The sequence below is a fragment of the Amblyomma mixtum genome, chromosome 10, assembly GCF_055824585.1.
Source record: "Amblyomma mixtum isolate Tamu chromosome 10, ASM5582458v1, whole genome shotgun sequence".
Taxonomy (NCBI): Eukaryota; Metazoa; Arthropoda; class Arachnida; order Ixodida; family Ixodidae; genus Amblyomma; species Amblyomma mixtum.
The window spans coordinates 122210209-122282297 of NC_143021.1; the positions used below are offsets into that span (position 1 = coordinate 122210209).

The following is a 72089-nucleotide window of genomic DNA, read 5'->3' on the forward strand; positions in this document are numbered from 1 at the left end:
ACCCTTCTAGAACCCTTATACCACCTCGTCTGATCATTCTAGCCAGGTTACTTGCAAAACTTCTTAGTTTACGTCACGCAGTTATGAAAACAATTGAACCTGAACTGAAACGCTATTCTGTCTTTTAATTGCAGTTATTGCGAACGTAGGTTAGGAAGGAATGTTGATTGAAAATGTTTTTTTGTCACAAAATTCTCTGATTGTGGTGCCTTATAACAACTAGCAGAGTGTCTAATTGGCGCGCAAACAAAATAAAAGATCACGTGAGGGCTGGTTGTAAGGACGCTAACAATTTTTCTTAGTCAAATCATGTATCCCGCTCCGCCTCCTTTTAGCATGTTGTTGTGCCTCTAGGATTCGTACAATACCAGTTTAGTTTCATGTTCGTGCATATTGAGGTGAATTTTGTTTTTACTTGTGAGTCTCTAATAATCAGTATTTTCGCCCAGGAACATCTCGTGGCGTTCGAATTCAAACCATAGAGTTATACTTAACACGGCTGAAGTAGAAGATTCGTGGGATGTACAAACTGCACAGGCTACATAAGAACTAGTATTATAGCATTTATTTGCTATTTGTGTGAACATTTTCAAGCATGAAGAACTAATTTCGAGTATTCAATTTTAGCACGATGTGTAGCAGATGATGAACATCGCGAAAAATTTCTCGCGAATAAACTGTACACAGAAAGAAACAGCATAAGTTCGCAGGGATTCAAATAAGACTCATTTTTCTTTGGAATGCAGCGGGAGCTTTTGCCAGCCCTTGGGAGACTGTAAAACTTTTTTGATCCAGCTCAGGTATCCAGTCACGCGTGTGAACCCGCTGGGGCGGCCCGAACTTCCGCAGCCAAATGTGAAGGACACAATGCCGACTTGCACAGACGATCCATCTGGTCTCCAAACAGTCAATGGTCCTCCAGAGTCACCCTGCAAAGCAGTGGGGTGAACAAAGCACCGCACAGGAAAAATTTACTCTTGTGTAGAAAAACGCACAAAATATAAATTAGTTCATGGCTAACGAGCGCAAAAAAAAGATGAAGACCTGCTGAGGAGAAGATACCACGACACAAGCGCTCATTGCCAACTGAACGTTTATTCGAAAAAAAGCTATATGCACAAAAAGGCGAAGATTAAAAGAAAAGAACAAATTAAAATTCAAAGGAGGTGCACGAGGGATCCTAATCGCGAATGGCTTGCCCGTGCAAGAAAAAAAAACCTGGAGGAAAGCCGTCAACATCGGCACAAAAAAAGGAATGATGCAAAATCAAGTGTCATGAAGGAAAACAATTTTATTGCGTGCTAGGGCAACTGAAGGGCTGCTCATGCACGTGTCAATTCATATTACGATGTAATCCGCTTCCTTTTACGCGCACGTCAGTTCTTTATGGTGTCTAAAAAGAACAGCGATGTTCCGAAATACTGGCGCGCATCGCTTACCTATTTCTAGTCGATCATGTTGCAGGCAGTGGACTGCCAGGTTAGAGTGGTCTTGGCTAAAAGAATTTTTAATCTCCATTAGCGGTATTTTTAGACCGCGGCCGGTATGGCCGATGTAAGTACGGCAGCAGGTCGTCGGAATTTTGTAGATATTTTATATCATTCAACATATTTGTTAACATACCTCGCGCCACATAGTTTACTGACGGAACGGGATGTATCGCCAGCCAGTTTTTCAACGGCCGCACACGTACGGAGTAGCTTGGTTGGGGCGAAGAAAACGACGTCAACGTTCACCTACTTTTTTCAGCAAATTTGAAGTTCTGTGAATGTACGGGATTACAGCAACCTTTCTTCTTTCACGCTACTGCCTAATGCTAGGTGCGTAGGACCTGATAAAACTTACAAGCCTCTCGCATAGACTTGAGAAGGCCGCTTAAATGCTCTCAGCATAGCTACCTGTGCATGTGAAGGTTTTTGAGCATTTTTCAGGTATTATTTTACGAGGGCATATCTCGGGCACCCTGTCAGCAGATTCAGCAGCGAATTAATCCTGAGATGCAACATTTTATATTCCTACTTTGTTTTATACTTTGTTTTATACAAAGATTTATTATTTTCTTGCAAATATAAGATAGTCTGCCTTTTCCCCGTTTTCAGTACAAAAAATTGGCGGCATGACGAAGCTTACTCGAGAGCGGTCTACACTGGAATGCAACTAACGCCATCACTCGTTTAATACATGCCTTCTTCTCTGTGGTGCAAGAACAGAGGTCACGTACGAACAAGCAGTGGTCTGTATGATGTGCACACGAAATCGTCGAGTGATTTTTGAACACGGTGCGTCGGCAGTGGTGCGTCGGACAGCGAAGCGCCGCGGGTGTCAGCCCAGCGTTGTGTGTGTGCACGTGCGAATGGTGTGTGCGAGGCAGGCACGAGGAGCGGAGAGCTGAAATGTCAGTAAACGGAGGTGTGAATGAAGACAGCGCAACGCCGCTCGGGTGATTCAAGCGTGGGGGTGGAAGCCATCGGACGTTGGGTCCGTGGTGCCGGGGCCTCTCTTGGATCACCGTCGCAAGCCTCCTGCGTCCCATTCAAGCTTGGAGGTGGCAGCCGATGGATTGAGGGTCCGTGCTGCCGAGAGGCTTCCTTGAATAGCCGGCATTAGCCTACGGCGTCTCAGAACGCCGTCGACGGGACTTTGCTACGCTTTTCCTGCTGCTGCTCCCATGTTTTTGGGGCGGCTGACTGGAGTCCAGCGGCATCTTCCTGTGTTCCTCTCCGCTCCTTACCACCTGGCTCTCTTGCGCCGCTTCGTTCGACGCAACGCCAGCGACGCGGCGCAGTTCATGAACCCGGTTCATCAACCCTTCGGCAGGTGGGGACGCGTTACCGATTCGCGAGTCTGCTGGTTTGTGCTTGCTTGCAGTTGTATTCAGAGCAGGTGATGTAACGACCTTCACTATGAATCAGCTTCCGCATCACATACTTTCACTCTTTTGGGAATGAAAAACAGTTTCTAACACTAGTACACCTTATATAAAGCTTGATTTAGCTGACCTTGGTAAGTCACAGAGTCGTCGTTTCTACAGTCTAAACAGCAATGCACCCATATGGGAGTAAAAACGAATGAAGCTGTCCTGTGGCGCACTCCTTTTTTAAAGGGTGTGTGCTAGAGGATAACTGCACCCACTTTTTACTCCCTTCTGTTTAGAGTGTAGGAGCTGACTTTTTCTCGGTTTTTAAAAATTTGCGGAATGGGTACAAAATGTTCAGATCTTCCTCTGCAAAAGAGCTCTCCGCAGAAGCTTGAATTGTATTCATCGCATTAGTTTCCTGACATCAACACGGATTTTTTGAGCCGCGTATTTTTCAACAGTAACATTTTGACTACTCTTTCCTACTTCGTGAGCTCACTGTAATGGCCAATTTTCTACTTTTTTGAGCACGGTTACGAATGCTGGATGAAATGTGAGAACCAGAAATTCTTGCCGGTCGACTGATAGCGTCGGAAGTTGTCCCGTATACGTGGTTTCTTTGTGTTACCACTTGCCTATCGCAGGACCTAAGAAAAGTACCCTGTGAACTATCCCTTTGTAATAGAGCATTTACATTTGAACAACATTACGTCTCCGGAACCAAATTCGGTCTTTCCAGATATCAGTTTTGTGAATGCAGCAGCAGTGTCTCTAAAATATAAAATCAATCTTTGTAGCCGCAGGAAAAATTAATAGTGGAAATTATGTGAAAATAAAGACAACGGCTGCGGGCAGAAAAAGTGCGAACCGATGAGCGGCAGCTGACACTGACGCAAACGTGTTGAATAAGAGTAGCAATAAATAGTAATTTGCCAGATTAGAAGAACTGAATGTTTTCTAATTTGGTGAATTCCCAATAAAAATTTATTTATTTGTTTATTTAACAATACGGTCAACCCTCGTGTGAGGGCCTTTACAGAGTGGGTATGAAAACTTCCTAGAAAAACAGCATTATTCACAAGCAATGGGTACATCACCCCGAAACGATAGATTCAGTAAAGCCTCAAATGGCACTTTCAAGCAGATGGTTATTCAGCGATCGTTCAAGTTCATGCAGATCACTGTTTCACAACACTCATTGGCGAGTCATTCCACCTTTCAATTGCATGGGGGAATAAGGAATGTTTGAAAGTTTCACTACGGGCGTTGTACGGCTGAATAATTCCGACTATGATTTGTTCTACAACTCCGTTTGCCTGGTGCTTGTATGTATGTTTCCTTCTGAATATTTGTCTGTCCCTGGAGCATCTGGAACAATAGCTTCAGCCGATATATTCGTCTACGTGTTTCTAATAAATACAGAATACTGGAAGAGAGCATATCTGCAGCTGAGTCTGTCCTTCGACATCGGCAGCAAATAAAGCGTACTGCATACCTCTGAACTCTTTCTAATTGTTTCTTTAAATAATTTTGTTCAGGACTCCATACTAATGACACATACTCAAGGACTGGCCTCACGAAAGCTTTATATGCAATTAGTCTTACATCCCATGTAGCATGCTGCAACCTTTTTCTCAGAAATCATAACCTCTGCTATACTTTAGAGCATACCTCTTCTATATGTGTGCCCAAATTTAAGTTTTCTGTTACTGTCATTCCTAGATACTTAAACTGAGTTACATTCAACAAACATTTGTCACCAAGGACATATGGGAACGAGAGAACAGACTTTTTCGTTGTAATGTGAGTGTACGTTGATTTCGAATAATTTATTTTCATGTTCCATTTTTTGCGCCATTCGCTTAACGCCTGTAAAGAGTCGTTAATTCTAAGCCGGTCGTCCGTGTTTTTAACGATAGAATAAGTTAACCAGACATCTGCGAATAGCTTTAGTGGTACATTTGATTCCATGAGAGCAGAGATATCCTTAATATTGTTACGAAGAAGACGACGCTGGCAGAGGCGCGGGACGGAGCGCTCGCGCTAGGCCAGCGGCCATTAAATCTTCTCTTATCAATCGTTCACTACGCTTCATTCTTCGGCTGGCCGCCACGTTACATTTGGTGTGAGGTGCTGGGGTCCCTTCATCGCCAACACCAAAAATAACAACGGCCCAAGAACAGAACCCTGCGCAACTCCTGAAAGCACTGCTAGTGAGCTGGACATATGACGATCCATTTTGACCCTGTGGTTACGATCTGTTAAGTACACTTTAATCCATTTTACAATATTCATATTAATTCCAGCTCTTTAGAGTTTGAAAAGTAATTTATTGTGCGGCACTTTATCAAATGTTTTGGCAAAATCTACAGCGATTACGTCAGTCTGCTGCTTCCCATCAGTCGTCATTGCCAAATCATAGATTGTCTCTACAAGTTGTGTACTGGTGGAAATTTATGTTTCCAGTAGCAGATAAAAATTTTCAAACACTCAACTACAGCGTGTTGAATTCGTCGCAGTGCATCTTCGTTGCTCCGGCTCAAAAGAGATGTTGGAAACAGCGCGGAAAATTTCATTCCGTCCTACTATAATTTTTTAGATTGAGGAATAAGAAGGCCCATTTTGAGCTCAATTTGCAATTGTACATCTTTTTTACACAAAAGCATGCACATCATTTTGCTCGGTGTCGTGTCAATCTTGCTAAATTGAAGTAACGATATTCAAAGTTACTAGTCAGGGTTTATGGGGTTTGAGGTCTTTAAGCGACTCAGGCTACCACGGACGACGTTATGAAGGGCTCCAGAAATTTTGACCACTTGGGATTCTTTAAAGCTCACTGACATCGCACAGTACACGGGCGTCTAGAATTTCGCCTCCATTGAAATTCGACAACCGCGTCTTTCGGGTCAGTTGCCGAGCGCCATAACCACTGAGTCGCCAAGGCGGGTCCAAAGTTAATGTATCCTAATGTTTAAAAAAAGATATCAGCTACCGAGCAAAGGAGATCTGTAAGCAATTCAGTTTGTTGTTTAAAGCGCACCTCTTAGGCGCCCGTTGCTGCATTCCGCTTAGTCGTCGGCGTAACCGGTTGTCCAAGTAACGCAGCGAAATGCCACTTGGAAGGAGGCTGCCGCGGCTAGATCCCGGAGAGTGGCTGGCAGCCTAACACACCACCTGCCAGTGGTAGCATGTGGCGTGTGAGAGCTGTGCTGAAAATCTCGCGTACCGAACTACCGTAAAAGTGTGTCAAGTTTTTATATTTGGCAGAAGAATGGTAGTCTGGGCGAGTTGGCACTGATTCATAATTTTTGCAACAGGGCTACACAACGAGGACAATGAGCAAAGAGTGACACAAAGACGGCGCTCAACTTACAACTCTGTTTTATTGGAAAAAAAACACGCATCTTTTTATACAATCCAGGAATCTACGAACATACGCACCGTCATTAAAAGCGTCAAACCGAAACGTGCCTATCACAAATAAAATCACCATAAATCAAGGTGCGTTCCCCGAGGCATTATCCACTATGCAGCAGGCTCATTTCCTTACCTGTTATAGTTACAGATGAAGCACTGACACACCCATTTTTCTTTCTAAGATACAGAGGTGTTTTATGGGCACACGGACATGCGTACTAACGAACTGGCTGAGGCATTCCACATCATTAGAAAGAAAAATGCGTGGGTCAGTGCTTCATCTGTAGCTATAACAGGTATGGAAATGAGCCTTCTGCATAGTGGATAATGCCTCGGGGAATGCACCTTGATTTGTGGTGATTTTATATGTCTTAGGCACGTTCGGGTGTGAGGATTTTACTGACGCGGTGTATGTTCGTATATTCCTGGATTGTACAAAAAGATGCGTGTTTTTTTCCAATAAAACAGAGTTGTAAGTTGAGCGCCGTCTTTGTGTCACTCTTTGCTCGTTGTCCTCGTTGTGTAGCGCTGTTGCAAAAATTAAGAATTTATATTTGGCTTTGATTTGCTGTCCTTTAAGAGCTCTAGATTAAAGAACTTTTTATCAGCGCCAAGATAGCCATGGATTGAATAAAAGACGACATTAGTGAAAACATTTGTTACATTGCGAACACCAAGTTTATCATTTAAGTGAAACAAATGCATTTTGTTTAGTGGCGAAGGAAAAGAGGAAATGGAAACTTTACATTTATTCCGGAATTTTCTTTATGAAACACGCTTAATGTTTCCAAATTTTAATATAGTGTTCTTACCAGGCAGATGTCTTTGCTCGGAGTGTGGGTGCATATCAGCTTGGAGCTACTGATATTAGATGCAGCGGTGTGGTAGAGCTCGCACTTGCACTTCCAGTCTGGGAGCACCTTCAGAACCACATAAAGCAAGTCTGTCGAAGCATTTCCCTCTGTAAGTAGGAATTCCAGCGAATATTGGCGTCAAATACTTGCGCAGCGTCTCTATAGAAGGTGTTTCCGCTACTTGTGGGCATATAACGTGCTGTTTCATTATAAAATATGCTACACCTAGATATTAAGCCTCCAGGAAGACGTCAGCTATCGGCTCAAGAAGCTTTCGAAGCGGAAGATTTTTTTTCTATTACAAGAACGGTTAGCTGTTTTTTAATTTCTACACTGCCTAACAAACCAGCCTAAACCCCTGTGTTCATGCCGTGTTCGAGATTTTCGTTGAAGGCCTAGCTACTGATATGAACTGAGATAACGACTTATTTTGAAACGTTGCTTCTTTGTAGGTATGGCGTATCGAGGGACATTCCACAAGGTAGCCGCTGTTACCATTCCATTGTGTTCATTGCGTATCATAAGAAAAAAACTGTTCACCGGGTGCCGTTAATAATATGCCATTTGTAATATATGATCCGGGTAGCGTGATCACCAACCATCTGCAGTAGAGGCAGTGACGGCAGCGCCTCCATCGGGAGCGAGCAGACACTGCGCCACCGATCATGTTAAGATAATCGTGAGGGCCTTCGCTGTCGGGTGTTTTGGACCAGTGGAAAAGTGCCCGCATCTAGACGCTTAATTATTTGCTTCGGTTTACAATCTTTTTTTTTCGTTCGATTATCTTTTTAGTTCATTCGTATTTCTTCATTGGCGTCACAGCAAACTCCTGTTTTCCTCGTAAAGTACTTTTTACAGTGTGCGGTATTCTTTCGTAAATTTGTGTGCTGCTTTGAGTGCAGAGTCACGGGAAAAGTTCGTCTGGCGAAAATTGTGGGTGTACGTGATATAGTTAGTAACTACGGTGTGAAGGAACGTGCTTTTATATTTTCGCACAGATTCTCTGCGCACAAAAGCCGTTCCTGGAACGCCATGTGAATCCTTGGTACAGTGGGCCCTGTCTCCAGATAACTTTTTAATTCCAGAAACCTTTATTAAACTTCACTTCTCTCTAAGTCACCATTTATTGAAGTATGCCTGTGTTTAGTCAGTCAGTTTAACCGAGATTGTATACTACGAGTTCAGTACATAAGTTACGGCCCTGCTCGGTTCTCGGCCCTGCTAAACGCCGTTATTTCTGAGGAACAAACATAAAAACCATCTGCCTCTTACGTTCCCGGCTAAAGTTTAGTGAATCCTCGGACTCTAGACGCCAAAAATTGGACCTAACGTGTCTTTCGAATCTTCTCTACGGGATACTGATGCGCACACCGTGTAGGCAACGTCAAATTGTATTTCCCGCAATAGCTAATAACGACATCCATGCCTTTCCATTTGACTCAAAACAACATCAAAGACACAATGGCCCTCATTCTGAAAGCTTACAATGCATATTCACAACATCTCGAATATTTTCTGCTCACTATAGGCCTTTTGTTGAAACTTCGGCCTATTCTGTAACTATCTGTAAGCTACTTGAAACTAAAAACAGCGCTAAATTCTACAAAAACCACACAGAAAGATGGACAGGACGTTCGATTTTCTGTGTGGTTTTTGTAGAATTTAGCGCTGTTTTGACTTTCCTGACCACAATGTCACACCAACTAGAACAGCAAAATGTACTGTAAGCTGCGTTTGCGCATTTCTTCAGACACCAAGCAAGAAACCGGTACTCAGCTTCCTCGAACCCGACGGCCAGAAAAATTCCATCATGGCAGTTATTTCCATAAAATTAGCTTTAAGCCTTGATCGATACCCTTCCTTGCTATCTTGTATTATATGCCATCTTATTCCATTAGATTCTTTGATTAAATATGCTTAAAAATGCTTTAAATCTGTTTATGTATACTTTTGGCGACCTTTTGAAATTGTTCTCCTATTCATTTCTTGTATTTCTTTTGTTGCATGCTACCTTCACTCTTATATTCCGAAGTTCCGTGTTGCGCTTGGTTTAAATCTGCTATGTATCCAATTCGCCCCTGCTCTGCTGCAGTACTGATCACTTTTGTTAGAACTTCCGGAAATAGTATCTTGATATACATGCTAACTTAGTATGACTACATTATTGTGCTGAATTTCGAATTAATAAATATTGTGTTGCTGTCTGTATTTCATGTATGCTGTATATATTCGCCCATCCCCCCCCCCTCCAACATGTTTTGTATTTGTTTCATTTGGTTTATTTATTATTATTCTTCTTGAAACTTGGGGAAAAAAAAAACACCTAGGCGCAAATGATTTCACGACACCAACAGAGACGAGGAGACAACGGACAGGCGCCTGTCCGTTGTCTCCTCGTCTCTTTTTGTCCTTGTGAAATTATTTGCGCCCTGCTGGGTTTTTTTTCCCAAGTGTCAAGATGAATAACCAACTAGCCCGTCAACATGCCTGACTGATTATTATTCTATTATCAGCAAAGCCGACAGGTTGTTTTCGAGCCTTTTCATCGATTGATTGAACGATTATTACTAACTACCATTGCTGTAAACCACGCTGCGGATAACAAAGGTGATGTTGAGCACCTTTAAGCCACTGTTATGCGGCATTTTCTTCTTTCATCCCAACATGTACGCCCGTACGTTGTTTGAAACAAATGCGGTCATTGAGCTAGGTTACACGGAAGACGCATACCGATTTGTGTATGTATGACTACCTCGATTTTCGGCGTCGCATAAATGAGTGCTACTCTCCGAAGAAAACTGTGACGGGTTCATTGGGTTAAAGGAGCTAAACTGGGAATGTCAAATGCACGTAGCGATCTCGGTCCCCACAGCTTTTCGAAGATTACACTGCCGCTCGTGGAGAGGGAGAGAGTCTCGTGAGTCTTATGTCCTACTGAGAATAAAAAATATACGGTTGCCCAAAAGTGACTTCTGCGATGCAGCATTATCTAAACGTAGTTTGTTTTTCTCTGCCCTCCAGTGACCTTTGCAACGGCCACCGGCTCGAGTGTTTAAATCGCATCACAGTCACTTGTTTCTTACTCGGGTCGGTGTATCCCCATCCGGCTGCAAGCACCGGCCGCCCAGCAAGGGATCTCGTCTTCGTTGGCAAGCAGATGGGTCTCACTAGTTGGTCAAAATGTAGCGGCTCTGCAAGCTTCAGAGATGTTGGCAATTAGAATAAGCATAGCCTTCACAATTAAAACTATAGTACCGACACAGGAACGAAATGAACATACGATTGCGTTCGAGCTGTCCATACGGAGAGCAGATTGAGTATTTTTCGTGTGTCCACTGTAAGGCACAACTCAGCAGAAACCTCCTCGTGTATTTGCTTTCTTTGTGAACCCTCGCTCTTCGCTACAGTAGTGCGCGTAATTCTTTGAAGTCCACTTTGTACAGCGAGCTTTCTGACACTAGTTGCGTGTACTACGAAGTTGTTCCCGCCGCCCCCATGATGTAACTGCGGGGAGCAGAATGAAAACTACGTGGCACCTCGCAAAAAAACTGCAGTTAGGAAAGTTTCAGTAACTTTCTGACATCCAGAGGTCACTGTAATCTCCAAAAAATACTGTCTTTTAAGATACACAGTCGGCCAACTTTTTAAAAGTATCCCGCGACAGTCGACCGGCCGGCTATTCAGGGCCTTATGTCGCCACGAAGCGGCGATATCGACGAGAATAAGCGCGTGCGCCCCAAGACTCGCCGCCGCACGAGTATCGCTTGCTGGGCTCTTCCAACATGTGCGACACAACCCCTGCGAAGAAAAATTTGGTTGCGCGTTTCATGGCTCAGCAGAGATAACGAGTATGCAGCTTGGTTCAATTCAGCAAACCTTTAGTTCTCTCGTCATGAATAGTTCAGCTTCAGTAGACACATTATGGTCAGCGTTTGAAAGAATTATTCAGCACTGCTTATCAGCATACATTCCCACAAAGGTCAAGCCGGTACATAAGAAAAACCCTTGGATAACAAGAAAAATTATACAATTAAAGCGCAAGACTGCAAGACATAGGAAACTGAGGAATAACCTGCCGCTACCTGTCTACACTGATAAATTACGCGAAAAGTTTCATGAACTAAAGGCAGCTATAAAAAAGGCTAAAGATGAGTACATGAACGTCACCCTAAGTAATTTTATCAAAGTATCTCCTTCCAAGTTTTGGCGGTATCTGAATTCCAATTCACGTAGGACAGTAATCCACCACCCGCCGAGACTATCGCGAAGGCTACAGACTTCAATGATTACTTTATATCAGTATTTACGCATGACCTCGAATATCTTCCGAGTAACACAGTAAAAATAGATGATTTGATCATAAATGAATCGGACATTCTTTCCCTCTTACTGGAAATAGATCCAAAAAAATCCGGTGGTCCCGACAACATACCAAATGCATTTCTTAAGCGTTACGCGGAATGGATGTCAAAGTTCTTCCTGATTATTTTAGAAATTCACTGAAAACAGGCGAAATCCCGGAGAAATGGAAAATTGCCAAGGTCATTCCAATACATAAATCGGGCGACATTACCAACGCATTCAATTATCGACCAATCTCGCTTACTTGTACAGCATGCAAAATCCTCGAACATTTAATTCTTAAACATATCCTATCTTTTCTAGAAAAAAAATAACATAATTGTGCCTAACCAGCATGGCTTTAGAAAAGGTTTGTCTACGACTACTCAATTAATAGAGACAATTCACGACCTAGCGTTTACAATAGACAAATGTGGCCAAACAGACATGATATTCTTAGACTTCTCTAAAGCGTTCGATCGGGTCTCCCACCCTAAGCTCCGCCAAAAACTTTTCCATTATCTCGGTGACAATAACATTACCAAATGGCTGAAAGGCTACCTAACAGGCCGGCGCCAATATGTACATTTTAAAGGGCACTCTTCAGATTGCGGCGATGTGATGTTTGGCGTGCCACAACGCTCCGTTCTGGCCCCTGTCCTCTTTCTTCTTTTTATCAACGACCTGCATAATAGCACTAACGTAACAGTAAGAATGTTTGCAGACGACTGCATCATTTACAAAGAAATAACCTGCCATGCAGACCAAGCAATTCTAAATAGTGCCCTTGAAAGCATAGCACAATGGTGTGAAACGTGGCAGATGACGATTAATGTAGAAAAAACGGTTTGCATGACAGTAACAAATAAGAGAGCGGCAATAAATTTCCCTTATTTTCTACAAGGACAGATGTTAAGTAAAGTGGAAGAATATAAATATTTAGGAGTAATTATTTCCTCGGATTTTAAATGGAACAAGCAGGTAGCCTATATTACTAATAAAGCACTGGCAGTTCTCTACTCGATTAAACGCTCGCTTAAATCCGCATCAGTCGACACTAAGCTCTTAGCATACACTTCACTTGTTCCCTCTTTAATGGACTACGGAATAATATGTTGGCTCCCCTTCCGCAAACAATACATAGAAAGATTAGAGCGCGTACAACGAAAAGCGGTCAGATTTATTTTTAACAAATATCGCCGTCATGACTCCCCTACACAGCTCTTAAGACAAGCCGACCTTCCCACTGTACATAACCGAGCCAGACTACTGCGCCTCAAGTTTCTTTTCCTTCTGCTTAATGGCGGTATGAAAATCGATACGAGTAAGTACTTAATAAAGTCAAACACGCGCATCACCAGAACAAAACACCAAAAGCACTTAACCGAGTACAGATTTCACAACGATATATTCAGGTACTCTTTCTTCCCACAAGCAATCCGTGAGTGGAATAGTCTGCCTTGCGATGCTGTCAACTGCGCATCACTCAAAGATTTCATCGCCAACATATCACGCTTTGTTTTGCAATAACGACTACGATGCTGGTGCGCTGTACTCTTGCACTTTTTTTTCCTTGCTGACGATGACATCCCGACTTTCTTTTCTGACTCTCGCTTATTATTTTTTTTAACCTTATTGCTCGTTTCTCATGACAGTATCATTCTTCAGCAGCTATTGTTTCATTTATTGCTCCCTAAAAACTTGTCTGCATTTTTGTTACTGTGTTTTTTTTCTTTTCTTGTTTAGTTTTTTTTTCTTTACCGTGCCGAAGTCCTCAAATATGCTACTTGCTCTTGTTTTGCTATTTTCTTTTACCTTTTGTATATTGCATATTGCCTTGTTGGACTACGATCGCTTTTGTGTTTACACTTACTTGACCTGTGTTATTTTAGTGTATGTGATGTCCCACTCCTGCGACGGCCTCAAATGTGAGGCTAGCAGTATGTTCAAATAAAAAAATAAAACAAAATAAGCCAGTGAAAAGCGATATATACACAATAAAAAAGGAGTTACCATGTTAGGCGCGTATGCAACACATTTTACGGGAAGATGAAAGCTTGCTACATTCATGGCTTCTCCTCGCACAGCTGCTAATTACTTCTAGTTGATGTTCACATGATAAAGTTGTCATCGCCCACGAGCGATGGACCACGCAGAGGCAAGGGTGGTGTCGCACATGTTGGAGGAGCCCAGCGGGCGACACTCGTTGGGCGGGGAATTTAGGGTGCACGCACTTATTCCCGTCAATATTGCCGCTCCGCACCGCGATAAGGCGCTGATTAGACTGCCGGTCAACGCTCGCGCGATAATATTAAGGTGAAAGCCTTAAATGGTTCATACTCCCGTCAGTCCGTACGGCGTTACATCTAGACCCTGGGGTGACTCATCGACGATGACGGTTGTCCACCGAGATATGCGAGACAGTTACTGCGAAATTTCATTTCCTAAAATACAATATACATTTTCTTCATTACGGCCCCCCCTTTTTTCTTTCACTCTCACTTCCTCCCTTCCTCTACGGTGCGATTCGCATGTCCACCGAGATGACAGAGAATTACTGCGCCATTTCCTATCGTGCCGAGCGGGTGCTGGCGTTCCGTGGACTCCCTGGCAGCGCTACAACACGCTGTCGGGTTCCACTCCTAAAGGCGAAGCTTATGCGTCATTAATTAGCAGTTAATTAGAATTAAATCATTAATCAGTACTTACCCATTAATTACTGATTCGTCATTACTTCGTAATTATACATTAATTATATGCGACGTCCTCCAGTAGTGAAGTCACCAGTGCCACAGAGGCAGTCAAAGTGGTGCGGAAAAAGCTTTCGCACTTTGGACAGTCAAAGTGCCCCCTGGATTTTTGAAAAAAGTGGTCGACTGTACATCACGGAGCGGGTGGGGTGAATATTCATTATTATTTGGCCGCACACAACTAAGAACTGTGCTCTCCGCTGCCCGTGGACAACCTCTAGTGACAACCTCAAGGCATTTAGTGACTAAGCGCGACGAATTAGGCATCTCATACGCACAATGAGGCCTCCGAATATTGTGCGCACCAGGCTCTAGCGTTAGTATACGTGCCCGGCCATATGCCCAAACAATCCGGAGCGACCCAGGAAGCTTCAAGCAACGACCGTGAACTAAGCCTCTCATACTGCTTTCTGCACGAGTTTTCGACCGGCTGGTCTGCTGAGCCATATTCCCTGTCTAAAACTGCGCAGGCGACTAGCCCGCTCGACAAACTGTGCACTCCGCTCCACGTGGATTCAAGGCCTTGACTGACTTGGCGCGACAGAGCCATCTCGTGAGCACATCGACGAGGCCTCAGAATATTCTGCGCACATGGTTTTAGCTCAATAATACGTGCCCGGCAATCATCTGCAACAGTTTTGAGCGGTCCAGGCAGCTGCAAGCAACCACCGTGAATTACGCCACTGACAATGCTCTCTGCTGGTACGTTTCACGACGGGCTTGCTTCCTTAAATACGATAACTGGCACTCCCTCGTTAATACTTGAGAATTCCTGTAACATGACCAGCAGCAGCAGCCTAACTGCGCTCATTGCGGGACAAATGCCTCCTACATATTGTCAGGTAGTGGTGACTGCAGTGCGGGGAGCAAGAAGATAGCGAAAATGTCTCGTAAACAAAACTGTTGTATTGTTATTTAGGCTGACTTGCGTTCATAAAGAACTGTATCACCCGGCGGTAAAGAAGCAGCAAGCGTGCTCGATGGTCGTCAAGAAGAATGCCAGCCGCTTTCGGCCGTGCTGAATTTCAAGCTGATAGCGAAATTTAGAGATGCGGCATGCAAGGTTACTACGGCATTCTGGAACAACCTTGAATCGGCTCCACCTGGATGCGATCAATCGAGGTAAATATTGATGACGATAAATACTAAACATGAACCAACTCGCCCTAACTGGAGTTTTACTTGAGGTAAATATGGTCGCGCCTTGACACAATCAAAGCGAAATCCGGCGTGCCGAGAGCTTTTTAAGCATGAACAAAAAAACACTACGAAGGTTCGCGGCAAGATGCATTGGCCCGATGCATTAAAACAATAGGGCGGCTGGAGACAAACAAAATGGATTTTAAAAAAATTATCATTGATTGTTTGGTTTGGTTTATGGGGTTTAACGTCCCAAAGCGACTGAGGCTATGAGAGACGCCGTAGTGAAGGGCTCCGGAAATTTCGACCACCTGGGGTTCTTTAACGTGCACTGACATCGCACAGTACACGGGCCTCTAAGAATTTCTCCTCCAAAGAAATTCCAGCCGCCGCGGCCGGGATCGAACCCGCGTCTTTCGGGTCAGCAGCCGAGCACCATAACCGCTGAGCCACCACGGCGGCATCATTGATCGTGGCAACACAGTGTTCTTTAGCGCATAATAGGGCTTTAGACTGACGACATGGACGACTTCTGGTCGTACTTGGCGTCGCTGGGGTGCAGCCTTTACGAGCCATTCTGGCGGCAGTTACAACTTGCATCACCCACACTGACAAAACTTTTCCTGTGTGTTTGCAGATCAGTCTCGAACCTCAATTTTATTTGGGCCGAGTTCCGCCGCTGCTGCAAAGGTGCTGCATTCCTTCTGAGTGTTTTTTTTTAACAGTGCTGTTACTCAGCCGCAACATATTGCGTTGCTGTCGGTTCCTAGGCACCTATCTAGATGATCTGCCATGTTCGACTTCAAATGAATGCTGCCTTCTGGTTCTCGTTGGAGCACTTTCCGGGCTCTCTGAAGATACTTTTAAAAAGGAGGCGTTGAAGAAAGGCTGTAGTGTAGCACTTGCAAGGGAGACAAATCGAGGCATACAAGTAGGACGGCGTTTCAGTATGAGACACATATAAATACTAAGCGCAACTGTCTTCTCTGGTACCAGAAATGGTAGATGGGATTGAGTCATCTATTCAGTTTAATCCTACGGAGAAGCTTCCAGCACGTCTTGATGGCCAGGAAGCGGATAAAAAGCAGCTGGAAGAGGGAGTGTTCACTCTACAAAGGAACAATGATCCCAAGGAAACGGATGAGATGAAATCTGATAATAGTGATCTGAAACTGCGAAGTAGACGCCTCAATTTTTACTTCCATGATTTAGTTCAACGTGAAAAGAAAAATTGCTTGCAACGGTCAATGACGTAGCCTCTTATTAAGCCGCAACACTTGGGCCAGTTGGAAAGCGTTTGAAATCATTTTTTCTAGCGCTTAGTGAACACACAAGGCAAAGAACACAAATACACAGGACAGACGCTAGTCCTAGCGTCTGTCCTGTGTATTTGTGTTCTTGTCTCGTGTGTTCACTAAGCGCTAGAAAATATTTCAGATGTAGGCTCAGAACTGCACCTTGATACGCATGCTTCTCAAGAATTTGCGGCTATTCACAGGTTGCCTGCAAAAAAAAGGCAATAGGGCCGGGGTTATAGAGCGTTTAGCTTAGCGGCGGAGTACTGAACAATACTGCGCTTATGAAAGGCCTTTCGCGTAGCGGCGGCCGGTAGCCAGGTTTGACCTTTAGAATGAGCTCTGACGTCATACCAGGGTAAGAGATGGGCTACCAAGTCGAGTCGTCGCGCAGCGGCGGCCGGTAGCCAGGTGTGACATTTAGAATGACCCCTTACGTCATACCATGCATAGTGACGTCACAGCGTGACGTCATACCAGGAGCGAGAGACGGGCTACCAACTCGGCTCGTCACGCAGCGGCAGCCGGTAGCCACGGCGCGCCGCGCTCCTCCCGCTAAGGCGCTAGTGACGTTATAGCGTGACGTCATACCAGGAGCGAGAGACGGTCTACCAACTCGGCTCGTCGGGTAACGGCGGCCGGTAGCCACGCGTGACCTGTAGACGCGGCGCGCCGCGTTCTTTCCGTTAGAGGCGCTGCGCTCGCTTTCGAAACCTACCAGGCTTAACCAAAGCTAAGTCCCCGCCGATTTTTTTATGCCTTTATGATGTTTATGATGTGACGATGTGTGCCTTTATGATGTGTAGGAGATTTCTAAATGCCGTATGTGCTTTTATTGGCTATTGGAAGTCTGCCCATCCTAGTATTTTGTGCTTACTATTATGTCAAAATTCGGCCCATCCACTCCTGTAATAGTCACTTTGGGATGACAGTATCAATAAATGAAATGAGGTTCGACTCAGTGCTCTCCTTAGTTCTGGCTCCAAGGTCACCCGCGGCATGCCGACAGAGGGAGATAAGAACATTTCATGATAGAGGTGCACGAAAGCCGCGAAGGGGAGACATAAGGCATGCGCTGCTTCAGTGTCAACAAATTGTCCCCAAATCTCGACCGTAGCAGTGGCATAGTGCTTTCAACGTCCGCCTTGCATGCGGGAGGTGAGGGGATAGATCCCCTGAGCAGTCGGGTACCCAACGCTGATACAAAGGGTAGAAGCTTTCCCTTGACCTGTTGCTCCGCTCATCTGGGTGAAATTATTGAGGATTAGAACTTTCACTACACCTTGTGTAAAAGAAAAACACCTTGTACTATGGTGCTCTTTGCCCAAAACTGCCCTTGAGAAAAAAAGTAACTATCATCATCAACAAATATTTACGATACCAAAAGTGGGTCGCGCCGACCGTACCAAACACCTGGCCTAATATTAGATGTCACATCTGCACGCTAAGCGCTCTCATGAAGCCGTCGCTCTGTCAGAGCCATACATAGCGTGCGTCTGCGCGGTAGAGCCGTGTAGGGGCAACACCACGAGGAACGTAAAGACAAAGGCACCCCTTTTTTGTGTAAATATTTAATACTGCTTTGTAGCGACCCAATTCACCGCCGGCGATAGTTTCAGCTGCAGCGCCAAGCATTAGCGCTACCGCCATGTAGAATATCTTTCCCTGACTCTATTTCAAGAGAAGCGGAATCCACACTTGTATTATTTGAGTAATAGCGCGATCACATCGCCCTTTGTAGCTGCTTTAGAGTGCGCTGTATTCTTTGACTTCTGATTACACCGTGTTTCGGCCCATTTCCTCTATTGTTCGGATTTTGTTCAGGTCACTACCAATGGAAAAGGAGGTACGGGTTTCAAATACGCCTTCGTGCGCATTTGTTCAATGTCAACTTCAAGCCACCGAAGAAACTGGGCAACATTTTTGTTTTACTTTTCCAGTTTACTCCAGTCCTGCTGACAGATGGCCGAAAAAGGGCTTCTTCTCTTCTAGTACGTAACCAAGACGAAGATATTTTTCTTTTTGCATTACGCTACCATGGAACAACTTCTCAAGTGTTTCTCCTTTCAGACATCTTGGGGTCGACCGCGGGTACGACGCTCACTTTGTGTTGCAGAAACTCCACTTTGCTTATTTAGTTACGGCCGCTTCCCTAGAATTCCAGTAGAGACAGAGTAAAGATGAGGTCAACAGCTGTAGACAGAAGAATTGGACGTGGTCGAAATCAACCCTGAACCCGCGCTTACCATGTGCCTCGCAGACTACAGGCATGCTACTCCAGGTCAAAGAATACGTCTATCCTCCTCAATGTTTGGGCGTCTTGTGAGGGAAATATTCTGTAATGTTTATTTGAAATTCCGCCAGAGTGAAACCTCGAAAGGATATTCTGAAAAAGTATGTTCATGAAAAAGCAGCCATAATCATCACAGTAGTAAAATGGCAGTTTGGGCGAGTTGGTTATACATCGTGAAAGCAGAACAGCGCAAAGACACAGGACAAGAACGGAGAGAAGACACACACGGCGCCGAAATCGCTGATTTCATAATCATCACAGCACAGCACAAAACGCAGACATAGACAGAGTTAAGACTTACAGCCAACAGGGCGATGTCGTTGCCATTATTAATGCCCGTGAACTTAGGATGAACGATGACTCGCCGCACCGACGCCTTAGGTCCTTGCCGCGCTGCGCTTGAGTTATAGTAGACAGCGGCTTCATCAGTTACGAAGTTCCTTGAAAAAGAACCAGCGAAGCGTATTAGACAAAAGCGAGTGACTACAGTATCGTTTCATTTTCCCTGAAATTTTAAGCGGGCAACATATCCGTCATATTTTCAAGGCGCTATTTTCGAACATTAAAACACGAGGAGCGGCCCTCGGAGCGACATTTTGTGACCCTCAGGCATCGAGTACAGTTATTTTGAGCAGGTACACTCAAGCTGAGATACCTTTTTGGTGTTCGTGCCAAACGGTTGGCCCACCGTGAGTGCTTGACGCCTTTTGAGTAGGGCATTCATTATTTCTGCAATTTTATTTACTGCATGTTTAAATTAGTTATTCAAAGACGTTGATTGAGAAATGTTGGGATAAGAGTTAGGATTTCTTTAGTATACTTCGATTCGCGGATGGCATTCATATCAACTTATTCATCATTAAAGAGGTCAGAAGCGCAGACAAAAGGCTGAAAAAGACACAGCTTGACGAAAGTCTTTGTTCCTACGACAAATTACAAGTGTACATACATATATAAAGGTGTACTTGGCGTTGGCAGAAGCAACTTGAGATTTAACAGATTCCGTACAGAAGATAGTGTTTTATGATGGACAAACAAATTTAACGATTCTTTTGCCGCTAACAGTGGATAAGTAATTAATAATGCAAGAAGCATCAACGCAGCTGGTAAAAAATATAAAGAAAATAAAGACATGATAATGAACAAAATAAAAAGGGGCGAATTTATACAAGCGCCAAAGCATGAGAGCGTTTAACCCCACAAAGAGAATGGAACTGGCAGAGCTATCAAATTTAATAAATAACCTCAAGGTAGCGGACATAAGAGAGTTTGTTATGGAGAGAATCGATCATGCTCTAAAGCAAGGGGCGGGGGAGGAGTAGTCTGAAATTGCTGGAGAGGAATCTAGGCAAAGCAGGAAACCAGAGTATGCGTTAAGAGAAAAAGAGGGCAATCTCGCTAGCAATGTGTATAAGATAGTTATAGTAAGTTATACACAAGGTTATACAGTAGACAAATAATTATAACGTTGATAAGAGAACCAGCTGAGCACAACTATGGGGCATCTCGCCGGTAATGAAGGATGAAGTAAAGAAAGCCTAAGGAGCAATGCAAAGGGCAAAGCAGCTCGTGAGGATAAGAAAACAACAGATCTGTTGAAGGACGGAGGGGACGTTGTGCAAGAAAAACAAGCCGCCCTGTATACGCAGTGCCTTATGACCTAGAGCGTACTAGAAGTTTGGAAGAACGCTAACATTATCTCTTTTCTTAGGAAAAAGAGGTATCAATGACTTGAAAAATTACAGACCAATCAGTTTACTCTCCGTTGCATACAATGTATTTACTATGCTGCGCTTTATAGAATCAGGAAACCTTAGATTTCAGTCAACCAAATGATTAGGCAGGCTTTCGTAAAGGCTGCACGACAATAGACCATATTCACGCATGCCCGCCGCGGTGGCTCAGTTGTTACTGCGCTCGGCTGCTGACCCGAAAGACACGGGTTCGATCCCGGCCGCGGCGGCCGAATTTCGATGAAGGCGAAATTCTAGATGCCCGTGTGCTGTGTGATGTCAGTGCACGTTAAAGAACTACAGGTGGTCGAAATTTCCGGAGCCCTTCACTACGGCGTCCCTCATAGTCCGAGTTGCTTCTGGACGTGAAGCCCCAATAAAGCAAACAGACCATGTTCACAATCTCAGGCTACACAGAAATGCGCAGTATATAACTCATATATACCAGGCGTTTCAGGGAAGGTGATCCGTAACATTTAAAATTAGGGTTTTTGTGGTAAAGAGAAGCTTTTTGCGACTTTGTAAATTCAGTGTTGGCGGACGTCAAAAAATAGGCGAATCATGTTAACTAGTAAAGTTTGCAATTAAATTCTCATAGTTAAGTTTTTAACTCTTGCTGATAGGTGCCCGCTTGAAATTAGGGATTTGTAGCCGGCCGTCAGTAATAACCATATCGCGTTCCTGAATTTCGAAAAAGCGATTACCGTCGCCGCTGCAGCTCAACTGTTTTGGGCCATTTCTGGCACTATTGGCTCTGGAGCATGTACCATCAGCGTCAATTGAAACGCGAACAGCACAACTCGCAGATATTATACTAGGGAGGCAAAATACATGAGCAGTTCATTTTCCCATCCGCTTTGGGACGTTAAACCCCATAAACCAAACCATTTTCCCATCGAAGCCGAAAAGACCGCTCTTCTGAATTGTTAATAGCCCACGCCTGTATTTCACCTCCAGCCTCTAATATGCTTGATTTTTTGTGGTCGCGTTCCAGTTGTTTTGTTCGCGTTTCATTTGACGCTGATAGTACAGCCTTCTTGATGTTGTACTTTTTATTTTGTTTAGCTTGAAACTATTGGTTATATATGCGTCAGGCTATTTTTTCTTTTTTCTTATTAGGCTTTGGTATTTTCATGTTTTTATTGTTCATTAACCTGATTTCTTGTCCCTTGGGAGAGGTTACAAACATTCTACCCATTTGTTCTACTCGGAACGTGTACTGCTCAGTTCATGTTCATAGTGGCGGGATTATCGTTGATGATTTTCGCAGAGAAGTTCATTTTGAGCTTGAACACGTCAGCGCGTTCCTTTCGACACTACAACGATATAAAGTCACGGCACTCAAAAGGCCTTGGTTGGTGTTAAACAAACACACGTAGCAGATAAAACTTTCTCACCAAGCCATGTTGGGGAGGAGGGATAACCGCAAACTTGACAGGACTGAAGATCGAGAAGAGGACAGGACGAGCGGTAACTAGCAACAGAAGTTTATTGAAAAAAGACATGTTGCAGCAAAGGTTGCATCTGCGCATAGCGTACGGGAACTAAGATAGCGACACGTGGAACACACAAGATAATTAATGATATACATCGAAACGAACAAGAAACGAACAAAAAACAAAGAAATGCCCGTCACAGGTTTAACAGAAACCGGGTCTCTTTATCTAAAAGCGCCACGGAAGGCTCACTCACACACATATCAAGCCCAAGTTTGCGCATGTGTGCCGCTTCTAAAATCTTCCTTTCGAGCCTCGACCGGCCCCTTCCGATGATGGTGGCTTTGTTGAACTGTGGGTAGCAGCCATCGCATTCCATGCAGTGTCTCGGCAGATTTGCGCCATTATCAGGTTTCAAGGAGCGGAAGTGCTGTCGCAGCCTATCGTTTAGACATTGACCCGTCTGGCCAACGTATACTCTGCCGCATCGCAACGGGAACTGGTATACCACATCAGTGGCACAGTTGACATATCTGTGCTCATGCTTCGTCGTGCACGCGACCCTGCGCTTACCTTCCGCCACGCGCCCGCAGAGCTGCGATAGCTTGCAAGGGGCTGAAAAAACAATCTGAATGCCTTGCCTACCTGCCACCCTCTTGAGGTTATGGGCCATCTTGTGCACATAGGGCACAACTTCAAGCGGCCTTTTGTCCCGAGGGATCGCCTCCTCTTGGCCACGCACCTTGTTCCGCAGTTTCCACAACAGAGATTCCGCCACTGCTTGGAGAACGGGTGGTGGAAAGCCTGACTGCAGCAACTTATCCACTTGGCCCTGAAAACTACCTGCAGCTTTGTGCTGGCATGACTTCAAGAGAGCTGACCTCATACAGGTCATGGCTATGCCTCTCTTAATTAGTTTGGAGTGGCAGGAAGAGAAGGGTAACACGGCCTTTTTTGAACGCGGCCTGTAGGCCCAGCACACGTGGTCATTGGCGCTAAAAGAAAGCTGCAAGTCTAAAAACTGGATGCACTGATCTTGCTAAGGTGGAAAGTTGGGCGAGTTGAATCTTATTCATGATGAAGTTTAGCGCCAAAAACGAGTCTTCTTGCTAACTGGATGCATTGATCTTCAGTTGCTAGTTACCGCTCGTCCTGTCCTCTTCTCGATCTTCAGTCCTGTCAAGTTTGCGGTTATCCCTCCTCCCCAACATGTCTGACCAACTGGCCCAAAGCTTCCCCTTGTTGAACCTTATTTCTCACCAAATTGGTGCGCAAGAAAGGCAAGTGCACTCGTGCCCACGTTCACAGACATCACCACTGCACACTAATGCAGTCGTTCACTGTTAAAGCGCTCACTCTGCTCTGCTGATGGAAGCTGCGTTTCTCAAGCGTACTTCTTGAGGGTAACTCATTGCATTGATTCTTTCCCTCTAATCGCCATCCTTCACTAATGAAATCTATAATAAACCGATATGTCACCTTCTTTTCACCGCCGCCTCTCGCTGCACACCACATTCACGAACTGCAAGAAGCCAGAATGGCCGCAGGAAACAATATATTTCATTTTCAGTCTGCCAGCTCGTGCTCTTTCATGGCCACCTCTTGTTTTGCCGTTCGAAGACGAGGAAATGCATGGTGCATAAGCTGTTTTGTTCTCGCAACATTTACTAATTCCTGCTCATATTGCTACTATAGACCAGATTCTTTTACCCTCGCACGCAGGCTGCAGGCGCGCTCCTACTCTAGACACCTGTCGCCATCTATCGATCTCCGATCAGTACACTACAAATCGTTTTTGCTTAAATCATCACCTACTGTACGTCTTCGCAGAATTTTTCGATCATCACGTGACTGTTACCTACCACTCATAACGTATAAAATATGAAGCACCACTCTTGAAGTACATCATGACGATGAACCCCTTCACGTCATCCTGAGGCCAAAGAAAGCATGCTCAGGTTCCTACTTTTGCTATTAGTTAAGCTTAAACACAATAACTGCCACACCATTGTTGATTATAGAGGATCAGTGAAACATTGGAGCTCAGTTATGTGCTCGTAATAAGACGACAAAATTTTTTCTTGTTACTGATACTACGATGAAATTTGCTGATTGCTCTTGTCATGGAATATGGATGAGCGATGCCACGTATTAAGTACTTCAGTGCTATGAACACGGCCTATTGGCTCGAGAAAAGTAAGGATAGAATTAAGTCTCAACCTCTTGAACACTTCTTCAAGCGCAGAGCCTCTGTAAGGAGCCTTGAGACGCATTTTGCGTGTTACTCCTTCACTAATGTTGCTGAAGCAGACTCAATAATGTCATAATTTTTAAAATCTTAGTATTACGACCCTTTTCCGTCAAGGCAGACCTTAGTAGGACGCAGCGTATAAGTGAAGACATGGGCCTGGAATGTATCCTGCCATTTGCATTTCCAATTTTTATTGTTATCAGCAGATATCTTTTTTTTTCAAGAACGTGAGCCGCTCACTCCCAAAATTTTATTTGAAAGGTCTCTGCAATAAATTGCATTTTCCAGCATTGCAGTTAAAGGTCCATCGGTGACAAGGAGCATAAAGTTGCTTTGGCTGCTCATTAGAGTTAAAGATTACTCACGAAAACATCACACAGTGCGCTGCAGTCAGTATTATGCGACGAGACAAGATGCTGCCACCACAACGCAATGTTTGTGTTCTTCCTTCTTCGTTTTTTACCTTTGTGTACACGTACACCTGAAAAAGAAGCAAAAAAAAAAGACGAAACTCAGGACAACTTCAGAAGAGGGTAGCTTCGGGAGGCACGGGAACAATATTCGTTGCAGTAAGCACTGCAGTTTGTCCTGGTAGGTACAAATCTTGTTATTCAGTGTTGAGTGCACATCTCTTAGCTACGGCGGCAGCTTTTCATCGGTACTGTAAAGAAGAAGACGGTTATACGCGTGAGCCGCATGGCCATCGCCTAGGCCAGGGCGATGGCCATGCGGCTCACGCATATAACCGTCTTCTGCTTTACAGTACCAATGAAAAGCTGCCGCCATGGCTATCCCCTAGGCTAGGGCGATGGCCATAAATTTTCTCCTTCCTTCCTTCTCTTCGGCCGACAACCCTCCGTTCCCATTGATACTATTCCCATCTATCACCATCGCACATCTGAGTGCACCACTCTTTATGAAGCCGCCTCGCACACCAAAGATTGCCGTCAGATAGCCCCGTCGTTATCCACTTCCGCTACCCCAACAGTTACCAGTTCCGTCAAAAAAACGCCACGACGAACATCAATCTGGTCAGCATTTCCCGCATGGCTGTGTTGTCTGCCTGTGGAACACTCCTATACTCCAGGCCTCTCCCGAAAAAACCTCGTTAAATATCAATGCCCCTGACACATAATGAAGCTAAAACATCCTGTGAACTACATTGTTCAGCCACTCATCTCGTCTCCCGATCTCCGACACCGCGGCCATGGGACATTACACGTCCACTGCCCCAAGCCCTACCATGACCCCGTTGTCTGCCTCGCCCTTAAGTAATTCGCCAAGATGGCTCCTCTTCTGCCCGGGGGCCATTGTAAACATTAAGACGGGCGTACGCACCAACCACATGGCCATCGTCTAGTGCACACACTTGGCTGGATTGGGTGATTTCAACACTGATGTTGGCCCTGCTACAGTTGTGGAGTCTCTCCATTAAACCCCACCTTACAGTAGAACGTTCGGCATGCGACCATAGCGAAGGGTGAATGGGAGCTCTTAAATTCTGTTAGGGACAAGACGTTTACAGGTAGAGAGGACAGGAGAGCGGCCGGCACTCTTTGGCAACTCTTTCATGAAGTAGAAAAAAAACAGCGCAAAGGACGTAGACAAGAGAACAGGAACATATATCACATTAATTGTTTTATCACATTTATTGTCCATCAGTGTTGTAACCGCACATTCGAACATAAGACAAGTCCCTAGAAAAGGTAGGCTGCAGGATCACAGACACCCATCGGGGAGCGCATACACTGTGCAACGCGCTTGCTCTAAGGAGTTTAAAATTCAGGGGGCACTTGGACTGTCTAAAGTGGGTAGAGGCGGAAGCGTTTTCCGCACCACCTTCGCTGTTTCTGTGGCGCTGGTGGCGTCACATGTAATTGAATACATATTACTAAGTGATGACAAATCACTAATCAATGGTTAATTACTGATTAATGCCTCACTACTAATTAACTGCTAATTAATGACGCTTAAGCATCGCCTTTAGGAGTGGAACGCGACAGCGCGTTGTAGCGCTGCCAGGGAGTCCACGGAACGCCACCACCCGTTCGGCGCGATGCCTTGCCCTTTGAACGCAACGCTTTTTGAGGAAAGGAAATGGCGCAGTAATTCTCTGTCATCTCAGTGGACACCTGAACCGCACCGTAGAGGAAGGGAGGAAGTGGGAGTGAAAGAAGGTAGATAAAGAGGAGCCGTAATGAAGAAAATGAAAATTGTATTTGAGGAAAGGAAATTACGCAGTAACTGTGTCACAAAATTCAGGGGGGGGGGCACTTTTTAGACCTCAAGTGTGGTCACTGATGTGTGGTTAAGATGTTAAGCTTCGCCCCTAAGAGTGGAACGCGACAGCGTCTTGCAACGCTGCCAAGGAGTCCATAGAACGCCATCGCCCATTCGGTTCTACGCCTCGCTCGTCGGTAAATTGGTTTTTTGAGGAAAGGAAATGTATCTGTCTTTCATTTGTCGGTGGAAACCTAAACCTCGCCGGAAGGCAATGGAGGAGGATGAGAGTGAGTGAAGACACCGTATTCACTAGACGCGCCTTTGTTCATTCCAAACCTTCGAGCTGGCATGGCGGAGTGGATAGCATGCTCGTCTCTCACGCCGAAGACCGCGGTTCGATTCCTGAGCTCGACCAATTTCTTAATCCGTTTTATTTATTTATATGGCCTGACGAGTAAAGCTAACTAGGCTAATTGGGTAATTAAGCAATTAACTAAGCTCAGTCCCACTTACTTGGAGCATCACTACACGATCCCTTCAATTGGTTGCATGGTTACTAGCCAAAGTACAATTGGCCCCGTTTGAAATTCGCGCACTGTGACGTCACGACTATTTCCACCAATTGAAAAGCGTGACATTTTCTGTCGACAACTGCTGCTTACAACGATGAGACATTAAAGGCTTCCGCCTTAAAAATCTATTTTCCTCATCGAATAGGCTCACCGTCGTGTCACTTACACATGAGTATGTTTTGACAACGATATGGTACGCCTCGAGAATTTCGCGTTGGTTCTGAGTTTTACCGCCTCCAAGAATTGTGGTTTTCTTAACAGAGCAGAGTGCACTCGTGCTTTCTGCAGTGTTTAGGTAAATCTGCCCCTTCATCTGCGGAAAGCGACATTTCATGCTCGCTGAGCCGACGGATCAGACAGCGGGCAGTCTTGCCCATGTACCTATTTCACCATGATAAATGCATCCAGTACACAATATTGGTGGTACAGGTGACGTATTTTTACTGATGATTGACCGCGCACTGTGAAATTTTATTCTTCCTAACCTGGATGTTTCTGCACAAAGCAGCCAATTTTGCTAGGCTGGGAAAACTACATCAACTCCGTGCCTACTCCCGGCCTTCTTTATGTTGTGTGAAAGTGTGTGAAAATAAGACATAACTTCACACTTTTGTTTCTCCTTATTTTCTTCCATTACCTGATGGCTGACTTTAACTTTATTGAGAAGCTTTCCAGAAGCTATTTTGATAGCATGCGTAGCACAGCCTGCTGCTCTTATTATTTGCTCTTGCTGCAGAAAGCTTCCTTGCACATCATGGAAACAGCTTTTCATTAGTGCGTTACTGAGGTATAACGTTGCAATAGACCTTTTGGTGAGGTTGGAGTCGCAGGAGGTGTATGGAAGTATGGCTCTTTTCGTTCGCGGGGCGTAGGCCCCATAAAAGTGTCCATTGTAATTAAAAGGTAAAATAAGTTTTAAAACTTATTTTAACAACTTTAGAGTTGTCGCCCGGGAATTTATGGGTAAAATTCAATCAGTTAGAGCATTAACTAAAACAATATAAAGTGTTAGCCACCACATACTGCAGATTGTCTATAGGTAAAATAGGTAAAACATTTAAAAGTACCAAAAAATCATCAACATGCCGGAACACTTATGTCACTTGGTTAATGTCCAATTTTTCTTTCATTAAAGTGTCAAGCATAGGCAGGTAGATGTGGGCTAAGATAGGTGCCACACAACACCCAATACATATTCCGTTTTTCTGAACATGCACGCCACCATTAAAGTCGGTCATCGTCGAGGAAAATTAGGAAGTTCTAAAAAACTTTCCACAGAGCAACCACGCTGAACCGTGCCACATTATTCTGTTAAGTCGCGCACTGCCTGCCGTAGCTAGTCATGGGGAACTCAGTAGTACAGTTCGTGGACGCCACACCTGAATTGGCTCCGAGATCTTCTAGCTCGAGCCCCCCTGTCATATCCTGAGTACTCCCAAGTGAGAAAGGGTCAAGGGGCTCCAGCGAAGAAAGCTTAAATTTTAGAAACTACGCGATCAATTTTTGCCACAATCCCCGTTCCGTGATTGCAGTCCTAACCCTTATCACCATCAGCCTGACTATGCCCACTGCACTGCAGAGGCCTCTCCCATGTCTCTCGAATTAACCCTGTCCTTTGCCAGTTGCGGCCACTGTATCCCCGCAAACTTCTTAATCTCCTCCGCCCACCCAACTTTCTGCCACCCCATGCTATCTTTGCCTTCTCTTGGAATCCACTCTAATACCCTTAATCCTCCTCCTTACCCTTAGTCCTCTGCGGGTAATCAGTTTTGTTATTTTCCGCAGTGAAACATTCAATTGAAACCTATTGCGTGTGCTTATGGAGGAATTCTCATCAAAGGATTGAAGTACAGCCTAGAACTGCGCGTTGCGGGCCATGAGCTCAGAGAGACCGTGCGCCACATTGTTAACAAAGCACCTTCCCAGGAGAGGACAAAAAACATCTTTGAAGGAGCTGGTTGCCTACTCAGGGCCAAGCAAAATAACAAGAAAGAAGGCCAAGAAGGACCATGTTGCCGCCTATTGTTGACCTCTTTCGGGCCGATGGTTTCAGTTTACTTCAGTCCCACAAGGAAGGAAGCTTCGTATTGCTGTCAACAGATTCCTTGAATGACAAAGCATTTTTCTGCTGTTAAGAAGTTCTCCAAGTCTTAGAAACGACCAACGGAAGCAAAAATGGAAGTCCTGAAACTTCACCACGAGATAAACCTTGAGAGGCCTCAAAAAGCCATCAATCCTGTAAAGATGATTGGCTTCAGGTCTTTTTCATTGCTAAAACACGCAAAATTGATTGCTCGCTGAGGACGGTGATCAGAGAACGGGGATCAAGGCAAAAAGTGGTCAGGCAGTTCTAAAAATCCAAGCATTCTTCACTGGACCGTCTTGACCCATACTTTGTTCGGAGTACTCTACTAAGGACTTGACACCGTGATTAAAAATAGGAGATCTCGGAGCCAATACAGGTGTGATATCCAGGAACTGCACTACTCACTTCCTTATGACCAGCTACTGCAAGCAGTGCATGACTTAATAGAAGAATCCGGCACGGCTCAGCGTGGTTGCTCTGTGGTAGGTTTCTTAGAACTTCTTACTTCTCCTCGACTAGGATCGACTTTAATGGTCGCGTGCAAGTTCAGAAACACGGAATATGTATTGGGTGTTGTATGGCTCCTATCTGAGCGCATATCTACCTCCCTAGGCTTGACTCTCTAATGAAATAAAAATTGGACATGAACCATGTGGCATAGGTGTCCCGGTATGTTGATGATTGTTTGGTACTTTTAAATGTTTTACCTAATAATAATCTGCAGTATGTGGTGGCTAACGCTTCAGATTGTTTTAGTTAACGCTATAGCTGATTGGCTTTTACCCATGTAATTCCCGGGCGACCACTATGTTGGATTTTTAAAAGTTATTTTAACTTTTAATTTCAATGGGCACCTTTGTGGGACCTTCGCCCCGCGAAACAAAAAAAGCCATTCTTTTCATACATCTCCTGCCACTCCAGCCTCACCAAAAGGTCTCTTGCAACGTTATACCTCTGGAACGCACTTCAGGAAAGCTGCTTCTATGCTGTGCAAGGAAGCTTTCTGCAGCAAGAGCAAATATCAAGAGCAGCATGCTTTGGTACGCATGCTATCAAAAGAGTTTCTAGTAAGCTTCTGAGTAAAGTGAAAGTCAACCATAAGGTAACGAAAGAAAGGACAAAGAAAGTGTCAAGTTATGCCTTACTTTTGTTTGATCCCAGAAACGGCGGTCGAATTTTGGTGCAGGTGAAATTCTGAAGGCACGTGTACTGTGTGGTGTCAGGGCACAGTAAGAACCCCAGATGTATCGAAATTTCCGGAGCCCTTCACTACGGCGTATTTCACAGTCTGAGTTGTTTTGGGACGTTAAATCTCAATAACCAAACCAAACCAAGCCTTATTTGCACACACTTTCAAACAACATAAAGAAGGCCGGGAGTAGGCATGGAGTTGATGTAGTTTTCCCAGCCCTGCAAAAATTGGCTTGTTTGTGCAGAAGCACCCAGGTTAGGAAGAATAACATTTCACAGTGGGTGGCCAATCATCATTAAATATACGTCACCTGTGCCACCAATATTGTGTACTGGATACCTTTATCCTGCTGAAATATGTACATGGGGCAGACTGGCCGCTGCCTGAACAGTCGGCTCAGCGACCATGAAAGGTCGCTTTCCGCTGATGAAGGGGCAGATTTACCTAAACACTGCAGAAAGCACAAGTGCACTCTGCTCTTTTAAGAAAACCATAATTCTTGGAGGCGGTAAAACACAGAGCCAACGCGAAATTCTCGAGGCATACCATATCGTTGTCAAAACATATTCATTAAGGTACACGACGGTGAGCCTATTCGGTGAGGAAAATAGATTTTTATAGATAGAAAATAGATACGCGCTGCGCACTCCATGCGCTCCCGATGGCTGTCTGTGATCCTGCAGCCTACCTTTTCTTGGAACTTGTCATATGTGCACATGTGCGGTTTCGACAGTAATGAAGTATAAATGTGATGATACTGAAATAAAAGCAGTCGATAGTCCCGCGTCGTCCTGTTCTTTTAAGGCGGAAGCCTTTAATGCCTCATCGTTGCAAGCAGGAGCTTTCGACAGAAATTTCACGCTTTTCAATTGGTCGAAACGGTTGTGACGTCACTGTGCGCGAATTTCAAACGGGGCCAATTGTACTTTGGCTACTAACCATGCAACCAATTAAAGGAATCGTATAGTGATGCTCCAAGTAAGTTTCACTGAGTTTAGTTAACTACTTACTTAACCAATTAGTCCAATTGACCTTTCTAGTCAGACCAGATAAATAAATAAAACCGAGTAAGAAATTGGCCGACCTTGGGAATCGAACCCCGGTCTCCCGAGTGCGAGTCGAACACGCTACCACTCAGCCATGCCACCTCGATGGTTTGAATTGAACAAAGGTGCGTCTAATGAATACGGTGTCTTCGTTCACTCCTATCTTCCTCCCTTCCCGTTACGGCGTGGTTTAGGTGTCCATCGAGATATGAGAGACAGATACATTTCCTTTCCTTAAAAACCAATTTACCGACGAGCAAGGCGTATTTGTCCGCATTTCATATTGGTCCAAATTGTCGTGACGTCACCACGCGCGAATTTTGACGGGTGTCCACCGAAATATGAGAGACAGTTACTGCGCAACTTCCTTTCCTCGAATACAATTTTCGACTAGTGTCTACTGAGATATGTGAGACAGTTAATACGTAATTTCCTTTCCTCAAATACAATTTTCATTTTCTTCATTACGGCCCCTCTTTCTTCTTTCACTCACATTTCCTCCCTTCCTGTACGGTGCGCCTAAAGTGTCCATCGAGATGACAGAGAATTACAGCCCCATTTCTTTTCCTCAAAAAGCGTTGCGTTCAAAGGGCTACGCATCGCGCCGAACGGGTGGTGGCGTTCCTCGAACTCTGTGGCAGCGCTATAACAAACTGTCGCCTTCCACTCGTAAAGGCGAAGCTTAAGCGTCATTAATTGGCAGTTAATTAATGCACCTACAAAATGTGAAGTGAGCAATCGCGTAGCAGAATGCAGCACTCAGGCTTTCGCCTTTCACTACTTTCGCCGCTAAAGTTCCTCGTAATTTTTTGTCTCCACCCTTTGCACTGGTTTTCTTTATATAGCCATGTACCGACTCGCCCCCCTCTCCACTGTACTGAATCATCTTTCATAGAGCGTTCACACTCCCAGCTATCATGAGCACATTGCCAATGGATGGATGGATGGATGGATAGGAGCGCCCCCTTTGAAACGGGGTGGTGGCAATTGCCACCATGCTCAGCTTTTCTTTATTTATTATTTTTTTTGTTTACTGTGTTGGCAATTCTCATTAAGATTCTCCATCACCTCCGCCTACGATTTCCCACCATTCTAACCTTATGCCACATCTCCGCTTTTCAGCCACCAATCCTCCAATCGCTTTTTGCTGACTTCCACTGCAGATTTATTTACATGACCATTGTTATCTTTAAACCCTAGGGCCTCAGAAAGAGTGACTGTGCCTGCATCGACATCCGGATGGATACCATCACATTTGATTATGAGGTGTTCAATTGTTTCCACAGATCTACCACACACTGCACATGTGTCATCTTCTTCGTTAATTGCAGTTGCTGCCAGCGCCTCCTGCTGACTTTGTTGAAATTTAGGCTTAATACAAGGAGTTGTGCAGTGATAAATAATAATAATGTGTCCTTTGCTTCTTTTTACTTTGTGTCATACTGTAACATGCCAAAGTTCCACCCTCTCTATTGCTTTCAGCGGCAGGATGTTTTCAGTAGCTTTTCAAACATTGATTAAAGTGGCAGAAATTAAGGGAAACTGAATGCAAAAACCTAGAGTGCCGCGAAAAAAAAAACTAGCCATCCCGTAATAAAAGAGAGTATCAATCGTTTTATTCTATGTATTAGCGGATGGGCTGTCTTCGACAGATATCTTGTTGATAAGAATCAAGGCGGGATCGACAACTATCCATTTCCGCCCGAAGAAATAACGCGAAATGTACAGTCTTTGTCAAAAGTAACCAGGCTGCTGGTTTGCAAAAGCACCGAAGTTTGGGCCAGCTGGCATTGATCCATCTTGAAAACATAGCAGCACGAAAAAACGGGGACAAAATAGGCACACGTCCTGTCGTACGTGTTTCTATTCTTTCCACGTTTTTACGTGCTGCTACGTTTTCGAGATGGTTTGCTTCTAGCTCGTACAGTGGAGCCCGTACAACATCCCTGAAGCTGAAATGGTCGTTAAAGGGAAGGACTGGGGGTCTGCTTACCTTCAAACACATTTTGGTCTTTAGGAAAGCCCCAAGGGCTCCACTATACAAGCTGGAAGCAAACTATGCAGCCTGGTTACTTTTGCGAAGACGGTACGTGCTTTTAAAACCAATTGTTTGCTTTCCGTCAAAAATTATGAGGAACAAGAGTGAAGCCAAGGACCGAATACTTCCCTTACAATCCAGGGTATTTGAGCCTTGCCCATTTTTTCGCCGTTAATTATCCGACTTGTGGGTTCGGAGCGTCCACAACCTGACAAAGAGAAAAGACGTTGTCATGTGCCGCCATTCTTTCTCCTGGAGGCTCAACAGATCATGTGGTTTAAGTGCTCAGGTGTCTAAACACACTTGCCATAGTAAAGTTTTTCTCTCTCTCTTCCTCTTCGTCGCATCATTACAAATATCGACCTACATTCTCCGTAGTGAAAAAAGGGTTGAAATAGCCAAATAGCGGTTTAGCAACCACTAGCAAAAGATCGTTGAAACTACGATGTGTGTGCGTTATATTAACGCACTAGCGATAAAAACCCCGTGTCCCTGAAAGAGCGGTGTCGATGTTGACCAGCGGAGCGGCCGAAAAAAGCCTAATCGACAGATTCTCGACGTAACAAGCACACGACCTAGCGCGGGTGATTCATACGCCCCGTTGGGATGACACTTTTGACTCCCGTATATAAAGAGTGTTTCACATTAGAATTTACACAATTTTTAAAAATAGGCTGTTTAAGTTGAAGAGCGGTTTTTTAACCATATCATTGTCACAGGTGTGGTACATCAAAATACAGCAAATACGATATAAATAATGTTGGCAAAAGTGCAAGATCAGAGAGGTGAACCCACCCATGCACACGAGTACAAATAAAAAAGATAACAAGTGGCTCCCGAAAAATTGTGTCTCTGCATATACTTAAAAAGGCACTTTTTTATTTAAATTGTAAGCAAGGGTGCGCTAACTCAATCGCTTCCGCCTTGCTTAATGTGGAACGCCTCTGTAAGTCATAGGCTTTGGTATCTTTGCCATTGCTTAGGATTTTTTTTCACTTCAGCTTTGCCTGCCATTTTTCTCGTCTTTTTCTTCCTAAGGTTTTATAATGGTGTGGTAGGAGAGTACCCGTGCCGTTCCTTCACGCCCGATTCTGGTTGTCTTCCACTTATCTGTCTTCCATAAGTGGAAGGCAAGACAAGTGCGCTTGTTTCATATGTCTTCCTTCTGAGTTGTCTGTTTTGCGCATCTTCTTTTCTCAAAACTGTGCAGCAACTAGCCCCCCCCCCCCTCCCCCGCCCGAGTGTATTACGTGGTATCCAGAACGTTTATTAACTACTGTTTAATATTTAACTTTTTAACTATAATGTTAGGCTCTAATTATTGAGAGGCGTGTAGCTCTTTGTAGGTACTATCCATATCAGCTTTTAGAATTTCGAAAATGCTGTTAACCGCGGCACTGTGGCTTAAGAAAATGTGGCTACATGAAGCCAAAATACATGCACTTTCGAGAAGACAAAACAACCTCTGCAGTGCACGTAACTCGTCGAGATAGCCAAAATTTGTTCGGCCACAGCACCGAGAATAAAGGATTTTCTAAATTCTAAAATCTGATATAAATATTACTTACGTGGGCTACTCGTCTACGAACAATTGAAAACCTAACAGTGAAAGCTAAGAAGTTATCTATTCAATATTAGTTTCCCATGCTGCAAGTTCACGCGCCTTACCAGTATTCTGATGTACTACACCACTTATAATGCTATGGCGAAAAAGCGCTCTTCTGACTTCTATCCGCGCTTCTGGCCATGTGATCCTCCGTTCTAGTCCGTCGTCCTTTTGTGCTAGTTCTACTGAGTTAAAGGCTTATGAACTATCCCAACAGCAAATGTTGCTATCTCAAAAAGCTATTTTTAGAAAAATGTGTATGGTCTTAGTGGAAACACCTTGTATATGTTGCTCTGTTGATGCGCGGGACCAGCACTAGTAATTGCAGTAAAGTAATTGCAGTAGAAAGTAAATTGGGGTGAACTAGGTCGGATTCTAACCCATGATACATGCCATCGAGATGGCGCTACCAATAGTCCACATACGCTCGTCGGTTTAAGCGGGATAGAGGCGGAGCTGGCAAATCCGTTATGGTCTCTGACTTGGTGCGTTTTCTTAAGGACATGAACTGATGCGTGCACAGTTACTTGTTTGTTTGTTTATTGGGGTTTAACGTCCCGAAGCGACTCAGGCTATGAGAGACGCCGTAGTGAAGGGCTCCGGAAATTTCGACCGCCTGGGGTTTTTTAACGGGAACTGACATCGCACAGCACACGGGCCTCTAGAATTTCGCCTTCATCGAAATTCGACCGCCGCGGCAGGGCTGCCTTAACCCGCGTCCTTCGGGTCAGCAGCCGAGCGCCGTTACCACTGAGCTACCGCGGCGGGTCATGCACAGTTATATGACTGTGCTAATTAGTGATTAGGTAATTGAACTATATTAATTCCCTGTCTATGATGGCTTACGGTTGATTGTACTTGAAGAGTTTGATGTGTCTATATTTGTGAGGTATCGATGTGTAAGGTGTGATTCCGGCATCACTAATAGAGAAAAGAGAGGGGTAAAAAACGCGCCACCGGGCTTACGAGTGTGCCGCCACGTGGTGATGCGTTACAACTTTGACTTTAGGTCTCGTTGTCAGGCGGAAAATTTTCATCCGTCGCGGAGTCTGCCAAGGGCCGCTGCGATCTGGTTCGTCTGCGGAGGAAGTGAAGTCTCCCCCCAATCCCCCCCTTCCTCGCGGCTGCAGATAGCAGCTGCCGATTAGCGTTGGTGTTCCGATAACACTATCGCCTATTTCATCATCGAGAATTTGTGTTCTTGTAGTTTTTTAATTTTGTTTTGCCTTAACCTTCACTCATTTGCCCCCTACGGACGAGAAGGCTCGGACATTAGATACCAATGCTGCAAAACACGGCAGATGGAGCTCATTTTATTTGATATTTAGAAAGTGCATTGTCACATGTCAACTACATTTACGTACTAGTCGCAGTTTACGTAGCAACGATCAGTGCCTAATATAACATGATAATAAGTACTAGTAACGCAAATGGAAAGCTGCAGCCATTCATGCATACGCGACGCACGACTATTGAGAAGAGGCTTATCAACAGCCGGCCACGTTTTCTCACAACAATCGCAGAAGACAGCTGAATTCTACGTTTATCTACAATTCAGAAGTACAGGTCTACAACGTACAGCTGAAAACAGGGTAATCCCAGCAAGAAGGAATCCATCCCTCTGACCCCGCTGTACTGGTAACGATTCGCATCAATCGCATCAAAAATAGCAAGCAGAATTCATTGAAAATGTGTCACTGAGAAATTGTAAATACCGCAAATACGTAATCAATGCCACAACATCTGCTGCATTTTTAAATGTGCATAGGAGCCACGCCGCAACTAAGCAGATGCAGCACGAGGAAGGTCTCCCAGCTCGGGGGGGGGGGGGGGGGGGGGGGGGGTGAGTAAAGACAGCAATCTCTGGAGGTGAGGTTGCTCATGAGCGAAATGCCGAAGATCCTGCAACGACCACGCCTTATCAAGATGTCACCCTCGACGCCGAATAAATTAACAACCTCGACCATGACGCGCACTGAATTCAAAAAGACACCGCCATAAAGAAAAGCTTCGAACACACGCCCCACCCACGATTCACATGCCCGACGAAGCCATGACCCGACGTCGAGGACGACCTGCAAGGACAGAGCCAGGACATCCGACTGGTTATCGACAGCCGGAAAGTTACCGTTCCAGTCGATTGGTTTGGTTTGGTTTGGTTTATGGGGTTTAACGTCCCAAAGCGACTGAGGCTATGAGAGACGCCGTAGATAAGGGCTCCGAAAATTTCGACCACCTGGGGTTCTTTAACGTGCAATGACATCGCACAGTACACGGGCCTCTAGAATTTCTCCTCCAAAGAAATTCCAGCCGCCGCGGCCGGGATCGAACCCGCGTCTTTTGGGACAGCAGCCGGGCACCATAGCCACTGAGCCACCGCGGCGGCTAATTTCCAGTCGATTATTCGGTGATGAATTGAACATTCGTCGCGCAGCTTAGGAAAGTAACGAATGCCTGGGACGGGCCACAAATTCGCACCGCAGGGGGCCCCCTCATTACGCTATCAGGACGAAGCACAGCGCGAGTGACTGTCAAGAGAAATGCCTATCCCGCGGCCTTCGTAGTTATGCGGCAATACTACCGCGAAGTGATCTTGGGCATTGATTTTCTTAAAAAGCATCAGGCGATCATCGACCTGCGATCCAAGTTCATCACGCTTTCCACGGACGAGGCCATCCCTTCCATGAGTCCTAAGGAACATCACGTTGTCCTGAGTGTCCTAGGGGAACAAGTGAGCGTCCCACCTCGCACAAGTGTCATCGTCACCGTAGGCGGCACGGAAGCCAATAACGTTGAAGTCATCATCGAGGGGAACATGCAGTTGTGTTTGACCGAGGAATCGGCATCACAAGAGGCATTGCACGTTTCCGCAATGGCCTAGTTGAAGTACTGCTGACTAATTTCAGCGAAGAATACCGGCACGTTAACAAAGCAACGACGAGTGCTTTCTTCGCCGAAATATCCGACGTACGAGACTTCTTCACGCTCTCCGACCCATCCGTAGAAGATTCGCCTCACCAAGAGAACTCGCCCACTTTTGACGCAAACCCAGCCCTGCCCCGGAACAGACAAGACCTGATCCGGCATTTGCTTCAAAGCTACTGTGAGTGCTTCTCGTCGTTGCCGAAAGTCCGACGAACGTCGGTTGCTTGGCATCGCATTATAACCGACCAGCACGACCGAACTTTCCGCCAAAGCGCCGACCGAGCGTCGCCGAGAGAACGACAAGCCATCCGTGACCAAGTGGAAGAAATGCTTCGTGCGACGTCACCCAAGCTTCAAAGAGCCCCTGAGCGGCACCTGTTGTTCTAGTGAGAAAGAAAGACGGCGCATTTCTATTCTGCGTTGATTACAGCCGCTTGAACAACATCAAAAAGAAAGACGCCTACCCCCTCCCCCGCATCAATGAGACAATGGGCCGGCTCTGCAGCGCTATTTCTCAGAAATGGACCTCAAGAGCGGCTACTGGAAAATTAAGGTCGATGAAAGAGATCGCAAGAAGACCGCATTGATCACTTTGGTATCTGTTCCGGACCAACTACATTTCAGCGAGTAATGAATACAGTGCTGGCAGGCCTGGAGTGTCAGATTTGTCTGGTATATTTAGATGACGTCGTTGTCTTCGCCTCGAACTTTGAAGAGCATCAAAAAGGCTTCGAACGGTACTAGACGCAGTCAAATCGTCAAGTCTAAACTCTAAAGCAGAGAAGTTCCATTTCGCATATGAAGAGCTGCTGTTTCTCGGACACATCGTTAGAAAGGAGGGAGTACGGCCAGACCCGCAGAAAACCGCTCCTATCGCAATGTTTCCACCATCGGCCGATAAGAAAGCTGCGCGCAGATTCCTCGGACTTTGCGCGTACTACCAACGATATGTAAAGAAGGTTTCGCGCATCGCCGAGCCACTGAACCACCTGACAACTTCAGCGTCGTTTACAGTCCCGATCAATCCTTGCGCTCTTTGATGAAAACTCCGAGACTAAAATTGATACGGAGTCGGTCCCGCGGCTGTGGCTCAGTGGTTACGGCGCTATGCTGCTGACCCGAAAGACGCTGGTTCGATTCCGGCCGTGACGGATGAATTTCTATGAAGGCGAAATTCTAGAGGCCCGTGTACTGTGCGATGTCAGTGCACGTTAAAGAACCCCAGGTGGTCGAAATTTCCGGAGCCCTTCACTATGGCGTCCCTCATAGCCGGAGTTCCTTTGCGACGTTAAACCCCAATAAACCAAACCACACGGACGCAAGCAGAGTGGGCCTAGGTGCTGCCCTCGTTCAGAAAATTGACGGAGTGGAGAAGGTCATCGCGTACGCTAGCCGTTACCTGTCCAAAGCCGAAGCTAATTATTCGACAACTGAGAGGGAGTGCCTTGCCATCATCTGGTCTACGTCGAAATTCCGCCCCTACCTGTACGGACGACCGTTCAAGGTGGTAAGCGACCACCACGAACTGTGCTGGCTCGCCAGTTTGAAGGACCCCTCTGGCCGCCTCACTCAATGAAGCCTGCGCCTCCATGAGTTTGACGTCACCGTCGTTTAGAAGTCCGGACTCAAGCACTTGACGCCGACTGCCTGTCATGAGCCTCTTCAGATGCACCGCCGCCGGACGACGATGAGGACGCATTCCTGGGACTCATTAGCTCAAGCCGTTTTGCATAGTAGCAACGCTCGGAATCCGGACCTAAAACGCCTAATCGGGTGCTTGGACGGCAAGGTTTCTTCAACCCCCGCCTCGTTTAAGCGAGGATTGTCTTCGTTCTGTTTACAGAACGATGTCCTCGTGAAGAGCTTTTTAGCGAACAAAACAGCCTACCTCCTTGTTTTGCCTGCAAGTCTGACTGAGCAAGTCTGAGAAGTTCTTCAGGCTTCACACGACGAGCCGACAGCTGGATATCTCGGGTTTTCTCGCACCCTCCACCGCATTCAAGACAAGTATTACTGGCCCCGCCTGTCTGCCGATATCGCAGATTATGACAAAACCTGCCGAGACTGTCAGGTACGAAATACCCTTCGAACCCGACCAGCAAGATATCTGTACGCCATTTAATCCCCTTTCCCGATGTAAACGTCTGGAAATAAGGGGATCATTATAGCGACCGACTACCTGACCCGCTACGCCGATGCAAAAGCCCTACCGTACAAAACAGCAGCAGAAGCCGCCGAAATTTTCGTGGAATGCATTTTACGGCAGCACGGCGCCCTCGATGTGCTCCTCATGGAAAGAGGAACAACATTCACGGCGGAACTGACGCAAGCCATTCTGCATTGCAGCCAAACCAGCCACCCAAGGACAACTGCATACTATCCGCAGACCAACGGACTGACCGAAAAACCATTGCCGATGTGCTCGCCGTGCATGTCGATGCCGAACACAAGACGTGGGACGTCATCCTGCCTTATGTAGTCTTCGCCTACAACACCGCAGTGAAGGAGACCACCCAGATGACGCCTTTTAGGCTCGTCCATGACAGGGAGGCCACGACCACGGTAGACGCCATGCTGCCGAACATTAGCGAGGAAGATAACGTCGACGTCACCGCCTACCTTCAAGACACAGAAGAAGCCCAAAGACTTGCCCGATTACGGATCAAAGACTAGCAGCGGACCGATGATAGACGCTACAACCTACGAAGACCTAATGCGCCGCCATTGCTTTAATTTTCCTACGTCAGTCAACATGTTACTTTATCACTCTTTGTTCTCTTCCATAGCCAGCTACGGATGTATGGTGTGGGCAACAACAACAGCTGAAAATATTAACAAACTCACTGTCTTACAAAAACGTATTATACGCATTGCATGTAAAGTGCCGTATTTCTTCCACACTGCGAGCCTTTTCCACCGACACAACGTTATTCCAATGAAATCCATGTATAACTATAGGCTTTGCTATAAATATAAACTCGCCATAATGAAAAATGATGACTTCTTACTTACACTTGCTAGGTTAGAGCAAAGCAGAACTGTGTATGATACCCGCGCAGCAGAGCCTTGGAATGTTAAGAAATGCCGTACAAACTATGGCAAACAAATGTTGCAGCATACCTTACCGACACTTCTGAACCAGTTGTACTGCCACAAGAATCTTGATGTCTCCAATATTTCTCTGAAAGAATTGCCCCAAATATTCGTGTAGTTCTTTTTTTTCTTGCTATTACCATTTTGAGTGCACCTGTCAGTTCTGCTGTCCTTTATTTTCTCCTCCCTGTGTTTGCCTTTATAGTCTCTTTGACCTAATATAGTTCTTTTTTCTTTTACAAGCAGAATGTACTGCTTACTGAACGTACATGTGTCATTCTATGTACAGAACATACGAGTTTTTTCTTACTATTTGTTTGATGTCCTATTTCCGCCGCCGTCAATGCTGCACTGTAAGAGGAAGCCAGGACCTCTCAAGCTGTCTATACAGCTTTTTCCCTGGCTGTCCTCGCAACACCTAGTTGCGGAAATAAACCTTCAAACCAAAGACACAACGCACAATGCAAGCCAGGAGACCGAGCCTTAGTTTGGACTCCCATCCGCCGCGGATTGAGTGAAAAGCTTTTGCGCCGCTATTTCTGCCCGTATAAGGTTCTTCGCCGGCCAGGTGAACTGGACTATGAAGTCGTTCCTGACGAAATGACTGCATCCCAGCGACACCGCGTACTACCTGAAGTTGATGCCATCCGTCTAAATAAGCATTATGGGAGCTAAAGGACTGTGTTTCCACATTCAGTGTAGATTTTTCCACAATCAGCTTTTAATTGTTTGTAGTCAACTGATGTTCTAAAGCATCGTGTCGATGCTTTTTTTGAGAAGGGAGTAATGCCGCAAATCTTTTTACTGTTTGTTCATTCTCACAGTTGGCGGCGCGCTGCTTTATCGCTTTGTTTGTGCTGCCAGACGAGCCTAGATTTATCTCCATTGATCGCATCCAGGCGGAGCCGAATCTACGTTGTTCCAGAGTGTTATACTACCTTTGCAAGGTTTATCTCTTAACTTCGCTATCAGCTCTAGAAGGAGCAGGGCCGAGAGCGGCACGCATTCTGTTATGCGACCGCCGAGCTCGTCTGTTGATACGTCGCCGCCTACTCATTCAGTTTTTTGCGGGCACAAGTCAGCGCCAATAAAGAGCTCATTTGGAAGTTATTCTCGCTGTTTTCCTGCTCGACGGACCGCAGTCACCATTACGTGACAATAGGTACTTTCTTCTTCATGCTGCAGAAGATGCTAATATCTGTGTACGAGGCCATCTAAAGGGGAAAACCCTGTCAGGAACTGAATGAAAAGATGCCTGCCCATCGCCTGGAATTATTTTTTGAATAATAAAAATTGAACTCTTCGTACGCTTTTAAGGCGTCATCATCCTCTCTAGCAGCAGCACCAGCCTAACTACAGTCACTGCAATGCAGATGTGTCTCTTATATCTCTACAATTAAACCAGACCTATTGCAGCCGCTGGCACCGTGTCGCTGAAAGATTCTTAATTTGATCCGCCCGCCTAACTTTCTCCACCCTCTGCTATGCTAGCCTTCTCTTGATATCCAATTCATCACTGTTAACCACTATCGACTATTGAAAGTAAAGAATTCAGCCCCTCAGGAACACTTTTTACATTCATTCGTTACAGTCGCTAGAAATGCTTTGCCTCTCCATAATTCACCAGTTCTGTCCGCCAGTATCTTTTGACGCCCGTTAAATTTTGGCAGAACTCTTCACTCAGGCACAATCCTACACGTCTTTGCGGTGTGTAAAGTTAGGTCGCAATGAAACACCAACATTCTCATGCCGTGTTTTTCTGATTTACAAGGCGTTATTTCTTTAATACCAGTTTAGGTGAAATACTTCGGGGTACCTTTCGCGTAGGAATAAGAATCAAGAAAGTTTCTAGTTGCGCGTGTATATAGTACGCTGGTAAGTCAGTACGAAGCACAGAAAGCTGGGCAATTTGGTTACGATCCATTGTGCAACAGCGCAGAAGGCAAGGCACACAACGAAGAAACACGACACGAGCGCTCGTGTCGTATTTCTTCGTTGTGTGCCTTGTCTTCTGCGCTGTTGCACAATGTAAATCAGTACGCTGGTAAATTATTTTGTTTTGTTAGCAGCGCTGGTCTTATTTCATTCCAGGCTGGCATTACATGCTCTTCCTCCTCTAATTAATAAATCAGGTTCTAAGACCCACAGTGAATATTGAATGATGGTATCGAAGTGTCTAAGTTTGCACTGTTGAAAACTGGGCGATCGCTTTCGAAATACACACCAAATTTTTTTTTGTTGTCACAACAGATTTTTCTGCAGTACTTAGGGACCAGAGGACAGAAAGTCTTGCCGTTACAAAAATTTATGCGAAAGAACCAGTTCTGTCGCAACAACAGACAAGTTCGCAGTACCACACAGAAATCGGTTGTAACTACAGGAGGGCAAGGAAATTTGTTACATGTTGGGACCAGCTCTGTCGCATTTTTCGGTTGGGATGTTACTGTTTTTTTGTACGCATGCGAGAATAATATGATCAGGCTAATTATATGCCCCAATCATGTATTTCATATATCTAAAATGACTGAACTATTAGTACATTATGCGCAAGGGCTGCGATTAAATAACTATATCGCCCTCAGTTATTCGATTCTCTGGCAAAATCATTCTATAAAATATTTCACATCGCTAAATTGCAGTCACTTTGAAAATTGAAAATCACGACGATTTCTACTCACCGCGTAGATATCCAATCTCAGTTGCTCCACTGCCCTTGTCACGAGCCTGGGAAAAATAACGAGTATTGTCGCTAGGCACGAATTCAGTCTTTTGAAGTATGCAACTGCTTCGTAGCACAACAAACAAATCTCTCAGATGTTAACTAATCGAAGCCGATATGTAAGCTTTGTGAAAATATCTTGTTCCCTACAGAAGTGATAGCTTTAAAGCGGTTAATTTCCTACAGTTGCCACAAGGTATTTGTAAACAATATAATTTTACTCCTGAAATGCCATTCACGACCTTAAAACTAGCGACATATCTGTAGGACTCAAAGATCACCGGTGTCGAGCTCATGTGAAACGTGAAAGAGTGCCTTGTGTTCTCGAGCACTCTTCATACCCCGATCACATCAGGCTTTTCTAAAAATGGAAGTTAACCATGACAAAGGCATCCTTCGTGCGAGCGCAACGCAACAAATTATGATCTACGGATGGGCAATAGACGAGTCGCACTTGCATGATGAGCTAGGAGTGCCGTTGCCAGAAGAACGGTGTATAGCCGCCGCTCCATATCGCCGTGTCCCAGAGGACGGGTAGCAAGCTTGTCGAACTTGTTCAGCTGTGATTCTTCGGAAGTCGCTGCGTGCCTGAGCGCAATTGAAGGCAGAATAGGGCCATGCACATGTCATAGAGCAGAGTTTAAAACGCTAGACGCGTCCCGGTTTCCTTTCAAAGGATTTGATGAAAACATGAGCCTATATTATAGGCCTGGTTTGTGAGCTCGGTTTAATTAACACAACTTGCACTGAACAGTCGTCATTCCCATTACGCGGCCGCCCGCGCAGTGGATCTTTTTCATTCACATAGCCTCACAACAGATCATTGAAAATAAAACCATACATATAAAAGATCCAAGCTTGAAGTGGCACGTAAAGGCGTCAGAGTGATCAAGCTTGCTTCTCAATACTTGTTTCTATTCAATTTTTTGTACACGAGCTCATTACAAGCGAGATTTCCACAAAAAAAACAGCGCTACAGGAAAATTCGTGAGCCCAATGTCAGCGCGCAACGGCAGTCAGCCGCAGTCCTGCTCTTGTTTTGAATTAATTAAGCTAGACTGCTAAAACTAAAACGTCAAAGCTAAAAAGAAATCGAAATAGAACATAATCCGTCTTGAAGCAGAAAAGAAAAGTAGAACGAGAAAAAAAAACGAGTCCTCACAAACTGATTGCGCGGAACTTCATGCACAGGGATCGCAGCTTTTAAAAACACTTTGACGCGACAAAAAAAAACAACAAATTTTTAAACTTTTCACGAAATTAGGTATTCATTAATAAAAAAACTTCAACGAAATTGCTCTATTTAACACCGCTCAAAAAATGCAGCTGAAGTTGCTCATATAAGGAAACCGAAGCTAAGAGTTGCAATGAAATGTTTTTTTCTTAAAATTTCAACACTAATTATTGTTTGTTAATTTCTGAGTTTCGATCAGACATAACATTTCTTTAGCACCAATTAATATTCTTAGTTGTATTAATTAGCTAAAGCGTTGATGAAATGGACGCACAACATTTGTAACACATTGATCCTTACTTTTCCTAATATTTATCAACGATTTACCTGTTTCCATTTCTTCCCATATCAGGCTTTTTGCTGATGATTGTGTAATTTATCGCAAAATTTATTCTAACACCGATTGCCAATCCCTTCAATCTGACCTGGATTCAGTAACAGCATGGTGCTCAACCTGGCTTATGCAATTTAATCATTCAAAAACTAAATTGATGTCTTTTACTAACCGAATGTCTCGAATTCAAACAGCATACTCCTTAAATAATAGCTCACTCGAGCAAGTCACCACGTATAGGTAGGTACTTAGGACTTCACCTTCATTCAGACTTAGCATGGAACCACCGTATTAACCTTGTGCTTGCATCTGCTAATCGGTCATTAGGTGTCTTAAAACATAACCCAAAAGCATGGTCCTCCTAACCTCCGTGCCCATGACTACACCACTCTAATTCGACCTAAAATTGAATATGCCTCGGCTATTTGGGACCCTTACTAATCTTACCTAATAATTAACATTGAATCATTGCAGAACCGCGCCGTTCGTTTTATTTACTCCGATTATTCACGTAACACCTGCCGCCGCGGTGGCTCAGTGGCTATGGTGCTCGGCTGCTGGCCCGAAAGACGCCGGTTCGATCCCGGCCGCGGCGGTTGAATTTCTTTGGAGGAGAAATTCGAGGCCCGTGCACTGTGCGATGTCAGTGCACGTTAAAGAACCCCAGGTGGTCGAAATTTCCGGAGCCCTCCACTACGGCGTCTCTCATAGCCTTAGTCGCTTTGGGACGTTAAACCCCATAACCCAACCCAACCCCTATACGTAACACCAGCATCACAGCCTTGAAGAAACGCGCAGGTCTCCAGGATTTATGTCTCCGCCGCAAAGTTGCACGACTATCACTTTTTCATAACCTTTATCATCATCCATCACTTCATAACGACTTTTTTTCTTTGCCTCCTTCGATTTTTGACCGCCGCGATCATCCCTTTAAAGTTAGGCGTTTCACGTGCAGAACATTTAACTATGCGCATTCATTCTTACCACGCACAATATCTGACTGGAACACTCTGCCTTCACATATCGCAACCACCACTGATCCTGATAAATATTTTGATCTTATATCTTCAATAACTACTGCTTAACTCCTCGCATACATTGTTATTTTATTTGCTCATGGCTGCCTTTTTTGCAGGGTATGTTACTAAAATGATTCATTGCGTTAGTGTTCTGTTTGTATAATTTTAATACTGCAGTAATCTTCGTTCTTTGCCGCGCTGCCATCCTTCTGATTCTTTTGCTTATTATGTCATGCAAAGTTTCTTATTTGTGCTTTTGTTGTTTTATATTTGTGGTATTGTATTATTCTGTTCAATTTCCTGTGCCCCCCCCCCCCCCATGTAATACCCTCTCGAGGGCCTTTAGGGGTATTCTGTATAAATAAAAAAAAATAAAAAATCCGCTTTCACAAGTTTAACAAGAGGGGGTAAAACCTCGGGATGCTTGCCAATGTTTCGACAAGAGGACTTCTTCGTCATTGGATGCGTTTAAACAGGGTCTTCCCTCCGATCAGAAAGACCCTGTGAGACGGAGGAGGGCATCACGTGGGAAGGGTGTTAGGATGGGGAGCAAGGAGTGTACGATGAGTGCCTAGTTGGTAATGCATGAACTTATAACGAAAACCACGCAAACAACTATACACAGGGAAGAAATAGAAGTAGAAGGAGTATGCTCTTGTCCTGTCTACTTCTTCCCTGTGTATCGTCCTTTGCGTGATTTTCGTTATAAGTTGAAGATGGGGAGTTGGACTTGTCCGGGCATGATGGCTGTAAAAGAGGATCAACTGGGTGAGCTGCAAAACTGTAAAAAGAAAAAGGCAGCTGAGCAGAGAGAATCGCTCTCTCTCCATGATTCAGGTCTAACTAGCCTTTAAAATTCGCGCGCCAGCCGATCATGTGTGTTAGCACCAGCTCCTAGCGTTAGCCAGTGAAAGAAATTCATTATCTTCGCAATCGCATGCTACGCAGGAATGGGGAGGTGTGCTGAATGAAAGCTGTGTCTCATGTAGGCGTCCAGCAAGAATTAGCGGAACTCTGGAGGGTGTCGCTTGTGCGTTGTTGTAAATGCGGTGCATGTAAATAAAAGAATTGCTAAGAAAATGAATTCATTAAGTTATTACCACGCCATTATCGTTAGCAGCAGCGTGAATACACCCTCTGCTGGATAAAGGCCTCTCCCATAGATCTGCAATTACCTCTGCCCTGGTCAGCTGCGGCCATAGCTGGCACATTTTAAGGCGAAAGCCTTTAATCCCTCAATGCTCTCGACAGAAGTCTGTCATCAGTAGCTTGCCAGCGCAGGTATCACGCTTTTGACGGGTGTCCACCGAGATATGTGAGACAGTTACTGCGTAATCTACTTGATGATGATGATGTTGTCCTCAGGCTTACTGGCACATAACCACGGCGGGGGATTGGCCAGAGTGCATAGCGGATACAAACGCGCTCATGTACAGGGAATGGAGTATTTTTAAAATTTTGGGACGCAGAGCTAGAATTTGCGCAAAACGAAAAATACGGAGAAAGGGAAGTTGTGAATTCACATTCTAAAAGAGGAATCTACCAGATAAAATTATATAATCGTGAATATAATCGCACACTGGTTTCAGGGCATATCTCTTGGCGCTTGCCCCGAAGGATAGGAGAATCGGAATATATAGAGGAAGCCCGAGCTGAGCGAGAGGAATCTCCAAGTAAATTCTATGGAGAGCAGCGAGCCGCCGGCAGGAGAGGAAAAAATGTTCTATAGACTCAATTTCGCCACAAGACTCACAAAGGTTGGATATCGAAAACCTCGATCAGCATAAATAAAGATTTAGCCGCAGTATCCTGCAGCGCAAAAGGGTCATGGACACCTCACATTGCCTCGAACTGCACATCCGCACACTCCAAGGAAATGCCAGGTGTTGAAAATCCGCTGCAGCAAAGCAATCACAGGCTCATAACTCAAGGAGTGGAGACGTTGGAATCGTTGAAAGCGTGCTAGAGTCAAGTAAATAGTATTTGGGACGAAAGGGACGATAAGTCCATCAAGGACAGACTTTGCTAAAAAATCGGCCCTCTCATTAGACACAACGCCACAGTGTCCAGGGACCCAGTGAAAGCGTACTTCTGTAACATGTGGAGGAATAAAAGATTGAAGGGAACGGCTCATAGGAGTATCCCTCGAGTTTTCTAGCGCTGTCAAAACAGAAAGGTTGTCTGAGAGTATAATAACACGAGTGATACGGCAGGGAATTGGTATTAAGGCGAACTCAATGGCTAGAAACTCAGCTACAAAAATAGGGGTATAGTCAGGGGCCCGAAATGATTAGCTCCAATCAAGACCTCTTGAGTAAATGCCAATAGCTGCCTTTTCATTTTGCTGGGAGGCATCTGTATAAACGGCAATATGGTTAGGAAAACTGTCTAGGCACTCCTCTATGAGCCCATTTAACATATTGGCGGGCAGGTTCTTAGCATTCCTTGGGAGGGTGTTGTCAAAGAAGACTGCCGTGTCAGCCCGACTGTGGTTGACAAGTACTAAAGATCTCATTGTTAGAGAAATATTACCGAGACCAGGTAGTACCAAAGAAGAGAACTGGGTTCGTTGTAAATATAGGGTTAGCCAATCCAGGAACAGGCTCCAAAGACCTTAAAAATGTCCGCACAGTGAGAAGCTCAAACCGGGAATTGAGGTCAGGTATCCGCGCCTCCAAGTACAACACAGCATTGCCTACTGACTTAGGCAGACCTAAGAAAAGGCGCACAGCGCTTCGCTCCATAACAAACAGGGGTTCACGCTTTCATCAATACAATTTTCATTTTCTTCATTACGGCCCCTCTTTCTCTTTATTCTTTCACTGTACGGTGCGGTTCGGGTGTCCACCGAGATGACAGAGAATTACTGCGCCGTTTCCTTTCCTCAAAAAGCGTTGCGTTCCAAGGGCAAGGCATCGCGCCGAACAAGTAGTGACGTTCCGTGGACTCCCTGGCAGCGCTACAACACACTGTCGCGTTCCACTCCTAAAGGCGAAGCTTAAGCGTGATTAATTAGCAGTTGTGGGGACGCCTTCGTCCCCTGCGATCGCTTTCCCGTAACGCACTAGTTCCCTGTGGTTAGCTTCCCCACAAGGCACTCTTCTCAGCTGTGTTACTTTAACTAACAGGGGAGGGCGCTCGCGTCGCTGCGACACTAGCGCCACGGATTGCGTTTTGCTGCTCGTGCGCAGGGCAGTGACGGCTCTTCTGCTCGGGATCGGAAAAGCACGCGGAAATATTGCACGCGGCTCCGCTCTTCGCCGGTGGGCGACCTCGTTGTGGGAACATGTTCCCGCAAGCCCGTCCCTTCCGGCCTCGGAGTCTTCCTGTGCCCTAGCGTGGGCGAACGTTCGCTCGTAGCCATTCTGGTGAGTCGGACATCCTCGATTCCTCAGTGTATTTTGTTGCTAGCTGGCGTCATTGTTGTTATAGCAATAAATGTTTTGTTTGTGTCAGCCACTGTGTCGTTCCTTTGTTCCCTTAGAGCAAGGCTCGCCGTGGTCGGCGAGCGCTCGGTAGCGTACGCGACCACAGGGTGGGGTCCACGTGGTTTTTAACTGTGTGAGCCGCGGTTAAGCTGGGAGAACGTATATATCTCCCCTATTTAAAACCCCACGTCTGGCAGCCCAACGTGGGGCCTGCTCTTGGAACATTGGACGACTGTCTGTTCGGTTCGAGGAACGCTCTTTGTCCGGATTTGACAAGTGGTAGGCCTAGTGTGAATTTTGATCGCTATGACCTGCGGCATGATTTCTTGAGTGCGAGGTATTTTGCGCTGCAGCATGTTTAACTTTTCGACATGCTCAGCATGTTTTTTTTGTCAAGTTTTTCTTCCTGGAGTTTCTTCAAGAACCACTTGGTCCGCATCGTGGGAGCGCGAGGCCTAGCGCCCGCCAAGTTGCCGAGCCCGAAGCGAGTGAGTACAAAAGCCGCGTGAGTGATCCGAGTTTTCTGCATATATTTTCTCGCTCTCTCTTTTACGACTCTGGAAGTCGCGGCTCAGGGAGCCGGGTGGCCTGGGGCCACGGGTTCTGCTACGAGCTCGCTGGTATTGCAGCTCGGCACCGGGCGCTCCGACACCGTCTGATACGGTGAGCGCCGACCGCTCAGAAGCTGCTTCCTGCAGTGAGCGGGGTAGCACCACCCCACAAAGCTTATGTCTCCTCGCGGCTGCGCGCACGAAACCCGTTTCGGGTCTTTTTTTGTTGAAGGTCGGTGTCACAACGGCAGTGAGGCCTAACGTTTTTCAGAGCTGCCTGCAGCATGTCAAAAGTGACACGACCACCGGGCCGTGCTGTTGAGAGGGGGCGCACTTTGCTGCCCCACCCGTTTTTTTAACCTCGCATGAACTGAGCAGTCTCGTTGAACTCAAGAAAGGGCTTTGTTGACTCGAACTTTGCGTTGCACAGCCGCCCGACAAGTTTTGCTAGGGAGTTGAGCATTGAGCCACGAGACCCTTGCGGACGCCGTTTACCCTCCCTTGACCTACGTTAAAAGCATGCGGAGTGTGTTTCGGAAATTTTGCAGATCCAGTGGAGCCACTGCCGGCTTGCTGTCCTGTGCACTTCGTCTCGCTGCCGCCTGTTGCGACGGAGCGGCCTGTATCCTGTTCGCCGCATCCACCCGGGGCAGCCGTGGCGAGACCAGACAGCAGCCACCTCCGGCTGCTGTTACCCTGGCGACTACTGCAGAATGCTGGCCTGCAGTGGTCAACCGGCCCTCCTCTTCGCGGGCCTGCGGACACGTAGCCCGCGGGCCATGCGAATCGTCTATGCGGAGACCTTCACGCCACCTTTGGAATACCGCGGAAGACTGCGTGCACGCTGTCGGCGTGACCTCCGCTGCAAGACCTGTCTCAAGTGCATGCAGACCAGGAGACCCCTCCATAGCATGTAACTTGCAGGCGCGGGGGTCTATTTAAGGTTCGGGGGGATGTGGGGACGCCTTCGTCCCATGCATTCGCTTTCCCGCAACGCAGTAGTTACCAGTGGTTAGCTTCCCCGCAAGGCACTCTTCTCAGTTGTATTACTTTAACTAACAGGGGAGCGCGCTCACGTCGCAGCGACACCAGCGCCACGGGTGTCGTTTTGCTGCGCGCGCTCAAGGAAGTGACAGCTCTTCTGCTCGGGATCAGGAAAGCATGCGGACATGTCGCGCGCGGCTCCGCTCTGCGCCGGTGGGCGACCTCGTTGTGGGAACATGTTCCCGCAAGCCCGTCCAGTCTGGCCTCGGAGTCTTCCTTTGCCCTAGCGTGGGCGAACGTTCGCTCGTAACCGTGCTGGTGAGTCGGACATCCTCGATTCCTCAGTGTATTTTGTTGCTAGCTGGCGTTGTTGTTGTTATAGCAATAAATGCCTTGTTTGTATCAGCCAGAGTGTCGTTCCTTTGTTCCCGCAGAGCAAGGCCCGCCGTGGTCGGCGAGCGCTCGGTAGCGTACGCGACCACGGTGTGGGGTCCGCGCGGTTTTCAACTGTGTCAGCCGTGGTTAAGCGGGGAGTACGTATATATCTCCCCTATTTTAAACCCCACGCAGTTAACTAGTGTTTAGTCATTAATCAGTAATTATTCATTAACTGGTAATTTATCATTACTTAGTAATTAGTCATTAATTATGTGTGACGTCACCGCTGCCGCACAGGCAGTCAAAGTGGTGCGGAAAACGCTTTCGCCGGTACACACTTTAGACGGTCAAAGTGCCTGCTGAATTTTTTTTTTGAGTGGCTTAGTAAGCCAATGTCATCAGCTCAACTAAATCTGTTTACGAACTTAGTTTCCTCTGATGCCGAAAAAGTATTGTAAATAAATGTAAGCTGCCAGGTGAATAAAAGCATGACTTTAGGAGGCTCATAGCTGCGGATATTATAGATTTTTTATGAATCTTGAACCAATTCTCAACCATGTTTTTGCTCTCGAAACTCACTGTTTTTTCCACTCCTTCCTATGCAATAAGGTCTCAAGTCATTCCTGTGAAAGCGTTGTTAGTGACACAATGTTGATTTATTTAGATGTGCAATGAACCACCAATAAAAATATGTGGATTAAGCTTTGATCTTGCTGCATGTTTGCAGAAACTGAGTCGTCATGAAAACCATCGTTTTTCGTCATTAAACTAATATAAACATCCCAATTCATTAAATCATAACACTCTTGGTTCACTGCACAGCTTAAGCCTATATGCATATGAATGCAAAATTTATTGGCCGTGTAATCAACTAAATTAGTGTTATGACTGCTGTCGTGAGATGCATAGTTATCGCTTTGATTTTAAACAGGAGTACCATAATTTTTTTTGATATCTGATAGGATTGTGACAGGAGAAAACAACATGGTTATTAATATAAACTGTAAGCTTGCTGTTCGTGTCTGGCGCTGAAAATTTTTGCCAAGAAATAGGCTTCATACTTTCAACTTTCGCCAGCGGGTTTTTTGATTACGCATAATTTCCCTTTAGTTCCCGTTGAAGGCATACTAGGTGATAGTTGCCCGTTATCGACAGCTAACATGAAACCGAAATGAACACCACTAACATGGAGACGACTCCGGAATCGTCGAAGCCTTTCACACAACCTTTTTCACGGCTACCTTCTCATGTTTTGTGTTGGCAATTGTCCTGGTCATCTTCATCCGTCCGCTATGAGCTTCGATGCAGGGAGAGATGTTGAGGACCCTCAGAAGAAGAGTACTAATCCGGGTGCCATCAGGACCGTCGCATGCCCCCTCTCCATTACCTCATATTATTGAGACAAGGAACTGTACTGTATCGGAAGCTATATACAAAGAGACACCTTTTGGTCGCCCCAAAGCAGACTTCTTAGTCACTCCCGGACAGGTCGTTATTGGAAACTGAACCTGGCAAAGTTTAACGCAAGAACCTTATCAAGTGAGGATAACTTAGCAGTGTTGTCGGAGGAATTAGCGGGTATTAGATGGGATGTCTTAGGGCTTAGTGAGGTTAAGAGGACAGATGAGGCCCGCAGACTAAAGGGCGGGCACGCACTGTGCTATCATGGATTAGCAGGCAGACGATATCTAGGTGTGGGATTCCTCATAAGTCAGGATATAGCTGGAAACATCGAGGAGATTTACAGTATTAACGAGCGAGTGGCAGCTATCGTAATTAGGCTTAATAAGAGGTACAAGCAGAAGGTGGTGCAGCCCTACGCGCCTAAATCATGCCATGATGAGCAGATTGTTGAAAGCTTCTATGAAAATGTCGGATCGGCAATGAGCAAATTAAATCTGAGTACACTGTACTGATGGGCGATTTCAAAGCGAAGGTAGGCCAGAAGCAGGCTGGAGACGAGGCGGTAAGTGACTATGGCATAGGTTCTAGGAATAGCAGAGGAGAGTTATTAGCAGAGTTCGCAAATAGAAATAATTTAAGGATCATGAATACGTTCTTCCCCAAACGAGCAAGCAGGAAGAGGACGTGGGAGAGCCCCAATGGTGAGACTAAAAATGAAATAGACTTCATACTGTCCACTCATCCTGGCCACGTAGAGGATGTAAAGATCCTCAGAAAGGTCCGATGTTGCGACCACAGAATGCTAAGGTCTCGTCTAAGCTTAGATTTCAAGAGGAAACGGAGGAAACTAGTGAAGCGGAAGGCTATTAACGACTTAGCGTCAAGACGCAAAGTCGAGGAATTCAGGATGCCGCTGCAGAACAGATTTTATTGCGCAAGCAATACTAGTTGCACTTTCAGCCCGTCGCGTAGCGAGGCCGATAGCTACCATATTAGCATACTGGATTGGATTGGATTGGATTGTATAACCGAAGCATCTCCTGGACCTCAACATACGACGCAAATTCTTTCGCCTATCGTTGTTCCACTCCCTCTACTACAACCATTCATCTTTTGCACGGAGGCACATCACAGCAGCACATCACATATCATCTCGAACCGACCATGCGCATAAAATTCAAACAATTTTCGCCCGCACAAAGAAATATCAGAATTCCCCGTTAGTCTTGGCTATAAGGGAGTGGAATGGTTTACCTGCTAGCATTGTAGCTATCACTGAACCATCATCTTTCCGTTCAGCGCTACTAACATTTCTTGAATCAGGCGCAGCATTGTCGTCTGTTTGAACTTGTCTCCTTGTACCCCTGCTTTGCCGTATGCGTGTACATATTATTTTTGTTTATTGCCCAGTGCGCCATGCGCACGATGTATAAAAAAAAACTACCGAATTTGATAATTAACACCTAGTTCTTTTGTTCTCTATGTGTATTATGCATGAAGTGAAGCTTGAGTAGTTGTGTTATTTGCTGTCCCCCCCTATGTAATGCCCAGCCGGGCCCTTAGGGTATTTAAATAAATAAATATAAATCACCACAAGTTTAACCACAAGCACCACCACCAGCTACACTACCAGCTGAACCATGGCGTAGCTACGGATATTGCTTTCGCAATTACCGGGCTTAGCCAAGCTAAGCCACAGCAAATTTTTGTTCTCTTTTAACTGAAGAAGACGACCATGACTGTTAATCTCACAGCTATCTTTAAGGAGTGCGCCGCAGATGTAGGTGGTAGGATGGCTTGACAGGATACCGGCAAGCTATATCCGGAGAATAAAGATCTGATTAACCCTGCAGAAAAAAATATGATGCAATAAACTCATACAGTTTATCATACAAATATCATAGAGTTATCATACAAATCATAGAAAATTATCATTAAAATGTCATACATTTCTGTAAAATCATACAATCATAGAGATGTCATATAATATCATACGAATTGTATGATATATCATACAGATTGTATGATATTCTATGATGAATGAACTATGTGGTTATTGCATCATATAACTTTTTTCAGCAGGGAAGCAACGCCAAAGCATGATGACGTCCAACTCCAAAGACAGAATAGAACTAGCAGAGCTGTCGAAGTTATTAAAAAGCCCAAGGTTGCTGACATAAGAAAGTTGAACACGGAGAAAATCGAGCATACTACAATGAGCGGAGGTAGCCTAGCCTAAAGGCAGTGAAGAGAAAACTAGACATAGGTAAAAACGAGATGTATGCGTTAAGAGACAAAGAGGGCAATGTCATTACCAAAATGAAGAAGATAGTTAAAGTAGCCGAAGTGTTTTATACAAATATATAGAGTAGCGAATGTAATCATCAAGTTACTGAGGGAGGCAGTCGAGCACAGCAATGGGACATCCTGCCAATAACGAAGGAGGAAGTTAAGAAAGCCTTAGGAGCAATGCAAAGAGGGAAGGCAGCTGGTGAGGAAGAAGTAACAGCAGATTTGTTGAAGGACGGAGGAGAGAGTGTGCTACAAAAACTAGCCACCCTGTATACGCAATGCCTTGTGACCTCGAGAGTACCAGAAGCTTGGAAGAACGCTAACATTATCTTAATTCATAAGAAAGGAGACGTCAATGACTTCAAGAATTACAGACCGATCAGATCAGCCTAAAAGGTATTTAATAAGGTAATCGCTAATGGAGTGAGGAAAACCTTAAACTTCACTAAACCACATGGCGGTATGAATGAGGTCATAGTGAAGAGCGCAGAGTATAACCAACCCTATATGTAGCCTTCGTTGATTACGAGAAAGCATTTGACCCAGTGGAAACTTCAGCTGTCATGCAGGCATTGCTGAATCAGGGTGTGTAAGAGTGTTATGCGAAAATACTGGAAGACATTTATAGCGATTGCACAGCTTCCATATTCCTCCATAAAGTCAGCAATGAAATTCCAATAAGGAAAGGTGTCCGGCAGGAAGACACGATCTCGCCAATGCTATTCACCGCCTGTTTACAGGAAGTATTCCGGTGCCTGAGATGGGAACAGTTGGGGATACGAGTTAAAGGAGAATATCTAAGTAATTTGCGATTCGCTGATGACCTTGCCTTGCTAAGCCACTCTCAAGAGGAACTGAAAAAGTTGATCAATCAGTTATACAGGCCGAACAGAACGATAGGACTACTAAAATTTAACATGGATAAAACCAAAGCAATGTTGAACAGAGCAGCAAGGAAAGAGCAGTTCGCAGTTTTGATGATCCGGATCATAGGAGGGAAATAACTAGAACTAGAATGATATGGCAGGTTCTCTCAGATTATGAATGGTAGCTTACCAATATCCCTGAAGAGAAAAGTATACCACAGCTGTATCCTACCGGTACTCACGTATGGGGCAGAAACGTGGAGGCTAACAAAGAGGGTTAAGCTTAAGTTAAGGACAACGCAGCCAGCTATGTAAAGAAAAATGATAGGTGTAAGGTTAAGAGACCGGAAGCGGGCGGAGTGGGTGAGGGAACCGACGCGGGTTAAAGATATCTTAGTCGTAATAAAGAGGAACAAATGTGCTTGGGCAGGGCATGAAACGCGAAGGCAAGATCCTTAAGGCTGGTCCTTAATGGTAACGGAATGGATTCGAAGAGAAGGCAAACGTAGCAAGGTGTGGCAGAGTTAGGTGGGCGGATCAGATTAAGATGTTTACGGGGATACGGTGGCGGCAACTGCCACAGGACAGGGTTAATTAGGGAGACATGAGAGAGGCCTTTGCACTGAGTTGGCGTAGTCAGACCGATGATGATGATGGAGTCACTTTCTCTCTCCGCCCCCGTCCTTCTCAGCACATTTCCAGCACGTATATTTTCAGCAGCCCACCCACCCGTTCTCCATCGACCTTCAACCACATTGTATGAGAATATGAGAGATCCTCTCAATCGCCGATTCCCCACCCAATAAGAGAAGTGGAAACACTGGCGCTCCATAGCAACCACGAGCTTACCGAATATATATTATTTGAACACCTGTTGGACTTGTAACTTTGTAACTTGTAACTTTGTAACTTGGGTTATATATCTCGAGCCCCTATAGTTCAGTGTCTTCAAATGCGCAATTAATCGCGGCTTATAGCTAGTCCATTGTAAAATTAAGATTTTGGTGTATGATGGTGACATCGCCATATTTTTTTCTGTTAGAAGGAGCATAATAAAAAATGCGGGCTTGGATGGGTTGGAAGCACTTCGGGCCTGCATGGACACGAATCTGCAACATCTTCGTTGCGAAGTTGCCTGCCGACACTGTTGCAAGTTTTGCATCGTGTGAGGAAGAAGGCACACGCGCTGTGGAGAATTTTTGCGACTTCTCACGGGGGAGTCGGCGCGTCGACAAAATTCCTTGCTCCGTTAATAATCTCTGGTGAATCTGCCGTGCATTTTTTGCCCACCAACTTGTTTTAGGGTTTTTGTTTTTCGAAACCAGGAAGTGCACCTTCTTGGATGTTGTGTTTAATAGGCGACTAAGTCCTTATCTGTCTTTTCTGGACACGGTCGAGAGCTTTGCGCCGACAGCTTCGATTTTCTCAATCTTCGCTTTTCCTTAGAATACCAGTACGGACTCTTTAGAAGACAGATGACAAATGCACCCTTGCCGATCCTTTCATGGCAGCAGTGAATTTCAGCACATGCAGATTCAATCGGCCACAAAAACCAATTTTTACACTTTAAACGCGGTCCTTATGCATTAGGTCGTGCTCTCGTGCGAAGAGGGTGTTTGTGCCGCGGACAGTGAATTGCTATATTTGCGAGGAATGATAAGTTAAGGAACGATTAAATATTTTATTGTGTCGTGTTTCGGGACCTACTTCAGGAAACGCTAAAAAAGGTCAATAAGGCCACACAGGCTTGCACCATTGCTTGTTGTGCATGCAGTCGTCGCACTCACCGCTTCGGAGGCTGGAAGACGGCTGTTGAGACGCCATCTTTGTGGGACCATCTCTCTGCCTCAACTACAACCAAGGTCGCCGACGAAATTTCGTCTTATGACCCAAGTTAGGCTTTTGCCTTTAAATAATAGTGGTCTGTGAGTGCGCGCTCGTGCGTTTCTGCGTGCGCCTGTGAATCTGCGTGCGTGTGCTGTCTCCATCCTTGACGGCCACTCCGATGGTGGCTCATTAAGAGCACTCACTGGTAAAAATATATCTTCACCTACCTTGACTATCCATCCACCTGCAGCCGATGTAGCCGAGGCGGATGGCTGCGAATTCTTTATGTATGCCGTCGCCCAAGCATTGTACGAAACCACACGAACTAGCAAAATCCTCTCGTCTGATACACCAAGAACCGGAAGTGCGACAGTGTGAGACAGATATTAAGGCGAAAGCCTTTAATATCTCATCGTTGCAAGCAGCAGTTGTCGACAGAAATGTCACGCTTTTCAGTTGGTCGAAACGGTCGTGACGTCACATTGCGCGAATTTCAAACGGGGCCAATTGTACTTTGGCTAGTAACCATGCAACCAATTGAAGGGATCGTATAGTGATGCTCCAAGTAAGTGGGACTGAGCTTAGTTACTTGCTTAATTACCCAAGTAGCCTAATAATCTTTTCTAGTCAGGCCTTATGAATAAAAAAAACCTAGTAGGAAATTCGTCGAACTCGGGAATCGAACCCCGGTCTTCGGCGTGCGAGACGAGCGTGCTATCCACTCCGCCATGCCAGCTTTTTTTCTTCTTTATTGCCTGGCTTTTGCAAAGAAAATTGGACAAAACAAACAATCAACAAAACACAATAAACGCTATGTACATACGACTCGTGGTCAGCCAGCATGAATCTGGCTTCGTCTAATTAAAATACAGGCAATGTACAGAGCGGTTCTAGTTTTGAGAGCCACTCTGGAGGGTCCGCAGCAGCCTTCTGAATGGCCAGAAACATGTCCATATTTTCGCGGAAGTAAATCCTGGCAGGTCTTGCGTCTCGGTCACAATGGTAGCCGGCCCGCGCGGCATGCTACAAAGAATTTAAACTTGTAATTTTCCCGGCCTTGAAGGTTATCTTTAATGAAGCCTTTAAAATAAAAGCACTGCCTCCATCCTATGGTTCGTCCCATACTGTGCTGATTCCCAAAATGGACGACATAGACAGATTACGATTGGTAACAGCATACCGACCGATAGCACTCACGAACGTCGAGTACAAAATTTACATGAAGGTTCTGGCGTGAAGGTTGCAGACCGTGATTCATTACTTAGTTGGTCCGCATCAGACCTGCGGGATTAAAGGGCGGTCTATTTTTACAAATATTCACGTTGCGCGCAGTGTCTTAGAATGGTGTGATGACACAAGTGGCCAGGTGGCAATTCTCCAGATCGATTTAGAAAAGGCATTTGACTGCGTCGCCCACGAACTTTTGTTTGCAGTATTGGGCCATGTTAATGTTGGTTCTGTTATTCGCGAGGGTGTGGCCCTGGCGTACCGGAACTGCACGACGAGATTGATCGTTAACAAGAGTCTGGGGGCCCCCATTAGCGTGCGGCGTTCGGTGCGCCAGGGCTGTCCCCTCAGCCCCCTTTTATTTTGTATTTATGTGGAGACCCTTTGTTTGAAGATACTGAATAACAGGAGTATAAACGGATTTAGTTTGCAAGCTGCCGAAGTTAAGCTTTTAGCGTATGCTGATGACATTGCAGTGTTTGCCGTGGACGAGGGAGGCATAAGAGAGGCAGTTAAATGTGTACGCGATTTCAGCCAAGCTACGGGAAGCGGGGTTAACTGGTCGAAGTGCCTCAGGCTGTGGCATGGCGGGTGGGCGTCTACGCCTGAACGGTTCGCCAGTGTGTTTCGGACGACGACACCAGATAAGTACTTGGGCGTTCCGCTCGAAGCGTACCGTGACAGCGAACAGTATTGGACAGGGCAGGTCAAAGAGATACGGGAGAGAGCGGATAAGTGGAAAAGGACGACTTTGTCAATTTTTGCCAGAGCCACTGTTTGCAACCTGTTCTTCATCAGCAGGCTCTGGTACGTCATGCAGGTGTTGCACTGTTCACAGTTAAAGGGTCAGTCTACTGAATTTTATCGACCATATTTTCTTTGCGGCAACCGATAGCTCTTTACTCAAATTGCCGTTTAGCCAGCTGTGGTGCCAAGGAGTGCGGTAGAACATTTTAAAACAGAATTTATTAATGTGGGAACACATCTGTATGAGATGGTAGTCTTATCTGGCAACCATCTGAATTTCCGCAGCGCGGCGACAAACATGGCGGCGCCCGTCGAAGCCGGACCTCTCGCTTCGGACTGAATTCTCGTTGTTGCTGCCTTTTTAAGTGCGTTCACTGGCCATAAATGGGGCGCCTGTCTTTCGCTTCGTCTCATCTCGCCTATAAGAAAACATATACGAGATAATTTTGCTTTATTTTAATAATTAGAGTGATGATTCTGCCGCTCCTAGGCTTAAGTGGAGAGTCGGTTTGTTTACAGCAATAATTCCCGTCCTGACGACCAGATGGCGCCACTATAGGCTGAGTTTATTTTTGCGTCTCTGCTAGCATACGCTGAACTAAAAGTAGGAATGTGCCTGCGTTTTGCGTACGTGTAACTATAAATATTCATGTGATTTACGGAAAAAGCGAGCGGTACGCCTTCTACAGTTTACTAGAACAAAACGTGCGTTTCTCTGACATTGGGGCATACAAATGGTACGTAGTATATTCACTTATGCTTCTACAAAAAAAGACTACCACTTTCTTGGGTCGCCACCATGCTTTTTTACGCGACTTTTAACGCCGAAATAAAATATAAATTCCTGCCTAAACCGGGCGCAGACCCCTCGTTATTGATGTTATAGGGTGCCAACTACCAGAATATGCCATTATTTATACACTCATCTCGGTGAGTAGACTGACCCTTTAAGCATTCAAAAGCTGCACAGAATTTTTGCCGTCTTCATCTGGTCGCCTCACTGGGAGCGCTGCAGCCGGACCAACCTGTTCAGACGGGTACAGGAAGGTGGGCTGGGACTGAGCCATTTGTTTCTTCGGCAGCTGGTGAATCGTTTCTTCTTTCTTCGGGACACAAGAGACCCGTTTTTGCGCACCGTATGCCAAGTTAGGCTGCGGCACCTGCTGCCGGAGTACGTAGTCGGAACTGCTGAGGTTTACTGTAGGGTCAGCGGTTTTTACCTTGTACAGTGGAGGCCCAGGCAAAGATGTTTTAAAGAGAGTGAAAAAAATGCAGGTGCCGCCAGGAACAAAACCTTCTTTTTTTAGCTGCACACCGGAACCTTACCGGTTAAAAAATTTTTAGAGGGAAAGGAATTCTTCTTACCCTGGGGATCTCACTGTTTGATTTGCAGGAAGCCCGAAACAATAGACCATGTTTTTTTACACTGTTGAGAAAGGGTTTATTTTTGGGATGTGTTGCAGCGAACCTTAAAGAAAGAAATTCCGCTAGACCCGTACGGCATTCGGTACTTATGTGTTGAAAATGAGTATGCGGTGCCTTTCGACTTAGTAATGCTGACAGGCCTCCGCCATGCCAGCTCGAAGGTTTCGAATGAGCAATTGCGCGTCTAGTGAATACGGTTTCGCTCACTCCCATCCTCCTACATTCCCTTCCGGCGAGGTTTAGGTGTCCACCGAGATATGAGAGACAGATACATTTCCTTTCCTCAAAAACGAATTTACCGACGAGCGAGGCGTAGAACCAAAGGGGCGATGGCGTTCTATGGACTCCCTGGCAGCGTTGCAAGACGCTGTCGCGCTTCACTCTTAGAGGCGAAGCTTAACATCTTAACCGGCGGCTAGAATTTCTTTGGAGGAAAAATTCTAGAGGCCCGTGTACTGTGCGATGTCAGTGCACGTTAAAGAACCCCAGGTGGTCGAAATTTCCGGAGCCCTTCACTACGGCGTCTCTCATAGCCTTAGTCGCTTTGGGACGTTAAACCCCATAAACGAAACCAAACCAAACATCTTAACCACACATCAGTGACCACACTTTAGGTCAAAAAAGTGCCCCCTAGAATTTTGACGGGTGTCCCTCGAGGTATGTGAGACAGTTACTGCGTAATTTCCTTTCCTCAATTACAATTTTCATTTTCTTCATTAAGGGCCCTCTTTGTATTCTTTCACTCCCACTTCCTCCTTTCCTCTACGGTGCGGTTCAGGTGTCCACCGAGATGACAGAGAATTACAGCGCCATTTCCTTTCCTCAAAAAGCATTGCGTTCAAAGAGCAAGGCATCGCGCCGAACGGATGGTGGCGTTCCGTGGACTACCTGGCAGCGCTACAACACGCTTTCGCGTTCCACTCCTAAAGGTGAAGCTTAAGCGTCATTAATTAGCAGTTAATAAGTATTCAGGCATTAATCAGTAATTAGCCATTAATTAGTGATTTGTCATCACTTAGGAATTAGTACTCAATTATATATGACGCCCCCAGTGCCACAGAAGGTGGTGGTGGAAAACATTTATGTACCGGTAAACTACTGGCGGTTATGCATGAGCTGACCCAGAGGGGGCCAGCCCTTACAAATACTAGGTGGAGGTCCCTTGTTCGGGACCCCAGTGCCATCGGCAGCCGCCCGGGCTCGCGCGACCAAGGCCTGTTGGGCCTGTAGGTCAGAGCAGCCGAGCAGGGTCGCCTCCCAGTCCTCCCGGGTCTGGTTGGGGTGAGGGGGGATAGAAGGGTCGGAGGGGCAGGCCCACAGCATGTGGTAGATGTCTGAAGACTTCTCCGCACAGTGTGGACAGCTGCCCGAGAAAGGGGGGGGGGCGCTGTGAGCGCGCGGAGCGAGTGGACGTAGAGCGCATCGTCTCCGCCAACTTTTGGCTGGAGCCACGGTTCCTCGGCCGGAACCCCGTCAAGGCAGCCGTGTCTGTCTTTGCGAAGTCGACAGCTACCTGTGGACACCACTCACACACTGGTGGGGCAACATTTACGCATTTTAGGGCCGATCCTCACTTGCGTTTCGTGGCGACGGCGCTAGGCCTAACGCCTACGCCGACCCTCGGCCGTGAGTGAGTCGCCCACCCGTGTCAAGATGGCTGCCCAAAAAGTACAACGCGGCTACGACCCGGACGCCATGGCCTGGTCCGAGGTTCCTTCAGCTCCAACGCCTGAGAGTCCGGATTCTGCGCCCATCGAGAACCCGAGGCTCTTCAAACTAGTGGAACGCCGCTCCCGCAAGCGGGACGCCGCCTCCAAGAAAGCGGACGCCACGTCGGCAGGCCGCTCAACACGGGACAACGCTGCTGCGCGCGCTGCAGCGCTTCACGGAGGGGCCCAGTCTAAGACGGGACTCTCTTGGAAACCAAAACCACTGCCGCGTCTTCATCCAGAAGACATCGTCATCATCCTGAAGCCCCGGGTGACCGCCGCTCTCAGGGATGTCTACCAACATGGCGAGCTGGGAGCAGCGTTCGCGGCCTACCTGGGCGCCGAGGCCGCAGAATCCCTCAGCCTGCTCCCCACATGGGAGCAAAACCTGATCGTCGCAGGCACCAGAGAGCTGCACGTCGCGGACAAGCTTCTGCGGGATTTTCAACTAACATCACCGAAGGGCCAGCTCTCCATGTACAGCCAGTTGAAACTCACTGGAGACGTGTGCCGCGGCGTCATCACCGTGGCCAAGCACGAGAACAGTGAGTCCCTCCAAAACAAGATCCAGTGGCGTGCTGGAGAGCTTGCCGATATCCGCAAGCTTGGCAAATCCGACGTCGCGTCGCTCACCTTCGTGGGAAAAGTGGTGCCGCGATATAACTCTGACGTGACCCTTGTGCGTGCGTACAAGAGAACCATTCCGGCCTGCGTGCGGTGCGGCACTGTGGGCCACCGAGCAGACACCTGCCCCTGCCCGGATGAAAAGTGCGGCCTGTGTGGCCAAACGGCGCCGACCGACGACGGAGTCAAGGCGCCGCATGAATGTACTCTGTCCTGTGCAGTCTGTGGGCAAGCCCACGCTACCAACTCCCGCGACTGCACGGGAAAATTCCGGCAGCTCAAGGTGTATGGCCCCAAGGCTAAACGCCCAGAGGTGCCAAAAAACCAGCGACCTGGCAAGCAGCCAAGTCATTCAAAACCAGGTGCCGGTGGCGGAACGCCGCGTGGTGCTCACGGCACCGACCACAAGAGATCGTCGCCTTGTTCACCGTCGGTGAAGCCAGCGCCCGGGAAGAAGACGGCGCCTCCACCGCCCAGCGGCAGAGACACTGGCCACTTCCCGGCCCTCAAGACAATTGGCGCTGCCGACGCCCGGGCATCAGCGCCTCAACACGACAAACAGCTAGGTGAGCAGCTGGGCTGAGATCGCCTCCTCTTCCTCCCATCCCTCACCCTCCCCCGTAACCGTCTCCGCACTCGACGCGGAATACAAAAAACAGATAGACGTGCTCCGGGCAGAGAATGAGCTTTTGCTCAACAAAATTCAAAATTTAGAGTCAAAATTGGCGTCCGCCGCACCGAGCCCGCAGAACTCGGACGCAATGGAGAGCGACGCGGAGATCTCGCCTGCCCTCGTGACAGCCATCAATGCGATGGAGGAGCGCTTAACCTCTAAATTGCGATATATGATCGAGACCGCCATGGACCAGATCTTGACAAAGGTCAAATCTGCCGTTCCCGCGGTGGTCTCAAAACACATCTCGGACAACCCCCGCCTCCTTCGTCGGACGGGACCCATTAGGGACGTATCCCGCCCTTCAAAATTCAACCGTCTGATTATTGATTCGGACAATGAGGACAGCTGCCCCGCTCCTTCCGTCATCACCCCCTTGATGGCGTAAGTAGCTGGCTCTGAGGCAGCCAATCCCTCCTCCTCCCCGCTGTTACAGACGAGGTAGCAGCATCCCACCGCTGCCACCAATTTGTTACGGACGAGGTAGCAGCATCAAACCGCTGCCACCAGTTTGTTAAATACGAGGTAGCAGCACCCCACCGCTGCCACCAGTTCGTTAAAGACGAGGTAGCATGGTCGTGTGCCGGACAGGGAATGAGGGACGTCTGAGACGAGGCTGCTGGAAAAAGACAATGAGAGAGGACTTTATACAGAAATTTAAATATTTACAAGTGAGCTGCAGGAACGCTGCATGACGACAGCTCATCAGAAGACCATGATGACAAAGAGCTCTTCGGCCGTGCCGCTGCCGGGGTTTTAAAGAGTTCCCTTCCCTAGGGTCCCTAGATGGGGGCCGGTCCTGCAGGAGAAGGAAGTCCTCACTGGCACCAATCACAGACACACACGCAGTCACTCACTCCCAAGAGATCACACCGCCGTCATGCGCTGGGAGAGGGGGAACGATGCCATCCACGTAGCGCAGACGCCGGAGTGTCCATGAGCGGCGTTCGCGCGCATTTCGAACGCGCGTTAACACTCGGTGTACGGGAAAGGCTCGCTCAACCGGGCAGACGGACGCGGCTTCCGTGGCAATCCAGGCGCTCACCCAACGCGCGTCTCGGGGTTTGTCGGCGTTTCGCTGCTGCCATGTCGTCGACTTCCCCACGATGAAGGCGAGACGTAACACCTCAAGAATTTTAAATCATGGCGAGACACCTTAATCAAAGGAGTTCCGCCATCTCCAATTCGGCCATGTCAACTTCAATAACACAGTGGAACTGTAGAAGCTTTTAGGTACCGTACTAAGCGGTCCAATTTCCGCCTCTACCTTGAAACTTTCGAGTCCTTACCAGCCGTGGTTGCCCTCCAAGAGCCAGGCCTGGGCGCCACAATTTCAAATTACACGACGTTCCAACAGGATCCCGCGTCTTGTCTTCTCGTTCACAAAGACTACACAGCCAACCTAGTGGATCTCGACCTCCAACTAGAGTACTCTTATGTAATGGTGACCCTCCTACCAGTCCGCCGCAGGGACCCACCGTTGCATATACTCAACGTGTACTGCTCTCCCAAACTAAAGCGAGTGACTTTTGCGGACCTCTTTAGCCGCGCGCTAAGAGTAGCAGGCCGCGATCCCCTGCTGATTGTGGGCGACTTTAACGCTCCCAGTCAGCAGTGGGGGTATCGCAAGGAGGAGTCGCGCGGGCGTAAGCTGGCGGAGCTTGCGTCCACGTTGGGCCTCACCCTCCACACGGACCCTGTCCACCCAACCCGGCTAGGAAATTCCGTGACACGGGATACGTGTCCGGACTTAACCTTCACTCGCAACATACGACACGCAGACTGGCTCAACACCGAGGAGACCCTCGGTAGCGACCACTGCATCATTAACACTACACTACGCACACGCCCCCTCAAGCGTCCCAGAACACAAGCCCATATCCCAGATAGGACGAAATTCAGGCAAAATTTTAACTCACTTGATAATACACCCATTTCCACGCAAGGCTACACAGCATGGTCCCAACAGCTGCTGGCACACCTTTCCTCGCATGAAACACACATCCAGCTCTCAGAGGCGGTCACGGACGTGGATAACCACCTTCTACACCTCTGGGAAGCCCGTCGCAGCCTCGTCCGCCGTTGGCGACGCCAGAAACACAATAGAAAGCTTAATGCTCGAATTGCCGAGCTTACCCAGAAAGCGGTAGAGTACGCGGCCCAACTCGCCGACTCCAACTTGGTAGATAGATGCAACACGGCCGCGCGACAAATGTCCACCCGAAACACGTGGCGTCTCTTTCGAGCCCTAATCGACCCAACCCAAACACGAACCGCAACACAAAAACATTTGCACCGAGCCCTACACGCTTTTCCTGGCAACACGACTCAACTGGCACAGAAACTTCGGGACCAGTATCTGTGTACAGCCCAAGACCCCCGTGGATCTGCGTACTCTTATGCAGGCAGAGAGAACACGGAGCTGGATCAACCTTTCCAGCTCCATGATCTGCGGGCGGCTCTCGCCAAAATGAAACGGGGCACAGCGCCAGGACGGGATAAGGTCACCGTCAAGCTTTTGACGAACCTGCCCGACTTGGCGTACCAGTACCCCCTGGAATACGTCAATGCGATTTGGAGCGGGGACACCCCCCTGCCAATCGAATGGAAAACGGCTTTGGTCACTTTTATTCCTAAAGCTGCCAAACCAATTGACACAGATAACCTCCGCCCCATCTCTCTCACTTCATATGTGGGCAAACTAATGGAGACGATGGTGCGTGATCTGTTATCTACATATCTTGAAAACAAACAAGTCTTTGCGAGCACCATGTTCGGATTCCGCCCACACAGATCCGCACAGGATGTCCTCCTGCAACTCAATCGGGAAGTCCTTGACCCCCTCGAATGCCCCCATAATGACCGGGTAGTACTCGCCTTGGATCTTAAAGGGGCATTTGACAATGTAACACATGAGATCATACTCACTAACCTAAGTCACACCGACTGTGGCCTCGACACATTCCAATACATAAGCCAATTTTTAATGGATCGTCAATCCTACATTCGAATTCAAGATAGAGACCATGGTCCTTACCTACTCGGCACGCGGGGAACCCCTCAAGGCGCGGTACGTTCCCCGCTGCTCTTCAATCTGGCCATGATGCACCTGCCGGCCCAGCTGAATGGTGTCGCCGGCGTGCAGCACGCCCTGTACGCCGATGACATCACTCTGTGGGCCACGCAGGGCAGCACAGGAGACATTGAAACCAGCCTGCAAACAGCGGCGACGATAGTAGACCGCTACGCCCGCCGCTGCGGTCTTCAATGTTCCCCTCAAAAATCGGAATTTGTGCACCTCCGCCCCTCACAGAAGTGCACATTTAATATCTCTCTCTCTCTTGAGAGTGGTCCCATACGCGAAAGTGATGAGATACGTGTACTCGGAGTCTACATCCACAAACACAGGCGGCCAGACACTACATTGGCCAAACACCGTAAGGTGGGGGACCAGGTGGGCCGCATGGTCCACCGGGTTTCCAACAAACGCGGAGGGTTACGAAGTAAGGATGCCTTGCGGCTGGCAAACGCCTTCGTAACTAGTCGAATTCTCTATTCGACTCCTTATCTCCACCTACGGAAACAAGAGGAGGACGCGCTTGAGGTCATCCTTCGCAAAATTGTTAAACGTGCCCTTGACCTCCCCATCACTACTTCAAACAGCCGGCTTATGGCTCTTGGGGTGGTGAATACTTTCCGGGAGCTCCGGGAGGCGCACCTTACAAACCAGTACACGCGCTTGTCGCTAACGGAGTCGGTCACCGCCTTCTTGCTCGACTCCATATCCAACACACCCCTCCAATGGAAGACAGGTTTCGCATCCCGGAACTGTGGAGACGTGCCCTCCACGTGCGGCCTATTCCAGCAAACATGTCACATGAAGACCATAATGGTCGGCGCCTGGCACGAGCGGAAGCGCTAGCCCGATATTATGGCAACAAAACAGGTGTATACTACGTGGACGCCTCCGGCCCTCACCACGGGGGATGGTACACGGACGCGGTAGTTCACAACAGCAACACAGTTAACGGCCTAACTTTCAGAGCCCGCAGTGCAACACAAGCAGAAGAGGTCGTGATTGCTCTCGCGGCCTCACATTCCAATTCAAAATACATAATCACCGACTCGCGAGGGGCCTGTCGGAACGTCGAACAAGGCTGCACTCCCTTCCTAGCCTATCGAATATACCAAAATTGCATACGGGATACGGACCCCGCACACCGTTACCTCATATGGGCCCCTGCTCATCCGGGGTTGGCAGGAAACGAGGCAGCAGACGCAGCCGCCCGCGCGCTCTCTCACCGGGCTGTTTTCTGCTCCCCATCCGATCAGGAACCCGATTTTAATCCGGTCTGTACATTCAAAGATATTACAACATATTATCAAAATTGTCATCGCCTTTACCCTAACCCATGTAAAGGCCTGAAGAAGGCGGATGAGCGGCTCCTTCTCCGCCTTCTCACCAATACATTGCTGTGCCCGGCAGCGCTAAAACATTTTGACCCCTCCTTTAGCGGCAGCTGCCCACACTGTAGTGCAGTGTCTTCTGACACTTATCACATGGTGTGGGTCTGCCCCTCCAACCCCGCTATTCCCCCCATCCCCAACCCAACCCGGGAGGACTGGGAGGCGACCCTGCTCGGCTGCCACGACTTACAGGCCCAACAAGCCTTAGTCGGGCGCGCCCGGGCGGCGGCAACCGCCACTGGGGTCCCATACTAGGGACGTCCACCTAGGGTTTGTAAGGATCGGTCCCTTACGGGCTGATCCAAACATACCTCCTGTTCATTCGTAATAAATGTTTTCCCCACCACCACCCGAGAAAGAAGGGTCGATGTGTTTGAGAGCTGCCGGGCACAGCAAAGTATTAGTACAAAGGCGAAGCAGCGAAAGTGGCTGTTACCTGCCGGTGGGCGGCGCTGTCATCGCTGGCTGTACCGTCTGCATTTGGCGAACACGCTGCCGGGCACGGCAAACTATTAGTATAAAGGCAAAGCAGCGAAAGTGGTGCGGAGAACGTTTTCGCGAAGACAGTCAAAGTGCCCCCTGAGTTTTTTAGACCCCAGGCAGAGAGTTGAAGATCAGTCAGTTCAAGAACAACGTGACGAGGCCGGCCGATTGGTGCTTATATATATATATATATATATATATATATATATATATATATATATATATATATATATATATATATATATATCGGATCCCACCGGCGGCATGTGCTTGTTTTTTCTTCTGCTTTTCTAATCAATTAGCTTTAAGCGATAACACATTTAGTAATATTACAAAGTGATCAACACCAGAAAATAAATAAATAAATTAAAAAAACCCCTTCTGCCCCTTGGTTTCTGTGGCTCTTGGCTTCTCTCATATTTATAACGAGCCCCTCATTCCCCTTTCCTTGTCTGCTTAATTGCTTAACGAGGCCTCGGTTCTGGCAGCCTTGATGCCTTAGGAAGCATAAGAGGGTTCTCACACAGCTTCCACCCTCGTCGTTCGATGACGTTCTACGTCACATCGGCGGTAACTCAGGACGTGCTACGTCCGCCGCTTAAGAACGTGGGTGGCGCTGTTGAACACTCCCAAGGTTACGTTATTTGTAAACATAAATACCCCCAAAAGCAGAAGGTTTGACAGCCGTCGCCGTAGCTCAGCGGTAGAGCACCGGTCGCGCAATTCGGAGGTCGTGGGTTAGGATCCCAGCGGCGGCATGTGGTTGTTTTTTCTTCTGCTTTTCTAATCAATTTGCTTCAAGCGATAACACATTTAGTAATATTGCGAAGTGATCAACACCACAAAATAAATAAATAAACTAAAAAAAATCCCCTGTGCCCCTTGGTTTCTGTGGCTGTTGGGTTCTCTCATATTTATAACGAGCCCCTCATTCCCCTTTCCTTGTCTGCTTAATTGCTTAACGAGGGCCTCGGTTCTGGCAGCCTTGATGCCTTAGGAAGCGTAAGAGGGTTCTCACACAGCTTCCACCCTCGCCGTTCGATGACGTTCTACGCCACATCAGTGGTAACTCAGGACGTGCTACGTCCGCCGCTTAAGAACGTGGGTGGCGCTGGTGAACACTCCCATGGTTAGGTTATTTGTAAACATAAATACCAGGTCCCCTTGTCGAAACGTTGGCTCAAGCAACATGAGGTTTTCCCCTCCCTTGTTCATTTTTGTGCCCGCAAGCAGAAGCTTTGACAGCCGTCGCCGTAGCTCAGCGGTAGAGCACCCGTCACGTAATTCGGAGGTCGTGGGTTCGGATCCCATCGGCGGCATGTGGTTGTTTTTTCTTCTGCTTTTCTAATCAATTAGCTTTAAGCGATAACACATTTAGTAATATTACAAAGTGATCAACACCACAAAATAAATAAATAAATAAAAAAATCTCCTGTGCCCCTTGGTTTCTGTGGCTGTTGGCTTCTCTCATACACACACACACACACACACACACACACACACACACACACACATATATATATATAGCCTTCCACCCGTCTGCGGTCCTGGCCGCGGATGGGGTGCATCCGAGTTATGGCGGTGTCTCAGTGCTTGCGTGGAACATTCACAGCCTGGTACTGACAATCCAGCGGAACAGCATAGCACCGTGGCTTGACCAGCTTCCCGCCTCAGGATGCACTACAACAGCACCTCCCAGATACGCGGCAGTAGCCGAGCACCAGAACTCAGCCAACATACTGGCAAGCCACTGCTTCCCTACCCTCAAAGAGGCACGAAGAATAGAGGTTGTTAGGAGGCCGGTTACGCGAGTATTCCGGCGAACGCTTCCAGCGGACAATCCAAGTATTCGGCCAGTGAATTCTCATAGAGAAGCGGTGTCAGAAGTTGAAAAAATCTCTGAGTACGTTCGTGGATCCTCCAGTCCAGCTCAGCAGAATCATCGCCCTAATTCGGATCACCATATACATATCACCACTACCCCAAAATTCAGGACAGAAACCAATGCCAGCGAAGCGAGGGAACCACCATTCAATTTGGCCCCATCCACCTGCAAGCCACCTGCCAGTGGGCACCAATTGGAACACTCTGCTGCGCGAAAGCCCACCACCCGAAACAGTTGTTGCGGATCACAGGAAGCGCCGCTGGATTTTGCACCTGAGACCTGCAATCCAACTTTGAGCGTGTCAGCGTGTCCTAGAGCAACTGAAGCTCAAACGGCCGAAAGACGCCGACGAACACCTGACATCGGGAGCGGCTGTGCGGAGAACCCTTCGACCCCGAAATCGAGGTATGACCTCAGGCGACGCTGCGGCTCCGCCCAGCGAGTGAGACAGGATTGACGGTGTGATCGCGCTCAGCCGTCCACTCCCCCCTCAGCTGCTGCTACACACTCTCCAAATTTTTTAAAATTAAGAAAAATAATAGAAAAAAGGATCAGGCACGAGCTCCACATAAAGTCCCTTAAAATATACCTAAAATCAAATACGGTGCCCAAGGGCCTTTCCGTGTCTTTAACGCCGTCGATGAACAATCTCTCGAAAACCAATC

General features: G+C 46.7%; 1 protein-coding gene across 1 annotated transcript; it reads right to left on the minus strand.

Annotated features, from left to right (window-relative positions):
* Positions 1-725: 725 nt before the first annotated feature.
* On the minus strand, positions 726-34323 carry LOC149326819 (serine protease 55-like). The gene is made up of 7 exons (XM_089564685.1): positions 34320-34323; positions 33659-33732; positions 24733-24848; positions 19249-19387; positions 10212-10326; positions 7087-7235; positions 726-929 (listed from the first exon to the last, which is right to left on the minus strand). The coding sequence occupies exons 1-7, from the start codon at positions 34321-34323 to the stop codon at positions 726-728; spliced, it is 801 nt and encodes a 266-aa protein (XP_089420811.1).
* Positions 34324-72089: the final 37766 nt, after the last annotated feature.

Excerpts from the sequence above, each read along its gene's own strand:
- LOC149326819 (XM_089564685.1), bottom strand. Across the intron at positions 10,327-19,248 it reads ACGACATCGCCCTGTTGGCT|CTTGCAGAGCCGCTACATTT; the intron begins GTAAGTCTTAAC and ends ACATCTCTGAAG. Across the intron at positions 930-7,086 it reads CGAGCAAAGACATCTGCCTG|GGTGACTCTGGAGGACCATT; the intron begins GTAAGAACACTA and ends ACTGCTTTGCAG.